This window comes from Rattus rattus, chromosome 15 (genome assembly GCF_011064425.1).
Source record: "Rattus rattus isolate New Zealand chromosome 15, Rrattus_CSIRO_v1, whole genome shotgun sequence".
NCBI lineage: Eukaryota > Metazoa > Chordata > Mammalia > Rodentia > Muridae > Rattus > Rattus rattus.
This window is the reverse complement of record NC_046168.1, coordinates 74,448,433-74,520,371: the sequence shown is the minus strand read 5'-3', so window position 1 is coordinate 74,520,371 and position 71,939 is coordinate 74,448,433. Positions and strand designations below refer to the sequence as shown.

General features: G+C 45.4%; 1 protein-coding gene, 1 non-coding gene and 1 pseudogene across 2 annotated transcripts; 2 read left to right on the top strand and 1 right to left on the bottom strand.

The window, feature by feature from the left end:
• The first annotated feature begins 1,879 nt into the window (after positions 1-1,879).
• Positions 1,880-3,855, top strand: LOC116884415 (annotated as a pseudogene).
• Positions 3,856-19,271: 15,416 nt separating this feature from the next.
• Positions 19,272-19,413, bottom strand: LOC116885037. The gene has a single exon (XR_004385924.1). It is a non-coding gene; the product is annotated as a small nucleolar RNA SNORA48 (small nucleolar RNA).
• Positions 19,414-23,017: 3,604 nt separating this feature from the next.
• Positions 23,018-51,511, top strand: Prrc1 (proline rich coiled-coil 1). The gene is made up of 9 exons (XM_032885710.1): positions 23,018-23,170; positions 28,830-28,946; positions 29,502-29,891; positions 31,299-31,459; positions 34,218-34,320; positions 36,595-36,758; positions 43,653-43,756; positions 45,915-46,017; positions 50,251-51,511. Exons 2-9 carry the CDS (start codon positions 28,850-28,852, stop codon positions 50,458-50,460), a joined length of 1,332 nt encoding a protein of 443 aa, XP_032741601.1. The 5' UTR covers positions 23,018-23,170; positions 28,830-28,849; the 3' UTR covers positions 50,461-51,511.
• The last annotated feature ends 20,428 nt before the right edge of the window (positions 51,512-71,939 follow it).

The following is a 71,939-nucleotide window of genomic DNA, read 5'->3' as shown; positions in this document are numbered from 1 at the left end:
TTTCTTCCTTTTTTGTTTTCATTTCATTACTGTTCTTTTCTCAAGGGCTCACAAAAACAGTTGAGGAACTCCAAGCCTCTTGCCTAGTAGGGGGAGGCCTGAGTCAAAGAGAAAAGAAAATTAGTAACTAAGTTTCTTTCCCCCTGCTATCAGCAGGAGTTAAATTGCCAGAAGCCAGAGGCTTTTGGCCACAGCATAGCAAATAGTTAAAGAGTTAAACCACCAGAAACCAGCAACTTCTGGCCCCAGAACAGTAAGAGAGAGTTACCAGGCCAGAGCTTATCTGCCTTTGGTCTTGTTCAAACTGCATCCTGTCTTGGTACCTGAATGCCAGAGCTGGCCCCTGGCACTTTCCAATTGGATCTGAACCACTCTGACAGAATTCATTCCTGAAACAATTATTAAAAACATAACATATGGCTAGGTAGGTCATAGACTCCAGGGGAGAACGCACTACTTTCCTTTGCTACATATATAGTACTGAACTGACTCCCAATCACTTATATCCATAGATTAGTGCACTCATTAGAGAAGCTTATTTTTTTCAGTAGATGGTATCTGTTTTAACACATAAACACAAAACTGGTCAAGATATAGAGAATAAGAGACCATAGACTGCTCAGCCCTAAATGGGACAACAATATCCAGCCCTCCTCCAAAGGTTCATGGATCGTCCCAAATGAGGAGGAGAAAGATCACGAAAGCCAGAGGTGGTGGAAGACAAAACAAGGCAGTTACACATATGACCTCACAGTGATTATTACCTACAGGGAACCCACATAAAATCAAACCAAAGTTCTCAGTGTGGAGTGGGGAGGTGGTCATGAAGTCCCACCCTCAGCTGAGGAGCTACTGGAAGCCGATGGCTGCTGGGAAAGGAAGGGAAAGATTTCTTTAATGAGGCTTCTCCTGAGAGGTCATTCATGTTCTGTCCTTGTACATACTGTCAGCCTGAGCAGACTCAGTTGTTGTTGGTGGTGGGGTACATGAAGTTGAAAGAGAGTAGCAATCAGAAGGATAGAAGAGGAACTAGAGTGGAAGAAATGGGGGCTGGACTAAATCAAAACACATTGTAAGTCTGTACAAAGGTCTCAAACAGTAATGTGCTCATGTAGAAACTGAATCAAGATACTCACTGAGAAAGGACACGGTCACTACAAAGCTCTGAGGAAGATGTTCAATGACAGCAACATTTTTTCTACAGCTGTGATACACCTATTCTGCTGCCCATAATCATGAAATCATTCTGATATAAGAATTTACATTATAAGTGTGTATATATGCATGAATCCTGATTTTAGAGTGATACGTTTGTGTGTGTGTGTGTGTGTGTGTGTGTGTATGTGTGTGTGTACACACGTCTGATTTGTTTGTTTGCTTGTTTATTTGAGATAGGTCCTTGCATGGAAACCTTGGCTGACCTCTAACTTGCATTGATCTCTTTTCTCTGTCTCTTTAGTACTTCACCATCATCACACAATGAAAGGTTGGCACCACATGGGAAGAATAGGACCTTATTTAAAATGATGGCCTGCAAGTTTGGGGGTAATAAGGAAGGGGCTGGAACTAGCAGATTTGATGGCTCAGTGGTTAAACCACTGTTCCTTCCTGAGGTCCTTTCAAATCCAAACATGGTGGCTCAGAGATCAGCCATCTGTAATGGGATCTGATGCCCTCTTCTGGTGTGTCTGAAGGCAGCTGAGGCTCTAATGTGCAAGATGGTTCCATCATCAATAAAATAAAATCTTAAAAATAAATTTATAAAAATAAGAATTTTGACAAGGCCATCATTGGAACTTAGATGGTGAGTTCTCTGATGGATATGGGCAACATAAGTTAAAAACTTGGGAAGTTCACCATTGTATTTGCCAATGAGAATATGTGTGATGTACAGGAAGTCAGACTAGCAACATCAGCATCAATTTGGAAGAAGTTGATCCCAACCTTCAAGGATGAGTTTGGGGATTTCAAGACTTCAGTGGAACAAATCACTGTAGAGGTAGTGGAAATAGTAAGCAAACCTACTGAAGCTTGGGAGATGAGAGGAAATCTGTGAGCATTCATCATTGTGGGTGAGCACAAGACTTTACACCTCTTGTAGCTCTAGGAGGAACTGCTGGGGGATGCACACAGACCCCTGGGATTCATCTTATACAATGAAAGGTTGACACCACATGGGAAGTATATGGGACAAGTATGCCACAAGGGAGAACATACTTAACAGACAGATGATGGCCTGCAGTTTGCTGGGTACTCTGAGGAACGACTGCCATGATGGAAGAGATTGTGTTGTTGTTTTGAAAAGAACTAGCAGATTTGATGATTCAGAAGCTACCGTAGAGCAGAGCTGGTGGAAGAAATACCACATACTTCACTGTTCTAACTGCAGCAACAAGCACTCACATATATGAGCCTATGATGAATTTAATCACCAATAGTTCCAATGACTTCAGGAGAACTGGTCATCAATACTATACACTTTTCCCAAATATGTACTATCCATTGGGGTTAGAACTTTCTTAGAGATCAGAATAATTGGATGAGGAAAACAAGGCAGCTTTGCTGGCAGTGTTAGAGCAGGGGCTGATAGTGATTTGATGTGGGGATCAAAGTGTGCCCTGTCCTCACTGAGCTGTCCTCTTAGATAGTAGTGATAGAAGATGGAAGCTGAGGCTCTAATGTGCAAGGTGGCTCCCACAATTGGGACGGGGATGGCAGTGTCTTATCCTTCCCTTTAAATGAAATGGATATTGACATAGAGCTCGAACAGGACTCTGAGGAGAGACTCCTCCCAGACAGAACAGGAGAAGCATCTGGAGTCCCCATATGGGGCTCTCCCAATATCATCATGGCCACTTGAAAGGAACTTGAAAAGATGACAGAGAAGCTAGAATCCCACATGGATGAACCAGACATTAAAGAACAAGTGGGAGGTCCTGTGGACTGAACTGCAGGCTTCCAGCCTGGATGCTCATAAAGAGGTTGGTAATGTAAAACAATGTAGTGAGGTGCCAGAAGAGCTGGGTATAAATGAGCTACCAGACTGTAATGAGAGAACCTGACCTAAGGTTAAACTCGAGTTAACTAAGACGTCTGTGTCCAGCACCAGTTTCCAGGTTATTCCCCAAGGAATCTACACCCCCAGGTTACAAACCTGCATATGACACTTCACTTCCTAACAACCACCAAGAGGAAAGCAGAAGTTAAGTTTATGGTCTGGCTCCTAGCCAATTATGTTAAAGGCCATAATGGCCCCTCAATCAGATGTCTTGCCTCTATAAATGCTTGCCTAAAACTAGGCTCAGGGCTCCACCTTCCCATCCTGCTGTGCCAAGGCTGGCAGGGGGCATCTGAATTGGCTCCTTGGTGGTCTTTGGAGGTTCATGAATGCTTCCTGGCACAACAGTAGCAAACCACAAAGAACAAATTTTAACATATCAAGATGACGCCATGCCTTTGGTCAGTGCTGCTGCGGAGAATACAGATGCCACTCTCCACTATGACCATGAGGGTGTGGATGTGAGCATTAATATTGGTTGCAACCCAGTGAAGAGAGGAGATCTAATGTATAAGATGTCCTACCACAAGCTTTACTAGATCAGTACTCATGGATGACCAGTCTCCTTCGAGCACAGTTAATGCTAAGATTGCTAAGCACCAGGCATACAGTCTACCAGGTGGGCCTCTGACACTCAGCAGGAAGAACTGGCACCATCTAAGAGAGATTCACAAGTCTCTGGCATCAGATGTGCTGTGGCGAGCGCCAAGAACTTTAGCATTCTCCACAAGCCCCCAGATGTTCTTCAAGACCAGTTGACAGCTGCAGATCTGATTCTAGATTTTAATGGATTTTAAAAGACCTCAGTTGAGTCTTTTAAAAGGATAGGTATTCTTAAACCTGATTTTAAATCATTCTTAAAGCATGGTTTGTCTGAATGCAGGTTGGAAATGAAGGTGTAGACTGACTGTTTTGAGTTGTGGCGGAGAAATTTAAAACTGCAATGGAAGCCGAGTATAATGGTACACATTTGAAAGGAGGATCATGAGTTCAAGACCAGTCAAAGCTAGGTTAAGTGACCTAAATAGAATGGGGAAGTACTCAACTAGTAAAGTGAGCCCTACATAACACAAAGATAAAAGGAAAAGATTCTGGCTGCTTTTAAACCACCACCAAAAATTAAAAAACAAAACAAAACATTTTGAGTAGAGCTAAAACCTCCCTTGATTGGAACATAATACGATGTCAACCTGACGTATGAAAGCATTGAACAGTACCCTAAATAACACATGCAGTATTATGTGTGCCTGTGTTTGTTAGAACCCTTACTTCCTAAGTTGTTACCCAGAGTTCTGTTCGCTGAATGACAGTTTGGGTGCTGACCTGACAAAGCAGCAGCCCTTGCTCTTTCCACTCAAACTGTCACTGATGATGATGCTTCCTGCTTGAGTTGCTGCGCACCTGACACCGTGTTTGCTTACTTTGCTAACAACAGGTTTCAAGTGTTAAAAGCGCTACTCAGGAAAACATGCGACAGAAGCTACTAGAGAAAGAATACTTAGCCTCCGTTAACTGTTATCAGGAGGTCCTCACACAGATCACTATGGCACTCCAGACAGACTGAGATGGTGATGTCAAGTACTTTGCAAGCAACCGCCCTTAAAACCTCTGAAGAGGCAATGAGTGCTACTTCCTCAACCTATTAGAAAGCATGAACCACCGTGCCCTTCCTGCTTCTGCAAGAGTTGCATTTGTTGCCCCTGAACCTGCGTGGAACAGATGTGGGAGGGCCTTCCTCCTGTTAATAAAGACAGACAGAGACAGAGACAGACAGAAAGAGAAACAGAGAGACCCAGAGACAGAGAGAGAGACACACAGGGAGAATCCAATAACCACTAATATCTTGGTGTGAGAGAAAGTAATTTTCAGAGGATTATTGTATCCAAAGCCTTAACTCTTCCTGACTGAATGAAGCCTGACCTGGAATTTTCCATTTGGAAAGGGTGAGGTTCACTGAGACCTGCTTTGCTTTCTCCTGGTTTTATTCAATGACTGATAAATGTCCTTCTTATGGACAGAAGACTTACGTGCTGGCTGGGAAAGACCTTCTTATTAGCTTAAGCATTTGTTCCAGGTGCACGATCTGTTCGGTGACATTGCTACCCACTCCAGCCCTAATGATCAATAGTTCTTGGTGTATATGGCAAAAGAGAGTTTTAAAGTTTTTCTCCTAAGGGCTTGATGTTAACACTAAAATAGACTCTGATTTTGACTCCTACCATAGCATGTGACTACATACTTTATACAATATTTGCAGAATCTCTCTCTCTAATTTTTTCATGCTGGTTATGACCTGAAGGAAATTTCTTATCATGAATAGTGCATTCATGATATTTCAACAAAACAGCTAGATGGTCATGGTCACCTCTGAGGTGCAACTTGTTCTTCTGTGCGGCACAGGCTCCGGTCTTAACAGTCACAGTACCAGTGTCTGAGGATAGCATTGAATCGCTCCATCTCAAAATAAATGTTTCAGAGAATGAGGGACTGTTTCTCACTGATGAACAAAGGAAGCAGTTACTTGAAATGTGCTCTTAGCGGAGATGCCATGAACACTGTTCAAATCATGACAGAGGAATTAGACAGTTGCATAAGGCTATCTAAGAAGAGTGGCCCCAGTTCTGATCGATGTTCTACTGTGGGTCATTAAGTGGCATGAAGTTATAGAGACATCTATTGTGAGAGGGAGAATCAACTGATGAAGCAAACTTCATTGCATTTGCACACTGTTTTAGACATAATTCTGTTGCATGCTGTGTACATAACTTTTGTATGTGATCGGAAACCAAGAAACTCATGGCGCTTGCTCTCTTGTGGCATTTAATTTATTGTAACATTCTGCCCATGCACCTTCAATATTCTTCAGGTACACCTGCAGCGAAATGAAGAAATATACAGCATGCTAATATAAATCATATCTGGGGTAATTATATTAATGCCATACAAAGAAGAAATCAGACATTAAAAAGTGGGATATTGGGGCTGGAGAGATGGCTCAGCGGTTAAGAGCACTGACTGCTCTTCCTGAGGTCCTGAGTTCAATTCCCAGCAACCACATGGTGGCTCACAACCATCTGTAATGGGATCTGATGCCCTCTTCTGGTGTGTCTGAAGAGAGCGACAGTGTACTCATATAAATAAAAATAAATAAATCTGAAAAATAAATAAGTTGGTGCATGCCTAAAACATTCACCTAAAGAAAAAGTGGGATATTACAAAGTAATAAAGGCTGGATTCTGTATCCAGGATGGCCCCGCAGTCCCTGACATGTATGAGCGAACAACACAACATCAAAGCACATGAGCCCAAATCGAATAGCTCTCCAGGCAGAAATGAATGGACCTATCATGCTAATTAGAGGCTTCAGTGTTCCTCTCTCAGTAGTTGGCAGATCCAGAAAAGAGGAAATCGTTAACGACGCATCTGAACTGAAGAGGCAGCACCAGTCAACTGAATCTAACTGACATTTACAGAAGGTTTCAATGGCAGCAGAGTATGGATTCTTCTCAAGCTTGCACAGAACGGTTGCCAAAATAAAGCACATAATGGACCATACAAAGCACCTTACAGACTTTCAGAAAAGGACATCGTAAACCGCAAGCTCTCGGGGCTAGGAGACAGCTCCGCAGTTAACAGCATTGTGGCTCTGGCAGAGGGCGTGTGTTTGATTCCTGACACTCAGGGTGGCTCACAAGTGCTTGTATGTCCAGGTCCGGAAAGTCAGACACTGTCCTCGTCCTCTGTGTGCACCTCCACACACATAGCACAGACCCGCTCTCTCATACAAAGACACTAAATAAATATAAAAACACTTTAAAGGAATTCTCTTATGCCACAATGGAATTAAGCTAGACACCAAGAGCAGAAAGATATATATTAGATAGAAATTATAACAAAATGTAAGTTATTGGGATATAAAACTTGTCAAAACATGTGGGCAACGACGGAGGCTTTGCTTTAGGAGGAACTTAGAGCTTTGCCCATGTATATCAGAGGAAAGATCCAAAAATCAATAACCTAAGCTTCTATTTTAAGAAGACAGAAAAGGAATATCAGATTCACTTAAAAGTGGGAAGATAATACTAAAAGCCAGAAATCAATACAATTTAAAATCTCAATAAAGAAAAATCTATAAATTCAAGCTTCTGGCCTTTGAAAATATCAATAAAGTGATAAATATCTGGTGAAGAACAGAAGATACCAGTTGGCAATACCACAAACGAGAGAGAGACCATCACTACTTATTTCGTGGATGCTAACAGGAGGCTAAAGGGAAGCTAGGAGCAGCTTTGCGCCCTCAAGTCTCATACCTTAGGTGATAAAGGACAATACACTGAAAGATACAGAGCCTGCTAGAGCTAGAGAGGTCACCCTTCAGCCCAGCACAAACCCCTACGTATTCTTTAAACCCTTATTGACAGTCTCCACTCCTGCTGTGCATCTCCTGCTGTTGGCATCCTGGCCGGTTAGGATTTAGATTGTTGTGTGTGTCCCGTTTCCCAGTCAAGACTCCAAGGAGTTCTCTCTGTCCTCTTCAGCCACATCTCATGCACTTGTACCCGTGCCCTTTCTACGGCTTCTCTTCTTACTCTCACCCTAAACCCTCTTCTTTTTGCTTCTTCCACATTAATTTTCCTTAGCTACAACAATTTCTAGAATCTGTGGATCCTAATAATATCTCACCCCCAAGCTTCCTGCTACTTTATCATTTATATTTTGTTTCCTTTTCAGATTCGATCTAATATGTCTTACCTCAGCCATCTTACCTCTCTCTCTCTCTCTCTCTCTCTCTCTCTCTCTCTCTCTTTCTCTCTCTCTCTGTCTCTCTCTCTGTCTCTCTCTCTGTCTCTCTCTCTCTCTTGGTCTCACTATGTAGCTCTGACTTGTCTGAGGCCCAGGGAGATCTGCCTGTCAGTTGTAACATTAAAGATGTCTGAAACCATGCCACCCACACCCCTAATAGTGTGTCTGTTAGGCTCAAAATATCATTGCAGATAGCAAAGAAACTTAGGGGAAATAATCCTGGCTATTGTGGAATCCCGACATTAAGTAGGGAGGCAAAGAAACTGTAGTCTATTGCAACACACACACACAATTCACACGCTACCCAAGTGTAGTTAGAAATTCTTGACAGAACCAATGTGTTTGCTAGACAGAAACAATACAAAGGCTTTAAAAGGGGGAAATGGGGAAGCCAGGATTTAAAGGAGAGAAGGCCCTTATATACACAAAGTTGTGAGGAACAGAAAATGTTGAAAGCAAATAAAGGGCAATATTGGGCTTTAGGTAAGGGGATGGCTAAAATTACATGGTTCCTACTCTTCCTGGCTGGAATGATGTAATGCTGATTCTGGCATTGTTTCTCATGTGTGCTATTGGATAGCAGGAATAAAATGAGTCCGATTTGCCCTTGTTAAAGATACCTCTCATGTTAGCCATAGGAACAGGTACTTCTCAAATAAGAACTGAAAATAAAATAGCATCTTTTGTAAGAGAACATAGCAGTCAGAAAGAAGAAGAGATTTGGCACATCGTATGCATACAAGGTAAGAAAGGATCTTGCAGGGAAGTAATCCTGCATGAGTAAACATGGCCAGAGTGCAAAACTAAGCTGCCCCTCTCCTGAATGAGCCCATGTCGACAACATGGCAGTTGGATCTTTGTAGCTAGTAAGGAAAGAGGCTGCACGTTGTTCAGAATGAGAACACAGACTGGCTTCCACAGAGATACTAAGGGTTAAAGCAGCAGACTTCAAAGCATTGAGGGAGAAAAAGAGGGCTTGTAGCTGTGTAAGAGATAAATAAATTTAACAAACAAGAAGCAGAACAAGGCTCTGGGCCAGTGACAGCAGTCTGCCCCAACCCTTGAGGGACAAATCCAAAGCGCTATCTTTCTTGCTGGTATTCTTGCTTTCAGTACCTTGTTTCCAGTGCAGAGAAAGTTATAAGGAAGGATGGATTCTAGCAAAATGCTGTCACCTAGGAGACCACCTCAGACCACCCCAAAGACAAGCAGTTACATAGGAGGTACCCAAAAGACTTGCAGCTATGTATATCACAGTCTCTGTGGTTGCATTAACTGTCTGTTATGGCGACCCTTGTAGCTGTCACTGGTAATGTGAATGTGAGATCAGAGTTTAGTATAATTAACAGCACTTGGGGCACCTTCAAGGTTACGAGTTGCAATGTCAGCTAGTAACTAGCAACTAGCAAACAGTCAAGTCCGAAGCTGTCGCGCCCAACCTCGACCAGCAAGGAAGACACCACCATCGAAGATCTTCTTCAAGCAGTTTATTCAGGAACCTTTTTTTCTGCATGCAAACAGCAATCTCTCTTTTCTTCCCTTTTTTTCCTCCAGCCCCCGAGCACACTCCCTTATATCCTCCCTCAACTCTGCCTCCTCAGTCCAGACTGCGTAGTCTCAGTTCATAGGTCCACATCACATGGCCTGATCTTGCGTCATGGTGCGCCTGCGCAGCTCTCACAATGGACGTGGCTAGTTTCAGGTGTGTGAGGAAGTCAGGTGCTAGTCATGAGACTTAGCTGCAGTCCCGGGCACCATCTTGGGACTGCCGCCACACCCACTCCCCACATCCTTTGTGACTATATAGCTCAGAATGGCTCCCTACATGAAGCTGGAATCAGAGCTGCATGGATGGGTTTCAACTCCCCTTCACAAGCTGGCCATCTCATGGATAGTGTGTAATCACCCCCGAACCCCATCCCCGTTGGGGTTTTATTTACTCTCAAGTGTTCACATCATTAATCTTCTTTGGTATGATACTGCAGTGGTTTAAATAAAAATGGCCCCGATAGAACCATAGGGAGTGGACTATTAGATGTGGCCTTGTTGAAGTAGGTATGTTTTTGTTTGAGGAAGTGTGTCACTGGGAGGTGAACTTTAAGGTCTTAAAAACTCAAGGGAGGCCCAGTGGCTCAGTCTTCTTTCCTCTTGCCTCTGGATCCAGATGGAGAACTCTTGGCTCCTTCTCTAGCACCACGTCTTGTCTGCATGCCACCATGCTTCCTGCCATGATGATGGACTAAACCTCTGAATTGTAAGCCAGTCCCAGTGAAAGTTTTTTATAAGAGTTTGGTGTGGTCATGGTGTCTCTTCATAACAATAAAACCCTTACTACGACAGATACAAAAAACTAAGAGCCACTGTCCTAGCTGATGTCTGTGAGGTTGTAAGCATCTTAGTTTCTTGGGTCATGCACATTGCTCTGTAAAGCCCTGAACAATTAGTATAGCGATAAACCAAAGCTAAAGGATTTGAAGTTTACTCCCTTATTAGGGGGTCGAAAAAGCAAGGTTTATCTGATTAACCTGGTGGTAGTGCGTAGAATTCCACGTCTGTGTTATTATTTCAGTCTTGTACCTTAAACTAGTACCAGAACAGTGGTAGAGCCATGGTGCAAGAGGCAAGAGAAAGGTCCAGCATGCTTGGAGTTTTGAATAGAGCTGGTGGAGAAGGAATAGCTCTCAGGATATATTCCTCACTGCTGAATGATACTATTGATGAAATAGAAAAGGCAGATTCTGAAAACAGCTTTCATTAACAAAGTGATGAATTTATCTTCTGATTATTTGTATTTGGGAAGATCCTGAGTCAAGAAGACAGGTAGAGAAGTTGTAACAGCTGGTTCTCCATCCTGTAAGTAGGTGGTGTGTGTGTGTGTTGGGACTGACAATCTTTAAAAGCAACGTACCAATGGACCTGGAGATGGGTCATCTGGTAAGGTGCTGGTCTTGCAAGCATGAAGCATTGGAATTCACATAAAAGGCCAGGTGTGTGGTCCGGGTAGATGACTCAGTGGATAAAGGATCTATTGTCCAAGCATTCGGACACACACCACCACAAAAATGAGGGTGGAGAGAGAACACCACCTGTGGTAATGTGCACTTGTCGACACTGAGAAAACAAATCTTGGGGGACTTGCCGGCCAGACAGCCTAGCCTAATAGCCTGTTTGTTGAGTTTCAGGCCAGTGAGAAAAACTGTCTCAGAAGGGGGGTGGGCAGATCCTGGGGAACAACATTTGATATCTCCTCTGGTTCTACAAACTCTACACACAAACCAAGAGTCTGGACCTGTTTGACTAGCACTGTGGGGGTTGGGGGTGGGGGCAGTGTGGAGAAAGAGGACAGTAGTGAGGACAGTGGTGGGTGGGTGATACCCTGTGATTCCTGCAAGCCCAGAGGCTCCTGGTTTTTTGGATATAAACTGGTTCCTACTCTTCTCTGCTGGAACGATGTAATGCTGATTCTGGCATTGTTTCTCATGTGTGCTATTGGATAGCAGGAATAAAATGAGTCAGATTTGCCCTTGTTAAAGATACCTCTTGTGTTAGCCATAAGGAATAGGTACTTCTCAAATAAGAACTGAAAATAAAATAACATGTTTTGTAAGAGAACACAGCGGTCAGAAAGAAGAAGAGATTGGCACACAGTATGCATTCAAGATAAGAAAGGATCTTGTAGGGAAGTAATCCTGCATGAGTAAACATGGTCAGAGTGCAAAACTAAGCTGCCCCTCTCCTGACTGCCAACTGCAATTACTCTTCTTGAGAGCTGTATTCAAAGGGGTGAGGGTGTTTTATATACTACAGCTTCTTGGGGTGCACTGTGTAAAGGTCGTCTTTGTATTATCCAATTGTTAATTCTGTACTGGTAGAGACCTGAGTGCTAGCTGGGACTTTGCTCATCACCTGCCTCAGTATTTTGTAAACATTCCTTTTTTTAGTCGCTGACTGGTTTAATGAAGAACTAGCCAGGAAAGGGAAGGTGGGACTTCCAGGCTGAGAGAGGCTTTCAGTGAGAAGCAGCAGAGGTGGGAGATTCCTCAGCCAGAGTGGAGAAGGTCAGACTTAGGTGGGGGGAGGGGGAAGGGGGAGGGCGAAGGGGGAGAGGAGAGGGGAGGAGGAAGGGGGTAATTGGCCATGTGACAAGATGTGAACTAGAATACTCAGGTTAATCAAGTTAGATGAGCTAGCTGGGAGGTAGCCTAAGCTATAATAAAATTAATAAGTCTCTGGGTCATTATTTATCTTCTGGCAGGTTCCAGAAAGACCTGCAATGATAGCTATGTCACACAGTGTGTGTTCCCTCACTCTCGTGTGCACATTTGTGATAGCACCAACAGGTTCACACTCTGAGCCGACATCTTTCTTACTGTGCATCCCCTTCTTCAGGAAAGAAAGTAGGACTGAGCATTCTGCAATCTCTTATTCTCTGTACCTTTACCCATTGTGGGTCTTTGTGTTAATAATCATCATCAGCAAATAAAAACTTCTCTACTAAGGGCTGAAAGATTCCTTAATCTATGGGTATGCATCATTAGGAATTTAGTTTAATGCAATGCCCACCTATCAGAATAATAGTAGTAATAGATTCTCTCCTACCAGAATAATCATAGGAAGTTCTCTCCTGAAGTCTGTGATGTGTCTAGCCATGGAATTTTGGTTTGGTGATGGTGCGGGGTATGGATTTCCCCTTGGAGAGTAGACTTTACTCCCATCAGAAAGTGGTTGGTTGTTTCTATGACATCCATGCCTCTATTGAACTAACAGATGTGTCTTTCCTGGTTAGTTATTATGATAGCTTGCAGGTTTCACAGCTGGATATGACTTGGGATTAATTTTCTCCTCTGGTAGGTGGCATGGCACCTTCCAGCGCTATGAAATCTAGCCAAAAGGGATGCGGCATCTCAAATCACAGCTAGTAGAGTGTTCAGTGTACATAAATCTTCTCTTATGAAGGCTCAGGGGTCATTGTGGAAGAGGGGTCACAAAGCGTGAAAGAGGCAGATCCAGCTGATAATTACAACGAAACCATGTCTTTGGCACACAGCAGGGTAGCTGTGACACCATGCACTCAACCTGTGTGAGCCTTAGCCAGACCAAGTCCTAGTATGGATAGGACGGCTGGGCACAGGGTTCCACCCAGCTGAGGAGCTACTGGCAACTGGAGAAGAAGGCTCAGCCTTCTCTAAGAGTGTAGCCCTTGAGAAGTTGACCAGTAGAGAGCGGTACATCCAAGAACATCTGGGCAGCACAAATTGGCCTTGGTGGGCATAAAAAAATAAAACAGAAAAAGTTGAGTAAGAAGGGAGAGGAGAGATGATCTGGGGAGACTTGGAGAGGGGGGTCAAGATGATCACAATGCACTGTATGACATTTTCAAAGAAGTAATCAAAGTTTTAGAAAAGCGACCAGAAAGAGGAGGGAAAGGGAAAGGGATTATTTTGTGCTATTGCTGGTCTTGCCTTCTGGCATAGAGCTTCTCTCAATAAACATTGATTGTGTGAAAATTCTGAAATATTTCCAGGAACTGTGACATCTAAAACTTAACCCATACCCAAGACGCACGTCTATGATGGCGAATTATGTGAGAAATCTTAACTTTCAACGCTGATTGCATTTCTGTGGCCAGTTCTATGAGAATTTTATGTATGTGAAGGAAACGAAGAACTGAGCTGTGTCTGAAATCATGTCTCTGATCAGACTGAATCACAATGGTGAGCCATTGGAAAGAGAGAGAAGAGTACCCCTTCCCAGCAGGGACTGCAGGACTCCCTGCAGTTTCCTAATCCCCAAGGTGCTCAGACTCACTCCTTTAACCAAGACTGTCTGAGCATGCTCAGTATCGGGGGCTAACCTTGGGAATACGACGGGAGAACAAACAGGCACAAAAGTTCATGAAGCTTGTTTTCATAATGTGAATGATAGACAGTAAACCACAAGTTAGGTTGTCATATCAGGAGCACATAAGTGTTCACAGAAAGTCACTCTGGGCCAGAGGGAAACAGCGTTCAGGAGACGGGGCACAGGGCCTTACTAAATTTAGAATTTTTACTTGAGTGTGTGCTGAACAGTTTTCAATAGCACTGAATGTAGTGGGAGTCTAAATGCAGCTCCTAAATGAATAGGGGATACAAGCATGTACACCCAACGATAAGACAACGTGAAAAGGTGGTATGGTGGAAGAGCACTTTGAGTTGGTCCTTGAAAACTGAGTCTCCTGCGAGCAGAAGGCAGACTGGGAAATGCACATTTTGGGTGAAAGAATTCTGAGTAGGCCAGACACATAGTAGGTCAGGTTCATGCAGTACAGGTCCTTGGGGCTGGTGCCTGAGATAAGGAATGTAGAATAGGCTATAGCACTAAAGAAGAATCTAGAAAGCAAAGTGAGACTGGGAGTTTAATTTTTTTTCATGTAGAAAAACAAAAGCCCATTAGGGTTTGGATCCAAAGTGTCTTCCTAGAGCCATGTTCTAAAAGTTTGGTTAACAGGCTGTGGTGCTATTGGGAGGTGGGACAATTGTCAGAGAGGAAGGCTTGTTGGAGGAAGCACGACAAGGCAGGGTGCCTTTGAATGGGATATCAGAGCCTTACCACCCCCTCCCTCTGCTTCTTGGCTGTCTTGAGTTGAGAATCTTTGTTCTGCCCTCTGTTCCCTGCCATTTTGCCTCAGAGCAGGCTCAGGAGCAATGGAGCCCCTGGATCATGAACTGCGATGTTTGAAATCAGGGCCCAAATACATCTTCCCCCTCTAAGTTGGTTTTCTTGGTTATTTTCTGGTAGCCAGAGCTAAAGCAGGATTGCGGAATTCTTATAAGTATGTATTCTGTAAAGATAAGTCTTTAAAGGCAGCATGGAGCTATGATGATGATGACTGTGTGTGTGTGTGTGTGTGTGTGTGTGTGTGTGTGTGTGTGTGTGTGAAACAGATGTTGACACTTTCACAGCATAGCTCGCCTGCACAGAACACACAGCTTAACAACTTTGTAGATAATACAATTTACTGGTAAGGCTGGGACTCAGTCTGTAAAATGCTTGCCTTGCAATCACAAAGACCTAGTTTGAGCTCCAAACCTCATGTTAAAAAAACTGTCTGGTGTGGCAGTGAACAACACTCGCAATCCTAGTGCTGGGAAGGAGGCTTGGGTGGATCCCTGACTGAAGCTTGCTGGCCAGCCAGCCTAGCTCACTGGTGAATTCCAATATATTGAGAGAGTATATATCAAGGGAACGCCCAGGGAATACCATCCAACACTGTCCCCTGACCTCTATATACACATGCATACATGTACATATAACACATATACAAGAGCACCCACACAGGGATGGACACACACACACACACACACACACACACACACACACACACACACACACACACACTCACTCACACCATTTACTGTCAAATTAAAATGTTTTTGATACTAAAAGGTAGTTACTCTTAACACCAGCTCTGAAGAGTTTAGACAGAGGTAGTCACCCCATACCTAAATTTTTAAGTTGAAAATGAATAAACATACAAAAAAGTTAATTTAAAAATGACATCTGTGGGAGCTGGATCGATGGTTCAGTGGTGAAGAGCATTTGTTGCTCTTGCAAAGGACCTAGGTTGCTCTCCTAGAACCCACATAAGGCAGCTCGCAAATGCCTGTAACTCCAGTTCTAGGGACTCTGACATCCTCTTCTGGGAGCACGAGGCACCCACAGGACGCACAAACCCACATGCAGGAAACATACCTATAAACGTAAAATTATAAATTATTCACCCAAAATCCATATTCAGAAGGCAAGTGGGCCGGAAGTCAAAGCCCCAAAGGCAAGTAGGGTAAGACATTTAACTTCGTGACCTGGATTGAAATCCCAGCACTGACACCTCATTAGTCACAGCTAATCTCTGACATGCCACCGAGACATCATGTCCACACTCCTCTGAATTTTAGACTGCTCAACTATCCACCTAGAAATCAAACTAGAGATGTAATTTGATTTTTAAGGCCTTTTCCCCTTTATGTATATGCATGTGTGCCTGAGTATGTGCACCACATAATTTCCAGGGCCAGATTTACTCTTTCTGCCAAAACAAGTCACATATTGTATGCATGTGGTTGTGTGTGTGCACCTCTACACGTTGGCCACACCGTTACAGAGCTACAGAATCTGCTGAAGTGGCATGGGTGGCTGTGTTTCTCTGGAGCTCTACCCTCAGTAGAGCCATCATTTGCAACCAGGATCAACAGTACTTTCCCACCTGGCTGTGCTGCACATGCTCAGTCAGAATCATCTCCCATCCACCAGTGACTGCCTTTTGAATAGCCATAGGACTATTAAAGACACTAAGAGCAGTCCTATGAACATTTAACTCTAATTGGGCCAGATTAGAGATTCCAGTGTGGGTATGGGTTTGTTTGTCTATAGAAGTGGAAATTTCTGGTTTCTTTAGAAACTCAGTTCCATCACACGATGTTTGTCTGGAAGTTGTCTTATGAGAGAATGTTTTGCTGAAGTAGACATTGAGAAGGCACTCAATGGTATTTTGCTGGAGTGGATGCTTGAGAGGGTGCATGGGGTTTGGAAAGAGTATGAATGAAATCCCATAAACGTTGAGAGGTCGCTTGCATGCCATGCTTCGCTGGTCTTCTCTGGTCTTCGCTGGTCTTTGCTGGTCTCGCTTCTTTCACTGATCTTCACTTCATAAAGAGAAATGTGCTGATAATTTTCTCGTGGTACTCCAGCTGATTTCTGATGCTGCCATTGACTTGTGCTGATTCAGGAAGACTTGCCATTTCTGCTGGATCCCGAGCTGCTGCTACTGATTTGTGTTTGGTGTTTGCTATCAGACTGGACTGCTGGTGTCCTGACAATGAAGGGGGGATCACCCCAAAGAACAACCCCCTTTTCCTATAAACCTTCTTCTTCCACTACAGAAGTTCAGTGGGCTAGAAGGGAAGTCGAAGTCTAGAAATCTAAATAAAGTAGGTTTAGAAAAAAATCTAAGCCTATAGTCTGTTTACCAGAGAGAGAGAGAGAGAGAGAGAGAGAGAGAGAGAGAGAGAGAGAGAGAGAGAGACAGACAGACAGAGAGAGAAAAGAAAAAGAAAAAAAGAAAAAGAAATTCTACTATGGAACTATGGTGCTTTTTTTCATAAAAAGCCCAATGGTTTTTAGAGATTTCCAAGGAGAAACTGGAGAAGTTATTGTTAACTTAAAAAAAGAAACAACTTTAAGGAGTTTTCCTAGTTTGTGTCTGCCATGATCAAACACTGACCAAAAGCAACTTGCGGAGGAAAGAGTTAATCTCTGCTTCTAAGCAATTGCTCATTCTGTTTTTTTTTTTTTTTTTTTTTTTTAAAAACAAACTTTATTGATTCTTCTGTTAGTTTCACATCAGGCACCTCAGTCTCACTCATCTCTCCATCCTCTGTCCCCTCATATCCACCCTTCACTCTTGTAATCTCCCCAATAAAACCATACAAATCATCATCATCATCAACAACAACAACAGAACAAAGCATAGAAAACGTCTCACCGTGGAAGCTGTAGTAGGTCACAGTGTATCCCACAGTCTATCTATCCCTGCCCACATATCTTCACTTGCAAATGTTCATTGCAATGAGTCATTGGTCCAGTCTGAGATCTCTGGCTTCTGTGATGCCATCAACATTGGATCCTCATCTGGACTCCTCCAGGTTATCCTGCTGTTGTCCTGTGTGGTGGAGACCCTGCAGCTTTGGATCATCAGGATTGGCCTTTCTTTCACAGGTCCCAACTGTTCTAAGATGATAGACTTTGGTGTGGAATGCCCTGGACGTGGGCCTCAGTTAAGGTAGCTGACGTGGTCAGTGCTCTGGCTCTCCCTCATCAGCACCCCAGGGTGAGATCTCCAGCACTGCTCTGGTTAGACCACCCAGTGCATCCATCAGCAGTGGGCAGAATCAGCTTCTGTTTGAATGCCCTTGGGGCTGGCTCACCTGCTCCTAGACTGCTAAACCCAGCCCGACTGTGCTGCCCAGTCAAAGCACAGGCTCCGCTCTCCCAGATGCTGCAGCCTGTGAGGGGCTGGGCCAGCTCTCCTGGGGCTGGCTCACTCATTCCTTCAACATCAGGGCCAGTTCCACTGCATTGTCCAAGTGAGGTATAGGGCCCTCTTTCCCTAGGGCTATAACTAGTGAGGGGGCAGAGTTAGCCCCCCTGCTCTGATGCCCTTGGGGCCAGCTCTCCCAATACTAGTGGCAGGGTCTGGGGGAAAGGGTGTCACCCCCACACTCTTGCCACTTCATGGCAGACAAGTGGTGGCAGGGTTGGGGGCAGCTCTCCTGTGCTTGCTCTTGGGGCTGGAGCCCTCACCTTCACCCCTCCACTAGAGTCAGCTCTCCAATGCTGTCCAGGCAAGGGGCAGGGCCCGCTCTCCCAAGTGCTGCTGCTGAGGGACAGGGAGAGCTCACCTGCTCTCATGACCTCAGGGCCAGCTCTCCTGATTGCCATAGATTGTGAGGGCTGAGTGGGAGAAGTATCATCCCTACACCCAAGTTACCTCATTGCAGATGAGTGGCAGGACTAGCTCTCCCACCGTCACACCCTTGGGTCAGCTCTGCTGTGCTCTCCAGGTGAGATACAGGGCCTACTCCCCCAGTGCTGTAGGGGCAGGGCTAGCTCTCCAGGATTCACAATCCTGTGGTGGCAAGAAAGGTTGGAGACATCCCCCTGTGTCTGCGCCACCTCCAGGGCAGATGACTGGTGGGATTAGCTCTCCCACACTCATGCCCCTGGGCAGGCTTCCCCAGGGTCAGCTCCACTGTGGTGCCTGGATGAGGTACAGGGCCTGTTCTTCTAAGTGCTACTAGCGGTGAAAGATGGGGCTAGCTCTCGAGCACACTGAATTCAGTGAAAAGCATGACCAGCTATGTACAGCCCCCGGACATTCATGTGGTCCCCAGTGGCTGCCCTACCTGGGACATCTCCATGTTCTCTAGTCACAATTTGAGCCATGGACATCAACATTGTTCTTTCCACTGGTTGCATAGCCATGGGCTCAGATATGGCCCTCAGTGGCAGCTCAGTCTGGGTCCTCAACATGGCCCCAGGTGGTGGGGCTGGCCGCTCACAACAGGCTGCTTCCCTCTACCCTCAAGTCTCCAGCTCCCTCTCTCTTCATAACGCTCACGCTGCTCCACTTCTCTTTCTCTCCCATTTGACCACCTCGTACGTGAACATTGTGTGGATACAGCTGCACTGGCCACACCGCTGGGCGGGTGATATTCTCCATTGTGTAGGCAGCGAGGTGTCTATGGCCCACCTGTGCCGTGCACGGCGGGTCAGGTCTGTAGGTGACATGACAGTCTGCAGGTCTCTGTCTTCCTCCTTCTGAGCTGCACTGCCTGGATTTGACTTGACTTGATTTGATTTGATTTGATTTTTATGAGTCCTAGGCATAAAACAGCTTTGGTCCCCAAGCCAGGCATCAAGCTAGGATAAACAAGAGCTACTGTCTGCTCTGCCCCTGACTGATAGAAGAACGGCGCCACTAACGAGGTGTCTCTGCCCACTGCTGAGGGGTGTGTGGGAGGGGTTTGCCCGTGGGACAGTGGACCTTGCTGCCAGACAGATGAACTGGTGAGGTGGTAGAACCCTGGATTCTTACTTGAGAGTGGCAGGAGTTCACTAGCTCCCGACCCGATTCCTGTCCTGGAGCACAGGACCACGACACCCCACTGAGAGAACCATGACAACTGTCACATAGACAATGACAACTGGTGGCATAGAGCCTGGAGCTCTGCATGCTAATGAGGTATCTAGATAGGCCCCAAGGGTTTAGCCAATAAGTTTCTCTTCCCAGGCATTCCTTCCTGCAAAAGGTATTTAATCTCTGATTCACCCTGAGTAAGTCATATACATTCTTTTCCTCCATGAATAAATAGTTTGGACTAGCAAGGACTGTCTCTCTTATCAAGGACCACCATTGGTGGAGGTCTTCACCATACAGAACCACACCTAAGTTTCCCACAGAAGGCCTCTGCATTCCTGGCACTCACTCTGAGCTGAGTCCCCCTCTCCCTGCCTTGGGCTCATCTCAGGCTCTTGGGCCCCCACTACCACTCTGTTCTCAACTCTTTCTGGCTCCCAGCAGCATCTGGGTACCCAGGAGTTTGAGAACCACAGCCTTCATCCCAGCCCACGCTGTTTCAACACGGGCTAGGATCCTATCCTAGACTGCGTTCTGTCTCCCCTGAGCGCTGTGGAGGCATCTTACGAGCCTGGCACCCCAATAGGCAGAAAGGAACAGAGCCCAGAGCCTCTGCATTTTGCCTCTCTGAGGGGTGTTCTGACACCAAAAGTGATGAGGTGGAAACATTGAACCACATTGCTTTTTAAGAACTCAAGGCTGGAAACTGGAGGTAGGAACTACGGCAGAGACTGAGGAATCCTGCTTATAGGCGTACTCAGTTTGATCTCTTATACAACCCACAGTGGGCTAGGCCACCCTACACCAATCACTGACCAAGAAAATGATCCACAGACATGCCCACAGGGCAGTTTGATGGAGGTCACTCTTAACTGAGGTTCCCTCGTCCCAGTGACCCTAGGTTGTGTGAAGTTGACAAGAACTAACCGCCACAGTGGTGTCTTGTTTTTTCCTTAAGTTGTAATTGTCTGCTGATCCCCCTCATTGTCTGCCCATTTAAGAACACATTTTATTTTCTTTACCATCCTAAAAGTAAACCCGTAGTTGGGGTAGCATCCACGAAGTCTGGGTTTCAATTCCAGCTCTCCGTGCAATCCTGAAAGGCTTGAGATTTCTGTGTTTATAACTTTAGAATAACGATGCTGGCCACACACACTCATCAGGGAGTTCAGGTGAAAAGGATACCTTTTATCATGATTTGAATGTCAAATGTCCCTCATAGGCTTCTCTGTGTGAACACATATTTGTAGTTGGGGAAGACCTTGAGGTGGCACCTAGCCCGAGGAAGTGGGTCACTGTGGAGGGCCTTCAGGTTCCTTAGTATGGCCCTAATTCCTATTTTGTCTTCCTGATTGGGGCATAGTGTGACTTGCGGAAGCAGTCTCTTGCCATATGCCTTGCCTGAAAAGATAGTCTGAATCCTTAATCTTAAAACACAACGCACCCTTTCTTTCTTTCTCCCTTACATTGATTCTTGTCAGGGATGTATGGCCATAGCAACCAAAAAGTAATGATTATATTATATTAGAAATGTCACTCAAGATTGAAAGCTTCAAAATCTATCTTACAATCCTATGTTTTTCATTCATTTCTGCCTCTTTGTCTATATAGTCAGTCGAATAGTGACCCTCCCTCCCTCGTATGTCTATCTGTGACCTTATTTGTAAGGAAGTTCTCTGTAAGATTCCCAGGTGTCTTTAGACTTAGGCTGGATCCTCAACGCAATGACAAATATATTTACAGACAAAGAAGGAGATTTGAGCCTACAGAGCCACGGGAAGAAAAGTGGCCACATAAACCCAGGGACAGTGACTGGGGTTAAGTTGGTACAAGCTCAGAAACACCGCCGCTAGCAGAGAGACTGGAAGGGACATAAGGGATTCTCCCCTAAGTCATAGAGAGTGGCCCTGCTGACATATTGGTCTCGGGGCACTGGCTTCTGTATAAAATCTGTTGGGTTTAACCACTGCCACTTGTTAGGACAGACTCAGGAAATGAACAGGTTCCAAACCTAAGCCATCAGGAAATTAGAGCAGCTTGATTTTCAAGACACATCTAGCCTACACACCACCCTCACAGTCTAAGCCACCACTGTCCCTCTACTGGCTATCTTGCCATCTCTGTGTACTACAGGCACATGGTGATCAGCGTGTGATGTAAAACTGAAATAAAAGCTTGTCATCTCTGCCCATCCCAATCCACTGGCTTCCCATTTCATACAGAACTGAACCCATAGGCTTCGCCATGGCCTGCAGGCCGGGTTTGACTTGGGTCAGGTCCTCTCTGTCCTTACTCTTACCAGCCTCTGACTTCCTCCTTGACAAAGCACACACCTTCCCCCAGCTCTCTTTGTGCTCTTCCTTCTGTCTAGATATCCACAGCCTACTTGGGGATAAGTTTCTGTTGGAATCTCATGTCTGACACGAAGCCTTGCATTTTTTTACCCCACCCCCTAAGTGTGAAATTATGGTGCATGTTACATCACTCTGTGCTGTCCTGCTAATTTTCCAGCTCATGGGCTTTTTGTTATTCGAAGGAAAGCCGCACATTAAGAACGACCTCGTCCGTCTTGTTCGCTGCTCGGCGCACTGCAGGCATTAATTAATATTTGCTAAACGAATGAAGAAATCAACATACCTTATAGCTACTAAGGGTGCGAGCTAAGGGGACGAGGACGGTATCTACTTTCAGCACCATCCCAAACAACACCCAAGAGCCACCCGGAAGGCCACCCACACACATTCTGAGTGGATAAGGTAACAGAGGCAACCCACTGTAGCTACAGAGCCCGATTTACAGCCACGGAACTGCTAAATAGTATTAGTTTTCAGGAAAGCATTGCAGCCTCTAAACCTGCCAAGATCAAGAGACGCATCAACGTCAAATCTGTGAATAAATCCCCGTAGGAGAAGTTCCAGCTACAACAAAAGCTGCCGCCACCTTCCGTGTATTGAACAGTAGGCGGCTGAAAAGGCTTTCCGTCCATCTTATTTTATTTGACTCTGTTAACCGGAGTTGGACATTATAGTTCCCGTTTTAGACATGGAAATATGGAGAGTAGTTGGGTTATACAAGGGAATGCTGCAGAACAAGGGGTCTTTAGATCCGAATTAAGATTTCTGATTGTAAATTTTTTATCGCTTCATTCATTGGTTTCTTTAACCTACGTGGTTGGATTATTGGACAATAATTGTTCCAGGTGCCTGTATGATAAGAAGTTAGTCCCGGACTTTCGCTTTTTTTTTTTTTTTTTATTTATAAAACAATGTGCATTACCAGTATTTAAGAGGAAAACCCGCAAGTAACTCGCTGCCCTTCTCCTGCCCAGTACGCGGAAAGCTTTGATCACTGTCCCGCTGGGAGGGGGGTGGGGACAGAACGACGTGGGCGGCGGTGCACCCGGGCCAGTTCTGGGTGGGTGTGGGGCGGCCCGGTGGAGGCCGGCCGAGGGGCGTGTCGGGGCGTGTCGGCGACGTGGCAGCGGGGCGGCGCGGAGGCCATCTTGGCGCGGGACACACGCTCCTCTGGTCTTCCTCGTCCACCTTAAGCCGGATCCCCTCGCGGGACCCCCGACCAGGGCCCCGACCCCGATTTGCGTGTGCAGCTTCCGCGCAGGCGCTGACTTGGAGCAGGTGAGCGCGGGCCTGGGCGGTGACCCGCGCGGCGGCCAGGGGACGCGGACGAGCCCCAGGTGGGCGGGCCGGCCGGCGGCGGGGTGCGGGGGCTCCGGGCAGCGGAGACACTCGTCCGGACAGCGGGGTCCCTCCTAGCATCGCTCGGACCCCGATCCCCGCTCTCCCGGCCGCACCCTCCCGCGCGTGCACGAGTGGCCAGGCTCGCGGACCTTCGCCCGGCCCTGCCCGGCCTGCAGACGTGGCACAGACTGCCCAGGCCGCCGGCCCGGGTGGGACGCAGCGGCTTCTCCCGGGATTCCCGGGAGTGTCCAGCGCCGCCCCGCAGGCGGCCTTTAACCCGACCCATTTCGGCAAGAAATTTAGGACGGCTTATTTCCTAAATGGCAGGATGACTTGTCCAAGAGTGTTTGTCAGGACTCTGATCTGAGAGGCAGCTTTGACTTGTCTGTGAACCTGGCACTTTTTGGCACTTTGGTGCTGTCTGAACACTGTTTGAATCACTGAGTGTTTAGGGAAGTTTATTTTGGGCTCCGCACCGAAAATAAGACTGTTGACCTCCGTCCCGAGTCTGCCCAGGGGTCGGGGCAGTCTTAGGACATCAGTGATATCAATAGGAATAGCTTCTGATGCTGTCTTTACCAGAAGTCCATTATTCCTACTTATCTTTTAAGTAGCCACCTATCTTTTAAAAATAGACTAAAGTAGGCGCACGCAGATTCGGAGAGCAGTTTGATCAGACCGTGAGGTCTAATCTACGCTATTTCCATCTCTTTTCCCTTTAGTAATGTTGATGCACTCGGACTACTTTTTGTAGTAGCTCTGTCAACTGTTGCACCAGTGTTCTTATCCTAATAGGTTTCTCTCTCTTTTTCTGAGAAGGTATGTTTATGTCTGCGAAGTTTATCTCTGTACTGTGTTTAAGCCATCGCTCAAACAGTAAACAGTCATGCTTTTCAGGTGTGCTCTTTTGCTCTTGCTGAGAGGTTGGGGTTTAAGTAGGACCTAGCCTTTGGCAAGGATTAGATAGCTTCTATGGAAGGGCAGAAACGGGAGTAACTGATAAGAGATGAAGGAAAGAGATAACCTTGGTAGAAAATGATGCAGTCTGTGGAAGGAACTTTCTCTTTCAGGTTATCTGTCTTTGTCCAGGTACGGAATAGACAGATGTAGCCTCTTTGAATGTCTTGTGTTTCTCCTCTTCACAGCCAGGCTGTGGTGGGGTACAGACTGGACTCCTTTGCTACTCCTCAGTCTCCCCTCTTTGGAAACAGTTCTGAGCTTGTCTGTACTTTAGCAAACCCATGGAAACTTTCACCGTGTCCCTTCTGGCTGCTCTTCAGTATTTAGTACCTTGAAAGGTTGGCTTCTGAGAGCCACAGTCCCCTCGTTTCTCCCTGCCTTTCTGTTGGTTGTATTTCTGTGGGTTAGTCGGCGCCATGCCTGGAAGAAGGTTTGGTGGTGAGCAGTAGTCCCTTTATTTTGGTGCGCCCTTCTTGGAAGACATATCACAGAACATGCTATCAGAAGCCGTTGGTATAACCATAACACTTGTGATTTGTGAACTCCAGACTCAGTTGCTGTCCCCACTTAAGTGTTTTGGGAACTTGACCTTGCTGAGTGAGAGGTGAAACACGTTCTGATCCTCTAAAAGACACCATCACCCTCCTTGTCCTCTTACACTGTTCTCTGTCTTATCTGTTGCGATCATCATCTGTCAGACTAACCGTGTGATGCTGCCTCCTTCCCTCCTGGCCTTTATGGGCACTCACTGAGTCTTACCTCTAAATGTCTCTCAAGTCTGTCTCCTTTTTCTCATCTCTGTCATCACTACCCTAATTTAGGCCACAGAGTCTCAGTCCGGCACTACGGATGCATGGGATCATAGGATGCTTGTGGGTTGTGGGGTGTGCATTATAGGAATTTGAGCTGCTACCTAATCCGTACCAGCAGTACCCTGGTGACAACCAGAAGTCGTCATGGAAACCCTGGGGGATACGGGGTTATGGTTATTTCTAGAATAGGCTATCGGCAGATCCTGCTTTGTGTCTTCTGTATTCCCAAGTGGTGTCTCTGCCCAGTAGTTCAGTGCACACTTCAGCCAGAGGAATTCTTTCTCATCCACCCCCGATCATCACGGTGCTAGGTAAAAGTTTTACCACTGAGTCGCAGTGTCAGCCCAAAGGAATCTTCAGAACCCAGATAGGAATTGTCAGTAACTGGGGTCAACCCATGTCCTCAGGTCGTGGACTGACGGACACATCTGTGGGTAGAAATGTTGTTCATCAAGACTATAAATGCACCAACTCGGATGAATCTCAGAGGCAGATGGCGGTGTGTGTGTGTGTGTGTGGTGGCGGGGGGAAGCCAAATATTAAGGGATTACCTGGAATTTACTTTTGTATATCTTTATGAAACGAGAGAAAGGAGAGAACGAGTGCTTTGTTGTCAGTGTTTGTGTTTGGAGGGAGGATGTGACAGGAGTGCAGTGAGGGGGTCTGGAGCGATGGCGTTCCAGCTCGGGTGGTGACTGGGCGCCTGTGTATACGGTTCAGCTTCACAGAGCGGCACTCACCTCTTACACACAAATTAGTCAACGGCGAAGTCCAAGTAAGGTCTATGGAGTCATTCGTTAGTGGTGCTGTACCATCGTCCGTTTTCTGCGTTTGGAATTTGTCTAGTGACTGTGACTGAGATCAGTTTGCACAGAGCTCTCTATTGTTTTCTTCTTAGGGATTTAAAATATCAGAAGAGTTAGAATAAAAAGGCGGGTCTTCCTCTACTCGGTGCCTTTCTCGCTTAAAATGTCCTGCCTGTTACCTCAGTCAGGAAGGCTGAGCATCTGGGCCCCTGACTGCCCCTCCGTCTTGTCCCACCACGTACGTGGGTTTTCTTGATTGTGTTCTCTCCCTTTGTTTATACCTGCGGAGCGATCACTTTTTTTTTTAATGGAAGGTTTCCCTTTCCCTCTTTAAGTTCTTACTTATGAACTTAAGTTCCTTGGCTTATGGAAGTTTGCTTTATCTTTCAGAGCTTATCTGTGAGTTGAAGACCTTCCCCAGACCTTGCAGTCACAATCCCTTTTCTGTTCATCATGCTGTCCTTAGCCACAGCATACAGAATCCATCCAGCCTTCGAAACATGTATTGCTGTTACTGTTGACTCGTCCCAGCATCCTTGGACATTGGTACTGTGATTTGGTTGTGTCCTATACAAGTCTCTAAATCGACTGGGTTTGCTTGGCACTGAATTTCCAGAGGCCCATTACAGCGCTTGGCAAACAGTTCATCTTTGCTGAACATTTGTAAACCGAGCGAAAACATCAAGGGCCGATTTGGAACTGGTTTTCTTCTGTCTCCGTCTCTTTTCCTCTTGCTGAGTAAAATACTCCAACAAAAGCCACTTAAGTGAGCGAAGGGCTTATCTGCTTCTTAGTTCAAGGGTACAGCCCACTGAGATGGAGACGCAGGCAGGAGCTTGACAGTCACACGGCCTCCAGAATCAAGGGTAATGTGTGCCCGCTGCTTGTTAGCCGTGGTCACGCTGGTTTGAAAGGTTTCCCTGTTTTGGTTATGTGATGGCCGTTTCCCCAAACTACAGTAACCAGCGTTCCAGTCTTGTTTTCCTGGAACCTGCCCACTCACTTCAGACTCTTGGCGGTGGCTGGTCCTAGAGATACTCATGAGCATCCTTTAGTCCAGTCTCCCATTTATCCTTCTTCCGCTGTCCTTGGCAATGGGTACTTGGGACCCCCACTTGCTCCTCTGTAACTATCGCTAGTCTAAGTGGACAGTGAGCTGTCTGTTTCCCAATCTAGAGACCTCCCATGCACTGACTTCCTCAGATTAAGTCTGTTCTGGTCTAGAAGTTGCTCCTCCCGGCCCCCTTGCAATTCCAACAGGGACTGGTCCATTGTGACTTTTCATCAGCCAGTGATGGTCTTGACCTTGGGCATGCTGTTTTAGATTTTACCTTTTGGACACTTCTCCTTTCTGACCCTCAGCCAGGGTGGACCCCTCACCAACTCCAGCTCAGTATGGAGCTTTCAGTCAGATCATACTGTTGTTCTACCTACAGAGGATGAGAAGACATGCCCCAGTCCTTCTGGGGCTTAGGACTCCTCAAGGAAAAGGGTGCTCCTCCTTTTGAAAGTCTGCTTTCTGTTTGGGAAGATCTCTTGTTTCATCTCTGCTGACTATGGGCCAGCACTTTTCTAAACTACACAGAGCAGTGGTTCTCAGCCTGTGGGTCGTGGGAATTGACGTAGAGGGATTGAACGACAGGGGTCACTTAAGACAATCAGAAGTATTAGATATTTACATTAAGATTCATGACAGTAGGGGTTGGGGATTTAGCTCAGTGGTAGAGGGCTTGCCTAGCGAGCGCAAGGCCCTGGGTTCGGTCCCCAGCTCCGAAAAAAAGAAAAAAGAAAAAAAAAAAGATTCATGACAGTAGCAAAATTATATTCATGAAGTAGCATCGAAATAATTTTATGGTTGGGACTTACCACACGCCACTGTATTAAAGGGTCAAAGCATTAGGAAGGCTAAGAACTACTGGTTTAGAGGTGCCCTGTTTCCTTAAAAAAAAGTATCTGCCCTTGGGTTAGAAAGATGGCTTAGTGGTTAAGAGTACTGACTACTTTTCTGTAGGATCTGAGTTCAAATCCCAGCACCCACATGTTAGCTAACAACAGGCGGTAGCTCCAGTTTCAGGGGATCTGACACCTTCTGGCCCCTGTGGGTACAGTAGGTACCCACACGATACACAGACAGGCACGTGGGCAAAACACTCATAAACGTAAAATTATCTGCCCTGGGAGTGAAAGCTTCTATAAAGCCCAAATGTCATTTACTGCAACCCAGCCTAGCTGCACTGCCCTTTGACAATGGTTGCTCCTGGAAAGAGGACAACATGTTTGACCGCTGTCTTCAGAAAGACTTAGCTCAATGGAACATGGTTCAAGGTTTCCTACATTCCAGCCGTTATCTTCCTGGCCTCTGCCCCGCTCCCTGCTTATCCCACTCGGCCTCCGGGGTTCTCCTGGGCGTAGGTCGCCAAATGGAAGGTGAGTAAGAAGAGACAGACCAGGGAATAAGAGATTTATAGTGTAGACCCGTCCTTATCCAAGAGGGAAACCTGCAGAGGGGTCGCGGCAAGAGTCAGAGACCACCATGAGTTTACTCACTGAGGTAGTTAGAAGTCGGGAGGCAGGGAGCTGAGAAGCTGCTGTGTGGAGGAAAATGAGCACTGAGAGGAAGAATGTCCCGTGCTCAATAAACATCTTCCCTGGGGCCCCAGGCCAGAAGAGTCAACAGTCCACAGAAGGACAGGCTTTTTAGCTTCTAGAAACCAGGTGACTCCAGTTGCTGGAATGGTTACCAGTGGACCTGAATGAAGTTTACAAAGCCGCATGGCCCTAGTGCTGCTGAACTTCCATTTTCCATGTTTACAGTCCAGGAACCCAGTCAGGGAATAGAGCTGGCTGCGGTGGGTGGGTCTTGCCATTAGTAAACACAGTCAGGATATTGCCCACAATTCCCCAGGGGCTCATCGTCCCAAGTGAGTCTAGAGTCTGTCAAGTTGACAGAAGTTATCACTCTCATATACTTGAGGTGCTGTCCCGTGTAAAGCCTATTACCTTCTTCTGTCTTTGCAGTGCACCGTACTTGAGGGAAAATGATGGAAGAAAGCGGAATCGAGACGACTCCCCCTGGGACCCCTCCCCCGCATTCTGCAGGCTTGGCCGCCGTGCCCTCCACCGAGGCTCACTTAGGTTTGTGTTGTGCCGAACATCTGGGCTGGAGGGTTAGAGACACCGGCTCTGAATCAGTTAGAAGAATTCGTGTGTTAGTGCTTCTCTGTCTTGTCAGGGTGGGAAGACACTGTCCTTTTACAGTTAAGCAATAACAAAGAAATACTCTTGCTTGTCGTAAGGAAGGAAGCGTAATGGTTTGCAGCAAGCCTCTTGGTAGCCAGCCTTCAAAGCACGCGTTGTCTTTGATGTTCTTTGACTTGTGACGAGTCATCTTTTTAAGGTTTTAGTGCTGAAGTTTCTATGTTCATATCAGGGATGGAAAAATGACCTTCTTTTCTCAAGAAACAAACACGTTGAAAGGAAGGTTTACTCTCAGGCAGTGTTGTGCTGTTTCCCCAGTGGAATTACAGGGCGCTGTACTCAGATACAGTTGTCAGGCTTTGGAAATTACACTTAAAATTAGTTATTAAGATTTGGCTTTCTGTATTAGGAATTTCCCAAGCAGTGAGTGTTTGAAAATGAAGTAGAAAGCATTTCTGACTTTGTGTGTGTATCCTCTCCGCTCTCTTCTAGCTGTAACCAGTTCCTTCTCCTCTCCTAGCACGTCTGGGATGGAGACTGTGCCGCCACACTCGTATTCCACACCTCAGCCCTCCCTGCCCCCTGTGCAGCCATCAGCGCCACCTCCTTTTGTGCCGTTGTCTCCAGCTCCTTCCACTGCCCTGAGTGGCACTTCTGTGCCACCCTCCGTGTCTCCATCGCCTGCCACTGCCTTCAGCGGCCCTCCACTGTCCCACTTCCCACCTGCGACCTCCGCCTCGGGGGCTCTTCTGTCTGCACCGCCTTCAGGGCCTCCGATATCCGGATTTTCAGTCGGTACAACATATGACATCACCAGGGGACATGCCGGGAGAGCTCCCCAGACACCTTTGATGCCATCATTTTCTGCACCTCCAGTTACAGGTGAGCTTCGCTTGCTGGTCTGCAGGACTCGGCTGTGTTTACTGTGTCATTACTGTGCGCTGTGTTCTAGGTTGTGTGGCCCTGCGATTGTATAGTGGACCGTGGGGTACCTTGGTTTATGTGTAGACTTGGGCATCTGCTGCTCATGGGGTAAATTTCTCTACATTAATGATTACTCTCACTCTTTGACTCCTGTTTTCCCACTCAACGCCTTCTTCTGCTTAAACTATTAACAGTAAAACCGATGGAGCTTACTGTGCTGTTTTTGTGTGCTATAAAAATTGATGTACGATTGATATGTGAGGTATGAGAAAGAATTGCCAAATTCCATGCTAACATTTATTGCTAACTGATTAGCTGCAGGTTGCACCCAAGACTATACTGTAGTTCACTTTTTTGTTTGTTTTTTTAAATCAGAACCAGCTTTCCTAGGGAGTAGATTTTATCTAGCCAGTACCCTGGCTAGTGGATGACACTAGCCTACTTCTTGTTTTAGGCCAACTGCATCCCTTTCTGTCCCCCATCCCCCTGTTTTTTAGTGTGGTTGTTAAAAATAAATGATTAAAACCTAATTTTTGTCATCTTCTGTTGTTTATCATTTTAGGGTAGAGGAGTAATTTAGCTTTGATTATTTAGTATCCAATTTGGCTTATCTGCCTTTACAGATAAAATGTAATCTGGAGCATAAGAATTATGTGGTTATCTCTGTGTGTGTGTGTGTGTGTGTGTGTGTGTGTGTGTGTGTGTGTGTGTGTGTGTGTGTGTGTGCGTGCGCCTGAGTATATGTATGACCACCTTATGCATACAGATACCTTCGGAGGCCAGAAAAGCTGTTGGATCTTCTGCAGTTGGAGTTACAGATGGTTGTGAAGCCACCTAGTGTGGGTGCAGGAGCAGCCAGTGCTATTAGCTGAGAACCCTCTCTCTCTAGCCCCAACGGGTATTTTCTTTCGGGAGTGTATGGATTATATATACACAGTATACATACATACATACATATATACATCCATACATACATATGTAGTGATTATTATTATTTTTTAAGAGGGACTTGAGTGCTCAATTCAATTCTTTGTTTGGATTAAGGAGAGTAGAAATACACCAGTCATCTAAATGTTGAATAGGACACACACACACACACACACACACACACACACCCTATGTGTGTGTTTATGTGTGCTTATATTTGTTGTTTTTTAGGACGCTCTGTAAACCTATGTAAAAGGGGAAACACCTTTTAAGGGGTTTTTTACATTTATTTTTATAAAGCTTTCAGTTAATAACCTCCTTTTAGGTGCTTACGTGATTCTATTATTGAATTCGGTTTGAGATTCTCGCATGCTGCATCTTTTTATAGGAAAACATTTGTGGAATAAATTACACAACTAAATTTTTGCCATTGACTAGGTATTTTGCCAGCCCCCATTACTCAGCAAGCCAGTATGACATCGCTGGCACAGGGACCTGGAACCACATCAGCCATTACTTTCCCAGAGGAGCAAGAAGATCCTAGAATTAACAGAGGCCAGGATGACGCACCTGCTGGAGGGATCTGGGGTTTTATTAAGGTAAGGGTGCTTGCTTTTCAAGCTGCCGTGCTAACGGTAGAGCTGACGTGTTCATGAGAGAGACTTCAGAGAACACAGAATCAAGCAAGGGGAAGAAGCCCTTTATGGCCGGATTCTGTAGTTCCTCTTGTCGTTTGTCTGTGTTTGTCCATTTGTCTCTGTGTGTCTGTTTGTCTGTGCATGTCTGTACACATGTACTTATTCTCTTACTAAGACTCCAGTTGGATTAGGGACATGGTCATTGTTTTCCTTGTCTTAATGAAGTTCTTCTTTGAATTAATGAAGACTAGAAGACTTTATTAATGTCTTCCAAGCTGTAAAATTGTCTGACTGACTGACCGACTGACTGACTGACCGACTGACTGACTGACTGACCGACTGACTTTGTTTCTTGAGCGTTCAGAGTTTGCTTATGTTTGAGTGGAGTGCGTTCGTGCAGGTGTATGCGTGTGCATGTGAATGTGGAGGCCAACTGAAGGGTCTTCCTCTGTTCCTCACATTATTTTTGGTTCAGGGTCTGTCGTTCAATTTGGAATTTGTCAGTCAGCGAGGCTGGCTTGCCAGTGAGCTGCAAGGTGCCCTCATGTGTATCCCACTCAGGTGCCAGGGCTTGAGACCTGTGCTGCAGTGCTCTGCCTTTTATCTGGGTGCTGCTGATCTGAGCCCAGGTCCTCGTGCTTCAGTGAGGTTTACCATTGAATCAGCTCCCCAGCGCTAACTGTCGTTCGTTAGAAGATAGTTTCTTCATAACTATTTTTGTAGCTATTGCATTTATCATGTTTTATTTTACAAATCTGTTATCAGTATCATCTGGTTATAAGTTTTAAAATCACTTTAATGAGAAAAATGTGTAAACATTCCGTATTTTTTATTGTTTTTGGTGGTATTGAGGATTGGACCCAGAGCCTTAGATACACTGATAAACACTTCATTTCTCAGCCTGAGCCCCGGGTCTCTACTTTGATTTTGATGGAGTGTCATCCAGTTGCCTAGGTCAGTCTGGCATTCACTCAGTATCCCAGGCTGGCCCGAGGCTTACAGTCCTCCTCCTGCTGCCAGGCTTGTGGCAGGGATCGCAGGCCTGCCTCATCAGCCTGGTTAACACGATGTCTCCAGTGGACTCTGTAATGATCCCTTAGGATTTTAATCCTGAGACGTAAACTGATGAGCACTCTCGTGCGTACGCCTGGACCGGCATCACTGGCATCACGAGTTCCTGATGAACGTCCAGCGTGTGTCCCCGAACTTCCGTTGCTTCCCAGTGGCCACACTACCCTGTGGGGTTCTGCATTCTCCACATCCTAGTGTAGCAAAGGATGTTAGTGTGAAGTACAGTGTTTATTCTCCTGATTTAATAGACAGAAACATTTGAAACTTTGTGTGTGTGTGTGTGAGAGAGAGAGAGAGAGACAGAGACAGAGAGACTGAGACTGAGAGACAGAGACAGAGACACACAGAGAGACACAGAGAGACACAGAGAGAGACACAGAGAGAGAGAGACACAGAGAGACACAGAGAGAGACAGAGAACACACATACATACATGTATTGCACATGTGTGGAGGCCTAGGGTTGACACAGAGTATCTTCTGTGTGTTCTCCACCCAGTACTGAGGTCAGGTTTGCTGCACCCGAGCTTTGGTTGGGACCAGTCTGGCTGGTCAGCTTGCCCTGCCTCTCCCTCCTGGGCCTTGGGATTGCATGTGGCCACCACACCCACTCAGTTTTTATGTGGGTTCTGGGGATCCCAGCTCTGGTCCTCATATGTGTGATGCAAGGACTTTAGCTGACAAGCCAGCCCCTAACCTTGAAGCCATATTTTAATTTTTGTTTCTTAGCTATTAAATTTGGTCCCTCCCTGAAATTTTGTTTTATGTGGTCTGTGTTTGTCTTTCCTCAGTTTAAAGTTGGGAGGAAAGATTTGCTTTTCTGGGTTTGCTAAGAGCTCTGACTGAAGCAATACTCTGATAGACACAGTATAACTTTTTCCATTTGAATCTACATTTTGATTTTATTATACTTTTTCAACACACAAGTTCTTAAATGTTCAGAAGCCATTTCTGTGAATCTCTTTCAGTTCTACATGCTGAAAGACGACATTTTCATTCCATCTATTGCCGCAACAAAACACTATGACCAAAAGTCAATTTGGGGGGGGGGGATGTTATTTGGCTTATACTTCCAGATCACAGTCCATTAGTGGAGGAAGTCGAGACAGGAACTCAAGCACAGCTGGAACCTGGAGCAGGAGCTGATGCAGAGGAGTGCTGCTTACTGCCCTGCTCATCTTGTCTTGCTCAGGACCAGCAGCCCTGGGATTGCGCCACCCACTATGGGCTGGGCCCTCCTCCACTAACTGGGAAAATGCCTCACAGCTGGGTCTCATGGAGGCGTCTCCTCAGTTGCGGCTCCTTCCTCTCGGATGACTCCAGCTTGTCTTAAGTTGACACAAAACCTGAGGGAGAATGGTTCCTTTTTAGCTGTGGCCACTGGAAGTTTCCTGTGCTCGGGCGGATGTCCACATCTGCGCTCACATGAGCAGTAGTAGCCACGCTTAGTTGGTCATTAAAGAAAAGACACGAAGTTGAGCACGTGTTGGGACATGGTGAAAATTGGGGAGCAAAATCGGGGTAGTGTGCTCATACTTCATTGTTTGCCTGTCTGAAATTCTCAAAATAAAGTTTTAAAAAGTTCTTCACGCTTACGAAAGTCAAGATGGTCCTTGCTTGAAGTGAATGTTTGCATCTTGCTTCGCGCAGGGCGTGGCTGGGAATCCTATGGTGAAATCTGTCCTGGATAAGACCAAGCATTCTGTAGAAAGCATGATCACGACGCTGGATCCCGGCATGGCTCCGTATATCAGTATGTACATGCGTGAGATGGGTGTCGGCCACTGTTTCTGTGGTGTTTGTCAGTGTCACACACTAAGTGTGCTTTCAGTTCCTGACCCCTGGTCGTAATAGAACCTCTTCCTGTGCGCTTAATACAAATCTGTCTTCTGTCCTCGTTTGGGGTGTAACTAATTTATCTTTTTCTTAGTTACCATTATGTAAGTTTTAAAGCTCCACAGAGGAACAGCAATGTGGATGATGGGTTTTGATAGTAATTTTTTAGTAGGTTATATGGATTTTTCCTTCTTCAGTTAGTTTTAAAGTGATACTTTGTTTACATTGCTTTTGGCATTTTTTTCTAGTTACCTATTTTAATAACATGATTATTCTCAATCTGGAATAAGTTTTTTAGGCAAACCTACTCTAGCAGTTAATAAGCCTGGATTATGAAGTTTGCTGGGAACATGTTTTAGCTGCTTCTGAGCCCTCAGGAAACCCTCAGAGCTGACCCAGTCATACTGTACTGCTCTTATGTTTATGTATATTCCCAGTATATGAGGAAGAATGGGTCAGCTGTAGAACCTATAGTTAATAAACCTATAGTTAATGAACCGGAGAAGCTCCTTGCAAGCTGGAGCTGAGCGTAGCTACGTGAGCAGAAGGTTTTAGTGGCAGTGGAAAGAGCTTGTCTCGACTGTTGGTCGTTTCCTGTCTGTCCTGGTCAGGCCTACAGAGATTACGTATGTTTTCCAAGTGCTTGCTCTGCTAGACACTGATGCTCACAAGAGTGCTGGGACATACGTGTTTTCATTCAGCTTGGGGTAAGGAACCTGGGTTTAAAGAGGTACAAGTTATTATATTAGGGTTGGAGCTCAGTTGAATTTACATACACATGCATCATTCATCTATATCTGTATGTATCTTTGCTTCCTGTGTAGTGGGAATTGAACCAGGGATAATCAGGGAGCCATGTATGGTTACATGCGCCTGTAATCCTAGCGCTTGCGAAGTGGGAGATGACAGGCTCGCCTCGGGCACATAGTTCATGGTCTCCAAAGTCAACAAAATACAAACATAAAATCCCAAACAGTGTTCTGTGTTGGTAACTATCCAAAGGATTCATAATTTGACTTTACCACCTTTATTAATTTTCCCATTCATATATATATATACCAATGTAGCTGAAGATACTTACTAAATTACATTTTTCTTTTTTGTGTACATATTTTAAATAAAGGAATTGGCATTTTTGGAGCTCTTGCTGTTCTATTGGGTCTATTACATCAGAACTCCTGTTCTTAGAGCAAGCCCGCTGAGAAAGCAGGTCTTTTTCTACTAAGAAACCAGCCCCGTGTCTTCCACAAGGTAGTGAAGCTGGTAAATGAGGAAGTGTAGCCCGTGGCCTTCGAGTCCCTCCCACTGGTACCCACCACTGTGGGACTACAGAAGGCGGTGCGACAGACAGAGATAGTGTGTTCTGGAGCTTTCCTAGAGAACTGAAGAACTGTGCTCTCCAGCGAGTACCACAGGTCACTCAGCCTGTAGGAGGTGGTGCCCGCCTCAGCTTGCGAGTGAGACTTCAGGTAACTCCCATCCTTAAACGCAAGGGAAGTTGGCAGTTTGGTTCTAAGCACAGGTGGAGTAGGATACCTTGAGTCAGAGGGTGGCAGACATGTGGCTGTACCAGATGGTGTGACAGAGGAGGACTTGTGTCCAGTGCTCCTGGGCTTGAGTCCTGACAGTGGTACTCTGCAGGCGTATTCTGGTGGCTAAAGCTCCATCTCCTGTCTCATGCACGAGGTTTGTAACAATGACGTGTGAGCCTATGATGTGCTTCTTAGGTAGGGAGGGTTTTACTGCTGTGAACGGACACCATGACCACGGCAACTCTTACAAAGGAAAGCATTTAATTGGGGCTGGCTGACAGTTGTGGAGGTTCAGTCATGGTCACCATGCTGGGAGCATGGCGGTGTGCAGACACCCCTGGTGCTGGAGCGGCACAGAGCTCTACATCTTGGTCGCAGGCAGCAGAAAGAGACTGTGTCACACTGGGCCTAGCTTGAGCTTAGGAGACCTCAAAGTCTGCCCCCATCGTGACCTGCTTCCACAGGGCTACGCCCACTCCAACAAGGCCACGCCCACTCCAACAAGGGCCACACCTCTTAATAATGCCACTCCCTGTGAGCCAAGCATTCAGTCGCATGAGTCCGTGGGGGTCATTCCTATTCAAACCACCACAGTGTGGCAGTAATTACTAGAAAGTCACTGCTTAGATTTGGAATTGAAGTTTCTTTTGTTTTTGTAGAATCTGGAGGCGAACTGGATATTGTTGTGACCTCAAATAAAGAAGTGAAAGTGGCTGCTGTCCGAGATGCCTTCCAGGAGGTCTTCGGCCTAGCTGTGGTTGTTGGGGAGGCTGGGCAGTCCAACATCGCCCCACAGCCCGTAGGGTATGCAGCTGGACTAAAGGTGAGGAACGAAAGCTATTCCAGAGTAACGGTCCTGTGTCTGTGTGCAGGTACAGCATACTTAATGCTGAGTAGCAGCTTTGTCATGGGTTAGACAACACTGTACTGTGATGGAGATGTAAAGGAATCTTCATTGAATGGTTGCTGGAGGAGGAAAGCAGTGTCTCACACTGGTGAACACTCATCAGGAAAGCAGTCACATAAGAAACAAGAAGAAGAAAAGATACTCTTGGGTATCTTCATGCCCGGTACACACACACACACACACACACACACACACACACACACACACACCCATGACTGCACTCACATAGTTTACAAGGACACAATCGTGCAAGAACAAGTGGAGTCGTTGGCACCCAAACATTTTCCGATTGTAAAGCAAGCAAAGGGAAATCCCAGCAAATTCTTGGACCTCCCTGCCCCTGTATCTTTCTAGCATGCTTGCTTCCTTTTGCAGCAAAACTTCTACAAGAATTCTGAACATTTTTCTCTGACTCTGGTTTCCCAGCTGCCTCGCCACAAGACTGCACTTCCAGCCCCTAAGCTGGAGATTTCATTAGGTTGCCAGCAGGTGGCCATCCTCTCTGTTGTCTAGATGGCTTCCCGTAGCCAGGCTGGCCTCAGAGTCACTGTGGAGCCAGCACTGGCCTTGAACTCCTGGCCCCATTCTGCCTCTGGAGTCCTGCGTTATAAGTGTGCCAGGCTGTGCCTGGCTTTCACTTCTGTCTTTTCATCTCCCGTGTGGCTTCTTGGGTGCACATCTAGATTTCTTTGGAGTTAATTGATTGCTTTCTGCTTTTTGCTTCCTGTGCCTACCCCTCCTTTTCTTCCCACCCTCCTCTTGGTCTCTGTCTCCAGGCTTGCCCTTCCTGGTCTCATGCCATGCCTGGCCGTAGCCAGCATCTTGTGCTGACACTTGCAGCTTTATAGTGTCACTGAGACTCTTATGATTTCTTCGTTTACATGAAAGTTGTTTTTTGACAATGTCACTTGAGTATCCCAAACTCAATCTGTCCAGAATGGAACTTTCTCTTTTTCTTATACTTCCTCCCTACTCTTCATCTCCGTCAATGGCAGCCCCGTCCTTCTGTTTCTCAGAGGAGAAAACCTGGCACTGCCTGGAGAGTCTCCTCCTGCTTGTTTCTGTTCTATCATTCGGTCCTGTTTGCAAGGCAGACTTAAGTTTGCTGTGGCTTTTTTTTTTTTTTTTTTTTTTTTTTTTTTTTTTGTGTGTGGTTGTGCCACATATTCTCAGGGAATATGGTATTCTTGTTACTAAGGGGATAAAGGATTAGATTTCGGTAGGCTGCTGATCACAATGCTTTTTGCTAGCCTGTCAACATAGAAGGTTTTTGTTGTTTGTTTTAATTGTCTGATTCTGTTTAGATACAGCTCTATTTGAACAAACAAATATTTCTCTCTCTCTCTCTCTCTCTCACACACACACACACACACACACACACACACACACACTCTTATAATAAAGGCTAAGCCAGCATTCCTGTAACTCCTGATTGGATGCAGTTTATTTAGCACATACACGTCTTTCTTCTAAAGGACTCCATAGCCCTCCTGTGCTCGAGCATCAGACAGCTCGTATTGTTTGGGACCGTTTGGAATGCTGGCATATTTAACAACACAGGAATGTGCAAGGGGGCACCGAGTACAGCAGCACCTACTTGTTTACAGCAGGCGAGCTTACACAAGAAGATAGGGGTACTTGTGTGGCTTGACTAGAGATGTTCAGGACAGACAACGTAAATGTTTTTGTAGTTTTGTGTACATCTGATGCCAAGATTACCAGTATTAATAAATAGTCAAATTTGCCAGTACAGGTTCTAGAATTATTAAGGATCAACTGTATTTATATCTTAAAACTTTGTGTAAAGGAGCACGTAGCAGTTTAATTCTACTGTGGCCTCATGAGTCAGGCACACAGATCCTTTCCTTATATTCATTTAGAATTTATTAGAATGAGGGGAATTGGAGGAAAGTCTGCTGCATTGATTATAATTAGTAATTAAATACAGTCTCACATTGACGCTAGATCACTTTAATTCTAATAGATTCTTTTACACAAATTTCAGACGTTTTTCAATTATAGTTAGAATTTATTTAAATAGGTGAGTGGCTCTCATTCACTCTGTCTCTCCATTCTCTGGATTTGGGGTTGTCAGACAATAGATATCTATATCTAAATGCGATGTGTTATTTATAATGCAAACCGTATTACATTTTTTTAATTCACAGTGGTCTGTGCTTCCACAGAGCATTGTGCCAAATCACATTTCCACATACGTGTCTGCTCGTACTTTGTGAGTGTCCTTTGCTGTTGATGCAGGTGTACGTTTATAAAAAGCCTTTATCCCATATGGTAAAGCTAAGTCCTCTCTTCAGGTAACCCATCTAACCTAGAAATGCAGCATGGGAACCTGGAGAAAGTAGCTATGTAGCCATCATAATTATAAACCTTCAGATAAACCATGAGTATTGTATGGACGAGTTCCATTTGAAACGTGGGGACAAATCCCTTGCCGGGACTGAGTCTCTGCCTGTCAAGATTTCAGAATTGCTTTCGCAGAAGAGGATTTGTAGATTTGGGCCAGAAGACATCAGAACTTTTAAAGTAGAGATGGTGAGTGTATTTGGCATTAGAGACTCCAGGAAGGTCTCTGATACAAATGGATTTGGTGCTGGCGTCACTTTGTGACAGAGCAGCAAGTGACTTTATGAATTCCCTCACAGTGGTCGGCTGTCCCTAGGAGGTCAGGGCTTTCCTGTGGATGCTGACAGGAGGTGTTCAGGAAGACAGCAGTCCTCAGGTGTGAGTCCCTCTCCAGAAACCTGAGAAAGGGGCCACTGCGTGACATTGAGAGGGTGATATTAGTTAGGAAGTGAAGTGGGAACTTGTGGAATCCCGCTGCCTGCCCACGTGGAGTCTGCTTTTGACCATGGCGTCTGAGTAAAGGTCTGAGTATTTCATAAGGTCAGGCGCCATTGCACAGTGATGGTTGCAGTAGGTAGGCATCGTATGGGAAAGGCCAACGTGGATTTTTCCCTAAGGAAAAACCTTGACAAATATTATTGCTAAGATATTCTTCCTAAGGCAAACCTTGACAGATAGATTGGTAGTTTATCCTGTGATTTCACTGCATTTGGCCCAATTTATTTTGGCTGTTTTTTTTTTTGTTTTGTTTTGTTTGTTTTTGTTTTTAGAAATTTACTTTTTACAACTTTTAATATAAGTTCAAAATGGAAATACTTAACAAATATGTGATCCCCCACCCCCCGCCCCCCAATGTCTGGAGAAAGTAGAGGGAGCTGTGTGAAATGAAAACATGTTAACTTTTAAATGGAAATGTTCCTCATAAAAGTTTTAACTCCTTTACCAATTTTGTTTTCAATGTTTTTAAACTGAAGTCCACTTGTTTTGTTTAAGATGGTTTTTGTTTTACAAAGCCTCTCGCCTAGTCATTATTTTTATTTTTTTGAGTGAGCAAATCTTTTAATATAGTTCAAAAGTGAGCATTGTGACCCTGTGCACACCAAGCATATGTGCACACCAGTGAGCATTGTGACCCTGTGTACCCAGTGAGCAATGTCATTGGACACCAGTGAGCATTGTGACCATGTGAACACCAGGGGCATTGTGACCATGTGCAAAGTGGGCAAAACCATGTGCACCCAGTGGGCATTAACCATGTGTACACACCAGTGGGCATTGTGACCATGTGCACACCAGTGGGCATTGTGAATGTGCACACACCAGTGGGGCATTGACCATGTGCAAAGCATTTTGCAACTGAGCATTTGTGCACCAGTGAGCATTTTGTCTGAACATATCACACCAGTGGGCATTTCCATAAACTAAATCCAGCATTTTTGAGCATTAACCCTGTGCACACCAGTGAGCATTGTGACCCTGTGCACACCAGTGAGCATTGTGACCCTATGCACACCAGTGAGCATTGTGACACTGTGTACACCAGTGTGCATTGTGACCATGTGCACACCAGTGGGCATTATTGTGACCATGTGCACACACGTGGGCATAGTGACCATGTGTACACACCAGTGGGCATTGTGACCATGTGGACACCAGTAATTGGACATCAGTGGGCATTATGACCATGTGCACACACCAGTGGCCCATGTGCACCCAGTGGGCATTGTGACCATGTGCACACCAGTGTGCATTGTGACCATGTGCACACCAGTGGGAATTGTGACCATGTGCACACCAGTGGGCATTGTGACCATGTGCACACCAGTGGGCATTGTGACCATGTGCACACACCAGTGGGCATTGTGACCATGTGCACACCAGTGGGCATTGTGACCATGTGCACACCAGTGGGCATTGTGACCATGTGCACACCAGTGGGCATTGTGACCATGTGTACACCAGTGTTGTGACCATGTGCACACCAGGGAGCATTGTGACCCTGTGCATTGTGACCCTGTGCACACCAGTGAGCATTGTGACCCTGTGCACACCAGTGAGCATTGTGACCCTGTGCACACCAGTGAGCATTGTGACCCTGTGCACACCAGTGAGCATTGTGACCCTGTGCACACCAGTGAGCATTGTGACCATGTGTATACCAGTGAGCATTGTGACCATTTGCACACCAGTGAGCATTGTGCTGAAGTATGCAATCAAATTGTCTGTTTGAACCAGGTTGCTTCAGATACAGCGTAAGTTCTGAGCTCTTCTGCCTCAGCTCAGTTCAGATTATTTGTGGGCCTCAAAACTATCTCAGTTGTGGATTCCGTATCTGATAACGTTGGTAGGGAATGATACTCAAGTGTCTTAAACTCTACCTTTAATTAACCTGCTAGTCAATGGAAGAGAGGTTGGGGATGGCTCCCTTTCGCTTCCTTCTATGAAATCCATAAACAAATAGAACTTGTCCACCTGGAGGATTATCCTTCCCCTTGTGGGTACCAGTTATCTGTATCACCAGCTAAATCCCACCAAGCATGACGTCTTGTGTTGTAGGACGACAAAGTTAAACAGGCACATCTGTGTTCCCTAGAAGCACGACATGGGGAGTGCTTTGTAAGGCATAGCTCAGAGGCACCTCCAAAGGGTCAGAGAGGTGGCCCCAAGCCGCCCACTAATAGGCTGTTTTTACTGAAATAAATATTTTCACTGAAATAAAATGTGAGCTCCTTTTTAATCCAGGTGAGGAGGGCTGAATTAGGTATATTTGCAGTGTCCATTGCAAAGCATTAAAGCATCTGTATTCTTTTGGAATCCGCAGGCAACTCCTGTATCACGGTTACAAGATTTGTGAGGCCATACTTACACTGTGTATACAGTTGCTTTTCCCGTTGTTTGGTTTGTCGTGTGGCAAGGTCTTACTGAACACTTGTTTGCTCACGGCTAATGCTGGTGTAGGAGATATAATTGGTCAGAAATGGACAGACGGTATTCACTGTGCTGTAGAAGTCTGTTAGCCACCTTCTTCTTCCCATGCTAGAGTCTTTAGTTACTTAGTCCATTCTCATGTGCTTGACACTTTCATTGTCTCTTACCCATTGTGTGATAGAAATTAAGCACTTGACCCTTCCCTACCCGTGCCCCCCCCTCCTATGTCCTTAAAAATAGGCTTATTCTTGGCTTTTCCTCATTAAATTGTGTGTGCGTGTGTGTGAGTAGGTTTCTGTGTGTCTGTGTGTGTAAATGTGTGTGTGAATGTGTGTGTGCGTTGTGTGTGTGTGTGTGTGTGTGTGTGTGTGTGTGTGTGTGTGTGTGTGTGTGTGTGTGTGGGTATGTGTGTATGTGGAGTGTGTATGTGTGGGTTTGTGAGTGTAGTGTGTGTGTGTGTGTGTGTGTGTGTGTGGGATATGATGTGTGTGAGTGGGGTGGTGGGGTGTGTATGTGTGTGTGGTGTGGTGGGTGTGTGTGTGTGGTGTGAGTGTGTATGTGTCTGTGTGTGTGTGTGTGTGTGGTTGTGTGTGGGGTGTGTGTGTGAGTGTGGTTTGTGAGTGTGTGTGTGAGTGTGTGTGTGTGTGGTTTGTGAGTGTATGTGTGTGTGTTAGTGTGTGTGTGTGTACACATGCCCTCATAATCTGGCTTTAGCTTCTCTGCTCTCCAATATCTACTCTTAGCTTTGAGTTATTTGCTCATTTTTCTCAGAACCAGTCTGGATGCATTAATAACAATGATTTTGCTGAATCAGCGTCAGGATGCCACATACACATGTAAATTTTTATTTTTTATTAGTCTTTATGTCTCTGCATGTATATTTAAAAGGGAATTAGGAAGACTGGGGAAGCACATGTTGAGTGTGAGTGTGACCACAAACCCAAATCAAGAGCAAATGACCAAGCAGATGCCAGGGCTGAGAAGACTTTACTTTGGAAGATGCCCTTTTGCTAAATGAACATTTAAAAATGAGACTTTCTTATATGAATACCCAATTAGAAATTATAATTTTAAAATAGTCCATTAAATTATTGCAAACAATACAATAATGCATGAGGGAATAATTTGGAAAATGTTCCATAAATTTACTATCAAGGGAATTCCATTGGATATTTTTACTCAACCTTCCCAATGCTGTGACCCTTTAATACTGTTCCTCATATTGTGGTAACTCACAGGCATAGATTATTTTCTTTGTTCCTTCATAACTGTAAGTTTGATGCTGTTATGAACCGTAATGTAAATATCTGTTTTCAGTGGTCTTGGGTGACCTCTGTGAAAGAATTGTTAGGCCCTGAAGGGGTCTCTACTCTCTTGGGAGCTGCTACTCTGTATCTTTATATAGTTTGAGCATTACACTGTGTATGTTAAATATGTGTGCGTCGTGTAGCTATTAGTATGTTTCATGTTAGTGTTGTTTGTTAAAACCGGTTTTCAACCTGTGCCGTTGTTGCTCAGGGGGCCCAGGAACGCATCGACAGCCTGCGGAGGTCTGGAACGATCCACGAAAAGCAGACCGCGGTGTCGGTGGAAAACTTCATTGCTGAGCTGCTGCCTGACAAGTAAGCGGCGCGGGGCTCCCTGGGAGTCCACACAGCGGTGGTGCATGGAGTTCGCTCTGAGCCGCTCGCTGTTTCAGAGACAGAGTAGGAAGTCTGCTCTGATGGTGGATACTGAGCTTAGCTGACACCTGTGTCCTCAGTTCTCGTCTGTAACTGGGCAGTGCAGAGCCATCCGCTTTCTAAGACATCCAACCACTTGACACCATAGGGCCTAGTGCAAGAAATGCATGAATGCTGGCTTGGGTGTAATTGCACACTGCAGGTAAGCAGGCCACTTCCTGTGGTGACTCCTAGTGGCAGACACGGGACAGAAGACTGGATAGTAGCTAACAGGTTGGAGTTACATAGTATCATGGGGTTAAGCTTTAAAAAGACCTCTAGATATCGTGTTAGCTTTGCTTTTGAGGATTTTAGGTCTTTATGCTTTTAATAGATTTTTTAAAAATGCAAGACCTTTTTGGATGTGCTCTTATTTTATAATAAACAACCATACTTTGTTGAATTCTACTGACATTGATGATTTCATGGTGGTAGAAGTGCCTATTTAGTGCTTTTCAAGTGTCGTCATTTGTCCACGCTAAGTTGGAGAAGTGAGTCTGATTTCCACATCCAGGAAAAGGCCAGTGTAAGTACTCTGAGAGGAACAGATTTTAGTATTAGTCTTGATTGGTGCTGAGTGTACAAGAATGTTCTCATAATGTGCTAATCGCGCTCCTTCCTTGGGAATTGATTGATGATGCCAGGCAGTCGCTCTGTGCCTTCCGAGTGTAGTGTGAACTTTTCTCTGCTGTGTGAAATGTAACTACATCGTGTTCCTCAAATCTTGCCTTATACACGGAAAGGGAAGATGGAGATTCCTAATGATCAAAAGTGGTCAGCTTAGATTCTTCCCTCCCCATCCACAGTTGTGATCCTGGTGAAGGACTTTATGAAGGAGAGGGAAACCTGTAAGTCCTCATAGCAAGCAGATCCGGGACTGAAACGGAAGGGCGTTGGGCACGTGGCAGTGAGTGCAGTTTACAGAGGAGGGACTGGGAAAGCAGGTTCCAGGTTGCAGCGTCTGCTGGAGGTGGTGCTGTCTAGAGCAGAGGTTGTTGACTGTGGAGTTCTGATGAGTGTTTGCCAGTGCCTGGGTGACAGCCCCTCAGAATGCAAAGGGCACACCTCTGACTGAGTCAGCACATACCCTGTTGGACTCTGAGCCCAGAACATACAGAATGAGGCAAAACAAGGTTTAGCTGAGCGTGACTGAGAAACATTGTCAAAATAAAATATGAAAATTTGATTAGTAGTCAAGTAGACTAAATACAGTGTTCATGAGTTGAAAAATTTTTTTAAGATGTGAATGCTGAGATGTTACACACCGTTTTAATATTCTCAGTTGGTTATTATGAGGCCTTCTGTCTTACTGTTTGTTAAGTATTGTTTATCTCCTTAGTCATTCTGTGGTTCTTTGTGCTTATTAAAGGTGCTTATTCTTTAAAAGATAGCGACATTGACCGTAGCCTTGTTTGTGTTCCCTTACTGTTACATTTGTTTCAGAATTGCTTAATGGTTCTGATAGCTAGAATTCCGGTGTTACTCCAGTTGTCCTAAGTGCATTTATAATGCCTCGTTTTTTTATAATCTGCAGGTAAGTATCTTTCAGTGGGAACAGTACCTTGATTTCATGAGTATATTTTTAAAGGCCAGCTCCTGGTTTAACATGGGATTAGAAGGGATTGTGTTCATTAGGACCGAACACATGATTATTTCCTCTGAGCGAGCTTACTTTTGAGTTAGTAGCAGCACTGTAAGATGCTGCTTGCCGGTGAGAATTGGCAACACAAAGTTCCTCATATTTTAGTGAGTATCACTTAAAAATATCCACAAGCGGCTCTCTACCCTCTCCCCATCTTAGCAAGAAGAAAATTTCCCATGGTCAGTAATTTCAGCTTTTCCTTTTTGCTACTCTTTCCCTTTTTCTTTTTGGAATTAAGACAATAGAGTGATGTTATCTTTGTGTTTACCGATTAACCATTTACAAACTAATTAGAAAACTGATTTCCCCCCTCTGAGAACTGAGACCCTTTGATGTGACGGTAGGTAGGACGTTTCGTCTCTTAACTCTGGTTTTGCGTAGCACGTCCACAGTGTGCTGCCCGAATTTCTGTTGCAGGTGGTTTGACATCGGCTGCTTGGTGGTTGAAGACCCCGTGCATGGCATCCACCTGGAAGCCTTTACCCAAGCCACACCGGTGCCTCTGGAGTTTGTGCAGCAGGTGGGTTCTCTGCCTTTTCCTGAGCTCCGTGTCATTGTGCGGATTGTGTCCTGGACCCTGCCATCCTCTTTTGCTTGTTGGTATCCTGACTGCCATTTCTTAAGTTCCCCCTTTCATGAGTATACTCATGGTCTTGAAATCAGAAGGAAATCAGCCTTTTAATCTGTGATAAGCTCCTATCTCTTTATTCATCTGCAATGTGCCTGTGTGTGAGTGCAGGTACAGATGTCTGTGTGTATGGAAACCAGAGGATAGCCCCTTCAGAGGATAGCCCCTTCAGAGGATAGCCCCTTCAGAGGATAACCCCTTCAGAGGATAGCCCCTTCAGAGGATAGGATAGCCCCTTCAGAGGGTAGCCCCTTCAGAGGACAGCCCCTTCAGAGGATAGCCCCTTCAGAGGATAGCCCCTTCAGAGGATAGCCCCTTCAGAGGATAGCCCCTGGTGCCCCTTCCCAGGGGCTGTCGACACTGCTTTTTTTTTTTTTTTTTGAGACAAGTTTGTCATAGACCTGGAACTTGTTCACCAGTTAGGTGAGGCTGGCTGGCTACAGAGCCCAGCCTGCTCCTGTCTGCACTTGCCCTGCACTGGGATATCAGGCAAGTGCTGCTCTGTTGGCTTCTCTTCTGTGGACGCTGGGTCCTTGTCTTACAGGACAGTTATTTTACCAACTTAGCTTCCTCCCCAGCCCTGTTTTTCTCAGCTTTATCCCCACTCTGTTGTTCTCTTTGGTCTAATACTCTCTCTTAGTTGTTCATTTTACTAACATGTAAAGTTAAACGAAAGCCAGGTGTGGTGGTGCACACCTTTTGATCCCAGCGCTTGGGAGGGCAATGCAGGTTGGTTTCTGTGAGCCCAAAGCCAGCCTGGTCTAAAGAGCTAGTTCCAGGCCAGTCAGAGTTAAACAGTGACTCCTTGTCTCAAAAAATCAAAATAACAAACAAAATTTAGATGAGGGTGGAAAGTGGGCTCAGCAGTTAATAACACTGACTGCTCCCACATGGCAGAAACTCCAGCTCCAGGGGATTCAATGCCCTCTGCAAGCACCAGGCGTGCATGTGGTGCCCCGATATATGGGCAGATAAAATAACCATGCACATAAAATAAAAATGAAGGAAAAAATGGAGTTGGTAGGAATTTGTCTTTAGAGTTGCTGACTGAAAGATGGACCTAATTATGTAGCCAGTTTCTGAATGGATCTATACCTTCTGTAGATGTCCCCGTGTTCACTGATGAACAAACGGAGTGTCTGTCACTGAGATCTCTGTACTGTGAACCGATACTTGTCGCCTTGTTTCCCTTTTTACGATATTTGAGTGAATAGGCATTGGAGACTGGGAGGACCATTAGGTTCTCCGAGGAAATGCGTGGCTGCAGCCGCATTCTAGTTTGATTATGGCCGCAGAGTGCTAAAGCAGCTAGTGGTGTCCAGATGTTCTGCAGCGCAGCAGGGAAGATGCTTGTCGTTTTGGAAAGCCTCCTATGAGGCTGACCTGAGGGCAGGGGTAGAGGCTTGGAAGCCTTGCTGTGTACATTGTTTAGAATGGACATGGAGTGATGTGGGTTTTCTAGGGAGAAGTATACCACTGTTGCTCCAGCAGTACTAGATGGAGCCATGTAAAATGCTGTCTTTAACAGTCCAGGAGTCCCTGCCCTGTTTCCTGTGACTTAGCCTAATCCCTTCCGTGAGGCACCGCAGGGAAAGCTGCTCCCCAGTAAAACACTGACTGATACTGTGAGGGAGATTCACAAACACTGAAGAGCAAACGGTTCTTAGGATGCTCAGAGGTCAGTGACAGAGGCAGACGGATGTCCAGGCCTTTTGTAAGACCTTACCCCCACTGCTCACAGCGGGTGTGGGCATCTCGGGTGAGTAACCCCGCTCGCTCAGCCCAGAACACCTCAGAGCACTGTGTCCTGACCCAAGAGCTGTGCAGTTAGTGACATGAACAGACTAAAGAAGCAAGGGCTTCAGCAGAGCTAAGGCCTTTGCTAGAAGTGACAAGCTTGCAGTCCTTGCTAGTCAGGATGAGGAGGATAAGCGTGTGCTGGAAAGTCAGAGCCCATCTGCAGGCCATTGCTGAAGCATTCAGAGGACTGCTAGAGTTGTAACGGCTCCCATCACTGCATTGTAGACAACGGAGAGGTAGGTTGGGTCAGCCCACAGTGACTCCATGGCAGCTTTGGCCCACAGCCTGTTCTTATGTATTTCTTGCACAAACTTTCTATATATAGTTTTTGTACCGAAAGGACAAAATGCAGTAGTAGTAGAAGTGACTACTGCCCTCAAAACCTAAAATCTAGGCTATTCTGCTTCTTTCAAAAAGGTTTTCTTGGCCCCTGTGCTGGATATCTGAACATTTTTAATTCTTTATTTTTAGGCCTAGTTGGACATGCTGCTCAAACAGTGAAGTAGGCTCATGTGTATGCTCGCGTCCAAAGCACTGACTCGCTGCCAAGTGTCAGAGAGCACAGTGGTTGGTGCAGCCCCTTACGGGACGAGGATTCGTGCGCTTTAGAGCAGACGGAGGAGGAGCTGGGGAGAGGCACAGCAAGCCCTGGTACAGTTAACTGAAAAGGGCTTGTGTGTTTTCAAAATTGCCAGGATTAATAGTTATGCACATTGAAATATCTTTGTTCCTAGCTGTTTACCTTTCTTTGCTTTTTTTTCTAACATAACATTTTATTGATTTATTTGGTAATTTCACACACTGTACTCTGACCACACTGGCTTCCTATTCTTCCAAGGTTCATTCTCTCCTCCTTATAGCCTCCCCTACAAAAGAGAATGAAAAGAAAGGAAAAATACAGTCCAGTTTGTGTTGTCTGTATACTCACTGCAGCATGGTCCAACTCCATGACCTAACCACACAGATACACACACACACACACACCCCAAGCCATCAGCTGTAAAGAGCTGCACGTCAGCGTCCTTATCACACTTGTAAAGGACTCGTCAGTGGCTTCCTGATCTGTCCTGAAATGTCCTGTGTCTGTGCCCGGTCACAGTTTTCATAGTTTAAGGACTTAGAAATCATTTCTTCAACAGACTGTAGTTGTCAGTTTGTGTCGTCTCCTATAACTTATACTTCCTTCTCTAACCCAAGGAGAAGTATCATTGACCCCCATATCACAAGTGTCACCTACAAATTTGACTAAAAAATAAGTAAATCAAAGCTTCCAAGCTCCCATGCTGAGCTCCTGAGTCAGGACTGCACTTCAGCAAGGCCCCCAGGAGCCTCCTGTGGTGTGCGAGAGGCAGGCCCAGGGTCTTTGAAGCCCTGATGTCTCTCTTTGAAGCCCACTTGTAGCACAGAGAGCTGCACTGTTTCTGTCAGGGTTGCTGGGAAGCTGTGTGATGTAACTCTTGACTATTTGGTCTTGGAATAGGCTGTAGTGGTTCCAATTTAGTTGTTTTAAAATAACTAAATTGAGCCTAAAATTTTTTTTTTGAGGGGAAAAGGAAGTGCTCCCCATCCTGGGATTGTGAAGCAGCTAGTTGGGGATCTGTGCAAGTGCAGATCTATTCTGAAGATGGATGTCCTCTGCCTGTGTGTAGCACTGTAAACCAAACCCTGGCTACTGAACACTTGTATCCATTTGCCTACACTCGTATGAGCAAGTGACTTTCATGGAAGGAGGTACAGGCTGGGACAACAGTGCTGAGTGTCAGCGCTGGGGGGTGCTGGCCCAGCCTGGGTGCTCTTTGGGACCAGCTACTGACTTACTGGCACGTTGGCCGGCTCGTGCAGACACGGTCCACACACTAAATAAAGTCTTTCTTAAATGGGCTGGAAACATAATATGCAGTCTCTCTCTGCTTGAAATTTTATGACTATAAGAATATCATTTTAGACAAACCTATTATTAACATGCAGTGACCCTGGATGTCGAACTGCAGTTTAAGCTCTCAGTGTGTGTTGTGGGCAGAGGGAGTTCTTTCAAGCCTGACGTGCGCTCAGCCCTGTCCTTCATCCTCAGCACCACTAAAAGTGTGAATTACGTGAGGGGACTGGTTATATTTGCACAGTGAGAGCGATGGCTATTATTAACACAGTAGGTGTGCACAGTGCCGCTTGGTTCCTCTGACCCATGTCACTTTATGCTGCTGGTGGCAGCAGAGCTGAGTCTTAGAGGGCTGGCCATACTCTTATCTTAGACATAAGCCATCATTTCGAACAGTGAGTACGATGCGGTGTCAGTGTGACAAGTAACGCAGATTCCTTTTTCCACAGGCACAAAGCCTGACTCCCCAGGACTACAACCTGAGGTGGTCAGGCCTTCTGGTAACTGTGGGTGAAGTCCTGGAAAAGAGCTTGCTAAACGTCAGCCGGACTGATTGGCACCTGGCTTTCACTGGCATGTCTCGCCGCCAGATGATCTACAGTGCAGCCAAGGCTGTGGCGGGCATGTATAAGCAGCGCCTGCCACCCAGGCCCCTGTGAGACCAGCTGCTGGGACACGGAGACCTGCCATTGTCACCCTGGGCTCCGTGTCAGAGGAAACTGAATAGCTTCCGTGAATCCAACAGTTTTTACATTTGTCCTGTAGGCTGCAGTCCTTAAAAAAAAATTTTTTTTTAAATAAAGGTACAATGTCATTCCAGTAAAACAAAAGAAATAGATCCTCTTTTTACTGTCATAATTTTATATATCCTGGTTCTCAAAAAACATACACAATTATATTTACAGCACAATTCAGTATACCAAATTTGTAAAGTGGAGATGTAAGTTCACGTATTTGATGATTTGTTCTTGACTCTTCTGGTTTCTTAATATGTGATGGGGTCTGTGTGTGTTCAGTGTCCCGTGAAGGCTGTCTCCTGTCACCTGTGTCTGCACACACCTCAGCCATGCTCAGCAGCGGACTTCACATGCTTCCTGAGGTGGGGGTGCGGCTTGACGTGTTTTACAGAATTTGGGCCAAATTAACAGAATGGGTATTTTTTTGTCATCATATACCTGTATAGTTTGGAAGTTATACTTGTTTCTCTTTTGTTTTAAAGTTTGCTATTTTACAGATTTATATTATGAGCATCAGAAAATAATGTTTTATTTTTTCATTACTATCTAAAAACTAAAGGGCAGATCAAGTATACCTTAGCAATGTATTCGTGTTTTAAATTTTTTATTTTGTTTATTTTGTATGTTGGTATTTGCTTGCCTGTGCGGCTGTGTACCACGTGTGTGCAGTGCCCAAGGAGGCCAGGAGCTCTTGCCCAAGGAGAGCTCTGCACTGGGGTCACAGAGGGCTGTGAGCTGCCCTGCGGGTGCTGGGAGGAGCTTGACTGCTCTAGAGCTGTCCGCGTTCTCACCCACTGACCGTCTCTCCAGCACTCTCTCCCCCATGTTACTTACATATAATGGCCTTAGCACTTCCACAGGTCAGCCCTCACAACAGCTGTTCTGCATCCATTCGCCCTCCAAACTGGAAGAGGGACCCCCTCTTTGGGGATGGTATGCATTTTCTTCAATTAAAGTTACTTCTTTTTGATTATTTGAGAATCTCATCAATGTTTTCTGATAAGTTTGCCTCCCACCCTCCCTTAACTCTTTCTTTCCCACCGTGTGCTCCCGTTCCTGTCTTACTTTATTTTCCCCACCCCACCAAGTCCGATTTGTATTGTCCAGATAAGTGTGAGGCTGCACCCACTTGACCAGCAGTAGACGCCACCCTCAGAGAACCTTGACTGTCCCTTCCTCAGAAGCCACAAACTGCCAGTAACTCCCCAACTGTGTGCTTTGGGGGCTCAGAGGATGTGTGCCCATCCGTGCTGGGATGTTGTCTGGCTGGGATGTGTAGATTCAAGGTTATTTCTTAGTCTGCCTTATGCAGTCTGACGTTCCTAACTGTGCCCCTCTGCCTTTATTTCTTAGAGATGTTTTCAATGGGAAGATTTTATATTCAATGTTGTTTATTTAATCCATTGCAGTTGGTGAATGCCTTTTCCTCCCAGACACCCTGTATTATACCATTTGGGGATTAAGTCAAAGTTAAGTACATTTTTTTCTTACTTGAGCTCTATATATGCAATTCAGATATCTTCCTGATGACAGTTTTATATGTAAATGTAATTTAACTTCCTTTCCGTGTTGACGAAGTTCTGTAGGTGTTAGGGTTAGAAGTCTCAGCACTCACTTCTCTCACTGGACGTGCAGTGTGCCTGCCATGGCGCACGGCTTCTCAGTAATGATGCCATCTCTGCTACTTTTACAGAAGGAGAAGTTTACTTTTGAGGTGGGTATGTGTTGATATCTAAACACTGCGTGTGTTGCTTGTGTAGATAGGCAGGACACTCTGCTGTGCGTGGCTCCTGTGGTGCCCCTAGCCCAGGGAAACGTAGCCTCAGTACTTCCGCTGGCTTCTTCATGCCTAAGAAGCAGGGGCCTTCCTTGTTTGCTGGGCTCTGGCTTTAAAAGTTGTCCTTTGGGTCTGGAGATGTAGCTCTGTGACAGAACACCAGCTAATGTCAGGTCCTGCGGTCAGTCTCTGATACACACAAGTGCACACTCACATGATGGGGGGATGAAAGGCTGTCCTTGTGTAACAGTATTCGATGGGGCGTTGCCTGGATGACGATGTGTATGTACTCTGAAGGCAGATCCCGAAGGCACCCTGTTCTCCCTTCCTTGTGTAACTGAGTCTGCACTAGCTTAGCCACTGTTTTAGAGGCCATCCTAGTGGGCGAACAGGAGGCATCGCACTGGGTGCCTCCAGTCCTCAAGTAACAGCGGCCGACTTATGCGATGGCTTGTTTGAAGTCAAATATTACCAGTCGCCGAGTCTGCCTTCTGTGAGAAGGGGAGAAGGAAGAGTGAAGTGTGGATGGAAGAGAACTATTTGGGAACTAGTCTGCTCTCTCGTGGTCTCTCTGAGACAGGTTCCTCTAGCCTAGGGTTGGCAGTTGTCAGGGCAGGGCTGACTGCACAGGTTTTTCTTCTGTCATCCTCGGGTTCTGCTAAATCAGAAGAGCAAGTGCTGATTGTCTCTCCTGTAGCTCACCCAGGAGTCGGTGGTGGCGCCCAGGCCTGGCCAGCCAGCCCAACAGCCTCGTTCCCTCCCCAGCCCTTCTGTCCTGTGTACTTTTCTCTTTCTACGTGTCTTTGTGTAGCGTCCACACTGACGGTTTTAGACTTTGTGGGTGGCTGTTGCCTTTTTCAAGCCTTTCAGGAAAAATCATGTGACCGTTTGTCACCATTGCCATGGTTGGTTGTAGTGTTTTTTGTGACATTTTTGTTTCTCGTTTTGAACTCCAGATTACTGGGTTTTTGTTTTAATTTATTTTTGTCAGAGGAAAAATAATTTAACATCCATCTCACAGGCTTGCTCGACTGTTCAGTTCCAAGGTCCTGCTTTCTTGCCTCTGCTCTGTCTGGCTTTCTTCATGATAGTGCTGGACGTGGAGCTGAGAGTCTCGTTTACTCTGGGCAAGCCCTCTACCTGAAGCCAGAGCCCAGCACTCCGTACCACCTCAGACTTCTGAAGCTGGCAAAGTTTTAGAAGCTGGGAGTTTTCCGATTCTCTCCTTATTAAGTTTCTCCTCAGTCTTTAGATAGAGGTAAGTGTGGGCTAGTAAGAAAAGAAACGAAAACACGTAATGTACACCTATTCTGAATTATGCAAATTAGCTCTTACTCAGGGTCAACTAAATTACTTCAACTCGCCCTTTAGTTTACTCTTAATTTGCAAAAAGAGAAAAAAGAAGGAAAACTAAATAGGACTGTGATTTGGGGAGCCAAATTGATAATCTGATGTAAAAGTTGCTGTGTTAAACATAAATTATTAAGTGTAGACTTTTTTCCTAGGATATTGTATTCATTTTGTGATATCGCCTAGAATGATGTATTAGATAAAAATCAATTTTGTAAGTATGTAAATATGTCATAAATAAATACTTTGACTTATTTCTCAGAGGTGTGCAGTGATTTAAATGCTAATTTGCATATCAGAAAACCACATACTCTTTTTGGAGTCTAAATTGGTTACCAAGTGCCTCAAAGTATCAGACTTCAAGCACCTTTTTTTTTCCTGGAGAATTGTAACATCTGGATGCACCAGGTTCCAACATGGTGGGTACAGAGCAAAGAGGACCCATGAGATACAGGTAATGGGGGAAGTCAGGGGCTCCTGAGGGAAACTCTGATACCTGGCGTGGCTTCTGCTTTCCCTTCAGATCTGCCCCTCTCTTCTCCTATTTTAGGGTTGTGTTAGGGTCAGCAATATGAATTGGGGGGAAAAGTACAAAGGTTTTGAATTTCACCTGGCACTACAAGTATTTATCCTTAACCAAAGCCAGCATCCATTACCAGGATTCACACCATTCATGAAGGTCATTGCCAGCATCCATTACCAGGATTCACACCATTCATGAAGGTCACTGCCAGCATCCATTACTGGGGTGGTTCACACCATTCATGAAGGTCACTGTCAGCATCCATTACTGAGGTGGTTCACACCATTCATGAAGGTCACTGCCAGCATCCATTACTGGGGTGGTTCACACCATTCATGAAGGTCACTGCCAGCATCCATTACTGGGGTGGTTCACACCATTCATGAAGGTCACTGCCAGCATCCATTACTGGGGTGGTTCACACCATTCATGAAGGTCACTGCCAGCATCCATTACTGGGGTGGTTCACACCATTCATGAAGGTCACTGCCAGCATCCATTACTGGGGTGGTTCACACCATTTATGAAGGTCACTACCAGCATCCATTACTGGGGTGGTTCACACCATTCATGAAGGTCACTGCCAGCATCCATTACTGGGGTGGTTCACACCATTTATGAAGGTCACTGCCAGCATCCATTACTGGGGTGGTTCACACCATTCATGAAGGTCACTGACAGAGTATCAGCTCTGAAAATCTAATGCTTTGCCTGTCTAGCCCAGGCCTCTTACAGATGGGCAAGCATGAATCTCAGGAGTGTTTTTTTTTTCTTTTCTCTTTTGTGCTGGGATGTCGTAGTTGAGATCTGTGACACTGTTTAAATTGGCTCTAAGTGACACTTAAGGTTGCCTGGTGCATTTTCATGGTTTGGTTTTCTTATTTAACTGTGAAAAGTAATCATCTTTGGATGTGCCAAAGATTTATTTTCCATTTACCGACCCAAGAACATCTCAGGCATCTGAGCTGTGGTGGCTGTGAGTGGCTGTGAATATCCTCAGGTGATGTGTGGACGGTTTTTAAGTCTTGTTATGGTAACAGAGTTTTATAAAACCTTTTCAACATCCTACTGTTAAAGTGTTCTCTGGACTGTACTTGCAGAAGCAAATTTATGTTTTGAGTTGACCGGGTGGGGATAGGAAAGCTGGGTCAGAGGCTAGCAAGGAATCTTGCCAGAAGACGAGAGACATATGATTCCCTTTTTTTTTTTTTTTTGTCATTTTCATTTGTTTTTTTTTTGCCAAGAGTTAAACTTGCTAATAGGCAATAACACCAGCTTAGGGTCCAAGAAAAGTAATATTAAATTCATTTCACCTTCATCTCAGAGGTGAGTAGTGGGGAAAATGTGACAACAGAAATGAAAGTGGCAGACAAACATCAGGGAAGTCAACGCTGTAGATGCAGGGAATGGTGAGTGAGGTTTCTAGTGAGCTCGTTTTAGGAATTCAGTGTTCCTGTGAAATCGGAAACATTAAAACTGCTAGAAGGAAACATAGTAGTACCCTGCAGGGTTCAGCTCTAGGGCTTTCTGATTAGGACTCATTTGCCTGGGAATGAGGCTGACAGTTGACAATGGGACCTCATAAAAGTAGAAAGCAGCACAGTTAAAGAACCAATCAGGGAACGAGGAGGAAGTTACAGAGGGGAGGGTCTTAGCTGTCTGTTCTCCTTCCAGGTAAGGGGACAGACCTCTGCAGCAAGCAGCATTCCGGGTAAGCATCAGAAGGGAACTTGAACACCATCATGCTACTGTGACCTCTGATTTGCCTACCCCATTTTCACTTAAAGTGACTGAAATGGACATTAGCCTTTTTCTCACAATATGACTTGCCAAGTAAACTCATTTTCCACAATATCCTGGATATTTCCTTAAGAGTTGTGGACACCTAATAACTTATAAACACATGCGGGATGGAACAATTCAAACAACAGCAGGGCTTTGCTTCACTGTGTTTCTAATTTTATACTTATGTTTAGGGCAACCTAAATAAGATCACCCCAGAGATCTCACTTTTGTTTGAAAGGCTGTTGGAAGATTCACTGCTTGTGGGAAACTGCGCACAACATTTGGATAACTTGTTCTGCAGTCTGAGAAACCATAAAATAGGCTTATATTGAGGCATCACATTTGAGTTTAAAACTGGATGTTCTCCAGTGACATCAAGAAGTAAACTTTTTATATAACTTTAATTTTTAGTGATGATGAGTTTTTTCATACAGTATATTCTGATCACAGTTTCCCTTCTCCTAACTCCTCCTAGATCTTCCCCACCTTCCCACTCACCCAGATCCATCTCTCTCTCTCTTCCCCACCCCAAAAAAACTAAAACAACAACAACAACAAAAAAAAAACCCATAGGGCAAAACAAACAAAAATAGAGCCAAAGCAAAAGCACAAGAAACACACACACACACACACACACACACACAGACACATAGATACACACAGACACACATACACACATATACACACACACACACACATATACATACACACAGACGCACACAGACACACCTACACACACACACAGACACATATACACACACACAGACACACATATACACACACACATAGACACACAGACACAAACACACACACATACACACACACAGACACACACATATACATACACACACATATACACACACATACACACACATATACATATACACACACATAACACACACTTACATACACATACACACACAGACACACACATATACACAAACACACAGACACACATATACACAAACACACAGACACACACATATACACAAACACACATATACACACATATACACACACATACACATATACACACATACACATATACACACATATACATATACACACATAATACACATACATACATACTACACACAGACACACACACACAGACACACAGACACAGACACACACACACACACAGACACACACACACACACACACACACACACACACATGCAAAGACCTGTAAGTTAAAAAATACACCCAGATAAAAACCTTCCAAGAATACCATTGAGTTTGTTTTGTGTTGGCCATCTTCTGCTGGTTAGGGCCTACCCTTGTGTATGGCTTGTATCACCAGTGAAATCATATCGGAGAAAACTAATTTTTCCATTGTGAATAATTATCAGTTGGAGATAGCTTCTGGGTCAGTAGAACTTCTTGAAATATGTACATCTATGAAAGAAATCTAAATGGAATCACCAAATAACAGGAGAGAGCAAGCCCCAACTAGACATCTCTCAGCACCAAAAGTAACATCCACTGTCAGGAAACTGAGTTGTTGGCAAAAGAGGTCCCATGAAAACCATGCAACACAGGCTCTTGGCAAAGATACTGGTTTCTCTTTACAAACTGACGGTAAGCCTCTATTCCCGAAGACAACACCTACGGAACTCATTGAATACAGAGACGTCGATCTGGTGCCTACTTGGAGCCTCCACTCCTACTGAGTAGTATTCAAGGTACTGGAAGGTACTCTGCAGGCTACCAAAGGAAGGGCAAGTACCAACCCAGCTGTGACCCCTTCAGTCTACGATGGGGACCTGCCTTTGTGATGTGCTGGCACAACATTGGCACAAATGTATGAGTAACCAACCAATATCTGAATGCATTTAAGGCCCACTCCATGAGATGGAACTACGCCAGACACTGCTCAGGTTGTAAAAAACCCAATACTAGACAGGCCACGGGCATGGAGAAACCCAACTACCACTGTTCTGCTAGTGGGATGTGGTAGGAAATGACTCCCGAGGACATTCTACCACACTCACAGACCAGTGTCTCGCTCAGCCACCATCAGAGAAGCTTCATGCATCCGATGGGAACAATTACAGAGACCCCCAGCTGGACACTTTGCAGAAAGTGGGAGATCTTGGACAGCTCAGTCATAAAGAGGGGGTCTCTGTCAAACCCCTCTCCTAAGAGTTCAAGACCTGTGCACAAGGAGGCAAAAAGATTGTGAGAGCCAGTGGAGGTGGCGATAGAATTGTCAAGGAAACAGGCCTGACCAGACACATCAGGGATGGTGTGCGAGCACGCATAAGCGTGCACGCATAGAGACTGGCAGCACAGGGTTGGGGATTTAGATCAGTGGTAGAGCGCTTGCCTAGCAACCGCAAGGCCCTGGGTTGGTCCCCAGCTCCAAAAAAAAAAAAAAAAAAAAAAAAAAAAAAAAAAAGAGAGAGAGACTGGCAGCACGCACACGAGCTGCACTGGTCCAGGCCAGATGGGGTCCCAGGGCTGAGAGGGGAAGTGACCCAAGGCCCCATCCCTGTTCATGAAGGGAATTTCCACTTTTGTTTATGAACTACCGACTCTGTACCTTTTAAAACATCCTTTTCTTATCCTCCCTCCTTCATACATTAAATCTCAACCACAGTTTCCTCTCCCGCCAGACCCTTCCTCCACCTTCCCTCTTCCCCAGGTCCACTTCTCCATTTCCCTTCAGAAAAGAGCAGACCTCCGGGAGATATCAACCGAGCATACCATAACAAGTTACAATAAGATTAAGCACAAACCCTCATATCAAGGCTGGGTCAGGCAAACCATTAGGAGGAAAAGGGTCCTAAAACCATGCAGAAGAGTCAGAGACAAGCCCACTCCCACTGTTAGGAGTCCCACAAGAGCCCCAAACTATGTAATCAAAATATATGCAGCGCCGTACAGGCTCTGTGTTACTCCAGTCTCCATGAGTCCCTATGAGCCCTACTAGGCTGATTCTGTGGGATGTCTTTCCCCAGTGCCCTTGATTCCTCTGGCTCCTACAATTCTTCCCCCACTTCCCAGGGATTCCCCCAAGCCCTGCCTAATGTTTGGCTGAAGATCTCTGCATCTGCTCCCAACACTTGCTAGTTGAAGTCTCTCTGATGATGATTGGGCTAGGCACTCATCTGTGAGTGTGGCAAAATATCATTAGGAATCATTTCATTGACTTTTCTTTTTGATTTTAAACCAGTGTTAAGTTCTATCTCGGTCTCTGGGCTATCCATTCTCTGGTTCCTGGCCATCCAGGTAGTGTCAGGCATGGGCTCTATATCATGTCATGGGCCTCAAGTTGGACGAGTCATTGGTGGGCCACACCCACACGTTCTGAGCCACCATTGCCCCAGCACATCTTGCAGGCAGGACAAGTTGTAGGTTGAAGATTTGGGGGCTACGTTGGTGCTCCAGTCCCACCACTGCCTGGTTACAGAAGAAGGCTGGTTCAGGCTCTGTGTACCCCATTACTAAGAATCTTCACTAGGGTCACCCTTTTAGACTCCCAGTGTTTCCACTGTACTAGATTTCTACATCACTCAGAAATGTTCCCCCAGTTCCAGTCCTCATTCCCAGTGCTCCACTCCCGTCCCTCCTGCCCATCCCCACTGGCCCCTACTATCTGCCCTTCCCAGGGAGATCCTTGTACCCCCTGGCTTGAGCACCCCTTATTATTTAAGCTCTTGGGCCTGTGGACTGTAGCATGATTATCCTTTACTTAACAGCTAATATCCATGTAAAAGTAAGTGTGTATTATGCCTCTCTTTCTGGGTCTGGGTTTTAAATATTGTTATATACATTTAGGAAAGAGAAGGTTGTTCATTCATGCTTTCCCCCAGAGCAAAACCTCTAAGTTTATTTTCCCTTTGTATAACCAGCCTCCTTGAGCTGCATCCCAACACCCGAAGCCAAACACAGAAGCCGGAAATTCTTCTAAGCTTTCCCTCTTCCATGGTTTCTTTAATACAAAGAACAATGGCACAGAAAATGTTGAAGCATTTTCCCTAATAAGCACAGCTAATTGGATTTTTAATTCTTAAGTATTTTGTGTAGCATAAAACCTGAAATAGCTTTACAGTCGGAGCACTAATTAGAAAGCTTATCACTGAAAGAACAGAGCGGGGTTAGATTTCGTACCACCTTCTTATATCTTTGTAATAGTTTATTAGCAGGCCAGGTCACTTCCCCTGTTCCTTTGCTTATATTGAATGCTTTAAAGGGTAGAAGCAAGTATTCTCATCAGCTGGGACTTGGCAATAGGCTGTACCTTTTTGGATCCTCTGTGCCTTGTGGCATCCTTAAGACAGTGAATTACCCTCCAGGCACTGCTCTACGATGTTATGGAAAAGAGGACAGTGTGTGTGTGTGTGTGTGTGTGTGTGTGTGTGTGTGTCTGCCTGTCTCTCTGTCTCTGTGTGTATCTGTCTGCCTCCCTGTGTGTGTGTGCGTGTGTGTGTGTCTGCCTGTCTGTCTGTCTCTGTGTGTGTCTGTCTGCCTCCCTGTGTGTGTGTGTGTGCGTGTGTGTGTGTCTGCCTGTCTGTCTGTCTCTGCGTGTGTCTGTCTGCCTCCCTGTGTGTGTGTCTGTGTGTGTGTATGTGTGTGTGTTATTGTTGTTGTTGTTGAAGCCTTTCTTTCTCACAACATCCCGCTTTTGGTAGGCAAGATGTGTGTTGCCAGCAGGAGTTTTGGAAACAGGATGAGCAAGTGGCAGTTTGTTTATTTTGCTTACAAACTCTTGTTTTTTTTCCCAGCTGACTTGGCTCTGGTGCATATAGGAGTCAAGAGGGGAAACAATGAAATGGCTTATTTAGCAAAGCTTCTCAGTAGAAACTGAGGCACGGTAGACACGTTTTTGTGAAGTAACTTGAAGCCATGGAATAAGGATCCCATAGTTTAAATTGTTTGAGTTTATGTCAAACACAAATGAAAATGTACAAATGCACAAGTGTACGAGGACAATGAAGCAGAGTAGATCTGTTTACTGTGAGCTTGGCGCTGGGCTTCCTCACCCTCAGTTTTACACACCGTGAATCTCCTTTGAGTGTAGGTATGCATGTGCAGTATCAGATGCATGGACAGCTAGGTAGATACAGGTATACAGTGCTTAGCTAGAACTGCATTTGGTGGTATGATACACTGTTGAGGCCTGCTGTTCCATTGCACTTTGCAGATATGCAAATTTTACATACAGTGTCTAATTTGGTTTCACCTTATATGAGTGCTAAGTATTACCTCATTTTGTAAGCCCACACCCAAGGCCGAGTTTCTGTGCGGCCTAATGTCACACAGCTAGGAAGAGGTGGAAGGAAGATTCAAACCGTGTCCTGTTAGACACTGAATCGCATGCGCTTTCCATGTGCCTTGAACATGCGCTTTGACTGATAAATGCAAATAAAATAAATGTTCAAGGTTAGACACATATATCCCAACTGACATACATATGCATCTCGATACAGGACTGTGTGCACGTACAAGGGCTGCATGCCAGGAACTCCGGGATGTATGCAAAAATAAGGCAGGTATTTGTACTGGAGCGGACTGAGTGGAGACAAAGCTGTTGATGGGGCTCCTGTCAGTGGTGCTGTTATGGTGCTCTGGAGGATCATGGGATACCCACGAGGCTGGGATGCTTCTTGGAGATGACATTGTATGTGATACAGGAGCGCCAGCGATCTCCATATAGAGACTGAACTATATGTTAGTGTGGGATAGCATGGGTGGAGTGCTGAGGAAGGGGAGGGGAAACTGAAGGAAACCCGCTGCATCTTGTCTCTCATAAGGGCCAGGAAAGAGAACAGCTTGTTTTATGCTGTGAACACTTGCTAGGAGCCGTGTAACAGGAATGTCAGGCAAGAGAGGATCTGGTTTGTGAGAGGAAAAGCGAATCTTCTCTGTGGGAAATGACTAAGATACATTGGAGCAATGGTGTCTAGACAGACACATGGAAGACAGCTTGGTGGTAATGCCACAGGGGGAGAAGGAACAGGGAGGACAGCATGACCTCTGCCCGAGGAGGGTGGCGATGGTCATCAACCCATGTGCAGCCCCAGGCTGAGGAAGGAATGCTGAGGTGCTTCCGCGGTGTTCCCTGTGGAGAATACTTCTGTGCTGATACTCTTTGTTCTTGTCTGACCTGAAAAGACCTGGGCTTACGAAGGGTACATATTTTGTTCTGGCTGCCATTGTGGGATGTTGGAGAACTCTGGTATTCAAGAGCTGAGATTGGGGGTGATTGGGGGAGCATATTTGAGTTGCCTCAGGCAGCCTGGAAACTCTCAGCTCTACCACAGGGGGTTCAGAGACACCATCAAGACACCACCTTTTAAAGAAAAGTGAAACTTCAAAAACATAGGGACCCCTAACCTGTAAACTCCAGGATGCAAGGTGACATCCAGGACATCCAGCCATTTGAATTAGAAAGGGGTTCCAATACCTGACTCCCTGCCCTGCCTACCACTTGGAATCTCTCCTCAGGCTGGTAGAGATTCAAGTTTAATGAAGATTGCCACTGAAGAACCTGCATGCTGTCACTAGAGGGCGCCAGATGCACATGAAATATCTAGGCATCCTCGCCTGCACCGTCTTCAAATTTCAAATGGAGATAACTATTTAAAGAAGGCGACTCTCCCACTTCTGTCTCTATTCACTTCACTTCTGCTACTGAGGGGAAAGAGCACTCCAGCTGTCTTCAGAATCTAGTAATATGGAGACTTGAAGGTCCTGTGATTTTCATCAGATCGCAAGAATATATATTAATTAGCTGCCGTTTCCCTCTTAACCATGTACCCAAGTATCAACAGACCCAAGAAAGCCTGAGTTAGCGATTCAAGAGCACCGTTCTCATGTTCATCAATACTCAGGTCCTAGTTTAATCCGTAAAATAAGTAAATGAATGAAAACAACTAGAATCCCTTTTCGTAGCTAGTAGAGTCTACATAGACAGACACTCAGGGTTACCATTGTCATCTCCAGAACATTATGGGTTGGAATGTGACGTCGTAGGCCTCACATTATGCAGACTTTCAATACCATACCCTGATGGGCACATGGGAATTGTAGTCAAGCCATTGGGTTCAGGGAGAGATAGGGGCTCTCCGTTACTCAGTTGTCCATTTCCTGGCCCCATGGCTTACTACTAGTGTGACCTGGAGATTTTCCAAAAACTCTCTGTGCCCCAGCTACCTCATCATAAGTACAGGATGCAGCGGCCAAGAGCTCCAGGGCCAGGAGTTGTGCTTCTCATCAGCCAGCAGATGAGGGCTGGTAGACCTGAGAGACAGGGACAATAGGCTGAGGTCTGATTTGGGACCACTCAGCAGAAACTCCTCTCTCTCTGCAGGCACCATTAGGTGCCCTCAGTAGGAAACCATAGGTTATACCTGTATAATGGACAACTGAGGTCTGGGAAATGGGTCCAACAAGAGATGTCTCCCATGGCTCAAAACCTTATGTCACAGTTTTGTTTTCTACCACTATGACAAACACCGTGACCGAAACCAACTTGGGAGGAAGGGATTTGTTTTATTTATAGGTTACTCTCTGTCATTGAGGAAAGCCAAGGCAGAAACTTGAAGCAAAAGTTCACAGAGGAACATTGCTTACTGGCTGTCTCTCAGGCTCATGTTCCTATACAGTCCAAGCCTGGCCATGAGGGGAGAGTGCCACTCACAGTGGGCTGGTCCCTCTTACATCAGTTAGCAATCAAGAACATGTCCCACAGACATGTCCACAGGCCAGTCTGATGGAGGCAATTCTTCAGTCGAGGTTCCTCCTTCCCAGGTGCCAAATTGTCAACAAGATGATCATTATGTCCTCTAAATAAATCTGACCTGTTTGCATCGGAGTAGCAGTCTCACTCTACAGATGTTTAAATGGAAGGAACTATGCCATCTGAGCCATGAGAGGGCACATCCTTACCTAGTTCCTCGGCTATAGTTGCCAGGGAACTATCCAGAAGGGAGAGGCTTGGGGTGCCCTCTTTCACAATCAGCATATTGCAAACCCAGGATCTGAAGCTTCAGGAGTCTTGACTTCTGGTCAAAAGAACAGTGTCTGAGCCATGTCTTTGGCCTAGGGTAGACAGGACATATTAAACTGCACCCACAAAGAGCATAGGATTACGATTCAGCAGGAAATTTCTGGCTGATAAAGCCTTTTATGCCCCTCACATAAGAGTTCATTCAAACGAGCCTGTCTACTACCTAGACAGGAAAACACTCCTCAGGAAAGCTGTCTGTTCCTGGACTTTAAGAGACAGTAAGAAACCTACCAAGGCGTGTGAGTTGGCACAATGGTCCCTTTGGCCATTGTCCATTCTTACCTCTTGAGACAGTGCCCTGCACAATGCTTCCTCTAGCCATCGCATCTAGTCTTGTCAAGAGTAGTTTCCTTTGCCATTGCCACAATTACCTCTCCACAGTGCCCTTTACTCTGTGATATACCCTGTCTATCTTGTATATTATTCTGCTTGGAATCTGTTTGAATTCTCTCTATGAAGTTTAAAAGGACCAGGGGTCTGAGGGGATCAGAGGCGATCTAGGTAATAGCACTCTAGTGCAAGTCTAGAGCCAAGAAGATCTGAGCTGCCCAGAGGGAGGGTGGTAAGGAAGTGACCGAGGAAGCCTTAGTTAGGGAAGGCTGGCATTCAGAATGTCCTTTGGAAGGAGGCTGGACATCTTTCCTCCCACTATAGTTATGCCTACAGATGCGCCTGGCACTTAGGCAGTGAAAGCCTTGGAGATGGGAAAGGCCCGCCTACAAAACCCAGCATCCACATCACAGGATGGAAAGAAAGGCTATATCTCTAAGAATTATTTGTGTGGATTAAAGTCAGAAAACTGTATGTCCTCTGGATCACACAGGGAGGTCAGATTTTAATATATTGGACATATTGAGGACTTTGATGTCCTAAAATAGTGTACTTAATAAATTGCTTTTGCTACTTATAAAATATTATTAAAAATACTTCCATTGGGAGCATGCCAAGATTCTTTTTCAGATTAAGTCAATGGAAGGAATGAGTAAATACTTGGAAAACCCTTGTCTCAGAAGTGGGCGCTTAATAAATGTTACTTTCCCCTTTTTTCCCCTTTGATTCAAGAACAAGAGATGAAATAAAACGAAGGCAGGCAAAAAGCAACACAGAATGCGGGAAGTGAGGAAAAAATAGAAAATAATGAAGTAAAAGAAGAAAACTCCCCAAGAGAAGTTGTGCCAGTGGAGGGGGAGTGGCTTCTGGATATTTACATAGTAGCCACTTCAAAGGACTTCAGTTTCCATAGTATCTTTTACAGGGAATGAGGTCCAGCACTGTGGGAGGGACCTGAGTACACTTTTTAGCCAATTCTCTAGATAAAACAATGACCTATCTTAAAGAAATAGAAGCTCTGATGAATTTGACATTTCCTCCTGTGCTGGTTTCCTGCCTCCCGGTGTTTGTTTAATAGGATGAAAACGTATCTTTAGCAGCAGTTGTGAGATGTTCTTTTAAAGCAAGGCTGTCAACAGACAGTTGGACCATGGGCTTCTCTGAAACCCTGAAGGAATGAATAGGACTCTTTATAGGCTCAGTCCTAATCCTCAGTTAGCCTAGGCTGATTTGCTGTCTTTCGGAAGCCAGAGACAAGTAGGTTTTGATTACACACACACATATAAGCAGATATGATTTCCTTTTCAGGACAAAGGGCACCAGGGGATAATGAACTTCACTTTTCACATACTAGGCTCCTAGAGGCTTGGGACTTTACTGGCTACCTGGAAGCATGGGCCCCAATGCCTGCTGTGCGGATAGAGGGTCTGGTAAAGAAAGCCTCATGGCTGGTAGGTGGCAGGGACCCTTGGACAGAAGGATTTCTGGAACAAGACTATACCACTGAAAAGATTTGATAAATCTCATCAATGTATCTGCATTTTATTTTTCTGAGTCTTGTGTTAGTTTTTTCTTGTTTTAGTCACTTCCATTTTGGGGGCATGAGTGGTTTTGTTTTTTTTTTTTTCTGGCCTGGAAATACCAACAGCTGGGTTATCAGATACATGGCATTATTATTATTATTATTATTATTATTATTATTATTACTACTACTACTATTATTATTATTAATCACCATTGATAAGATTGTATTATAAATGAGATCAATTGGGTCCATTCCAGTTGGAGATACATTTTCTTTTTATCTCATAAACAAAACCTGTACTTAACTGTCTCACAGACTCAGTACTTAGAAAGCTGACTTGGCAAAGGTTAGCAAGCTGGCAGAGCTAATGAGAAGTCACTGAACTCTATGCCCCTACCCCACCCACACACACTCCAGGCAGCCTCTGGGCTGTCTTAATGATGGTGATGAGGAGGTCAAGGCTACAGCATCCCTCCAAACAGCTCAGGAAAACTATCGCTTAGCCATGGGTACCAACTCTAGGACCAGGGAATTAACTGTCTACTGCTCAGAGTGGCTCCTAGGAGAGCCCTGCACATTTGTCCTTTGTTCCCTCCCAGCTCCAAGACACAAAGGGAGCTCTGTTCTTTGTTAGTCGGCCCCTATGGAGATTTCTCTCCCTTCCCTTCCTAAGACCATTCCTGTGACCGGAAGGTGCTGAAAGAAACACATTTCAAGTAGTAAAAACAAGTGTCCAGGAAGGAGCTTTCAACAGCTTATAACAAACGAGGGACTCATGTTTCTCCACCTGGATCTGGAATGGACTGGAGAGAAACAGCAGAGAGCTGCGAGCAGCTGTCAGCAGGAGTCCTGGTCTCAGCCACCCTGCTCTTAGCAGCACCAGTTGGCTGCTGAGTGACCACTATTTGCCTTTTTTTTTTTTTTTGTCCCTATATGTCCCTTCCTCCCCCTCCCCCATTTCCTTCCCTTCATTCCTTTTCAGTTTTTGCTTTTCACATGGGATCTCACGTAGCCCCCGGCTGGCCTTCAATGTACCACATAGGTGAGGATGCCCTTGAGCTTCTGATCCTTCTGCCTGTACCCCCTTGGATGTTGAGGTTACAGCTGTGTGCCACCAAGCCCAGTTTATTCAGTGCTGGGGACCAGACCCAGAACTTTGTTAGTGCTAGGGAAGTGCTCTCCCAACAGAGCTATATCCCCAGTCTCCAGTCTTCTCTTGAAACGATTTTAGATAGGGTCTTGCTATGGAGACCGTGTTGGCTTTCAAGTCATGATTCCTCCTCTCCACAGTCAGCCTCCCTAGTGCTGTGATCCCCACAACACCTGGCTAGCTTTCTTTTCTTGCCTTTCTTCCCCCTGCTCTGCTCAGAATTCCTACTCCTGCTATTGTGACCCCAGGTTCCATCTCTCTGCTCAGCAAATCCCCTTTAATTCTACCTGAATGTGTGTTCGCTTCTTTGTATCATGGCTATGGGTGCAACAATAGCTATAGGGTTCTTGAGAGGGTTCTGCGATCTCTTTACCTCAGTGTGTCTCCCGTCAGCCTCTGAGGTTACAGTGTATTCATCAGGATAGGCTGATGTTTGCACCGGAGCAATTTCAGAGTTGCTGTGAGACTTGTCGTTTTGCTTTCTCATTCAGGAATGCTCCCTTGGGAAACTTACAGATGCAGGTATCCAAGAACCTTTCACAACATGGTTGAAACGTCTCAGTTGTGGTGGCTTCAACGAGAATGGTTCCCATAGGCTCATATATTTGAATGCTTGGTCTGTAGTTAGTGGAACTCTTTGGGAAGGGTTAGGAGGCATGACCTTTTTGGAAGAGATGTGTCATTGAGGGTCAGCTTTGAGGTTTCAAAAGTCCACCACAGGTCCTCTCATGTCTCTCCCTCTCTCCCTCCCTTCCTCTCCCTCTCTCCCTCCCCACTCCACAACCCCCTTCTCTTTCTACCTGCTGCCTTTGGATCAGGATGTGGCTCTCAGCTACTTCTCTAATACCATGTGTGCTGCCTGCCTAACTGCCTACCTCACTACCACTATTCTTCCTACTATGATGGCAATCAGCTAACTCTCTGAAGCTGTAGGAAAGCCCTCAGATAAATACAATTATTTTGTAAGAGTTACCTTGGTCATGTGTCTCTTCATAGCAATAGAACAATGAGTAAGACATCAACTTTTGGTAGAGAGGACCAAGCACGTAGATGACTACTTGATGTTCTAAGGTGGAGCCTACGACTGGTATCACAACACTTTGTGATACAGGGTCCCTTCTAGTTGCAAGGGAACCAGGAAATGTGTTCAAGATAGAAACAAAATTGTGCGGTGTAGTATTGTCTGTACTATATGTTGGCCTTATCATCACTGCAAACATTCTGTCATTGGCTAGCCAACAAATACAACTCTAGAACTACACTTTCAACTTTGGACTCTACCTTGTCTGTCTACTAATGAGGATAGCAATCCCTTCTGCTACCTTTTATAGACTTTGCTGTAGTGGTAAACAATAAAAACAAAATGCACCAACCTATGCTATTTCTGGCACCGTAGGGCCTCGTGGCATCTGTGGGGTATTTTAATCTTGATCTGCAAAATGTCTCCAACCAATCTTGCTGCCATGGTTAGCCCCAGAAGCGACCGCCCTTCTAGTTCCCACAGCATGGGTTGCCGCCACATCAGTCCCACACAGAAACCACCTATCTCTTGGCTCTCTGGTGTTCACATTCCCTGTATCCACCCCCCTGTGGTTATAGTTACAACTCCAGTATCCCGTTAGAATCAAAACTTAATAAGCTTGTAATTTATTGCTTTTATTATTCACTTTGCTCCCATGATCACTACATTCATACCTTGCACCTGTTCGAATTGTTACACCTGCATGCCCAAGGGAAAGAGAAAATTCTTTTTCCTATCTGCATCATCAGCAAATAGCCTAGTGCCCAGAACACAGTGAGACTTGATATACACTTTACCAATGAAGATTATTTCTGCTGGTTTTACTAAGGGTACTCTGAGGTGTTTCATAATGGTTATTTCATTAATCCGGTTTCCCAGAATAAAGAAAAGGAGTCTGGCTCACTTCAGCAATCATCCCCATGTAGCCTTTTAGCCCAGCCAAAAAGTCTGGTCCTTTGTGTTTATAAGTGACAGCAGGATGGTGAACGAGAAACTTCCTATGATCATCCTCTGCAGAAAGGCTGAGTATTGAACAGCTACTCACAACACTGCCTACTCCAGAGACAATGGGGCTGAAGAATGCCTTGCAGAAGAAAAGAACCCTCAGCCCTGCAACCAGGAACACTAAAGAGGGCCAAAGCACAATTAAAACATCCCTAGCCAGTGTCGCCACCCATGGAGAAAGGAGAGAATACACTGAGCGAGCCTTAAGTCCATTGTTCCTCATCCCACCCAAGCTTTGTGGGTAATGCCTGCAATGGATGACGGCTGCGATCGCCTGGAGCGAGAAGAGAGGCACAGTCTCTACTCAGTGACCATAAGCGCCACAGGAAGGCCCTGTGTGCTACCAACCGGCCTGCGGGTGTGATCCGTGACCTTCGTGCCTCAGCCCCACCCACAGGCTGTTTCCCTGAGCACACACCTGCAGACATCAATATCAGTGTAAACACGTAGTGTGCGCAGCTGGCTTTACTTGAGCCTTTCAGGGCACCTGCCTTGGGAAAACAAACAGGAGGCTCCCAGCACCCAGCTAGGCTTTGTAAAATCAAGAGAGTACATCAGGTTTTAGAACTAGCCCCGAGGGAGACAGGAGGCGTGGAGCAGGCGTACCCAGAAGAAAGCAGGAGAAAAAGATCCAGAATCTCCCACTGGGTTGTTTAGTGAACACTGTCTTTTCTGAAGACAGTAAAAGCTGGACAAGGTGACCTCTTCTTCAGTCACAAATGCAGCAAGAAAAGACTTTCGAAGAAGAGAAGCAAGAATAAAACGTTATTACTAAAGAACCAAAATAATATTCCAGAAACCAGTCAATCATAAAGAATTGTGTATCTGTGGCTTGCCGAACAAAGAATTCGAAAATGATGATTTTTAAGAATGTCCAATACTACAAGAGAATATAGAGAAGTCAAGGCCATCACGAAATGAATTAACAAAAAAAGAAGTACAATGAAAAGTTAGAAAATTTCAAATATAAGCAACATTTCTGAACCTGAGATGAAAGTATAGAATAGGGCTGGAGGGATGGCTCAGTGGTTAAGAGTACTGACTGTTCTTCCAGGGTCCTGAGTTCAAATCCTAGCAACCACATGGTGGCTCACAACCATCTGTAATGGGATCTGATGCACTCTGGTGGGTCTGAGGACAACTACAGTGTACTTATATATAATAAACAAATCATAAAAAAATAAATAAAAAAGAAAGTATAGAATAAGAGCCACCAGACTTGATCAAACAGAGGAAAAAATGACTTATCAATTCTGAGAGGTAATTTGAAAATATCTCATCAGAGAAGAGAAAAGAATAAAAAGTAATAGTCAATGTTAACATTGTAGAGATTTATGGAGAGACGATATAGGAAGAGGGAAGATGGCTTCTTTGAAGAAATAAGGTCCTAACATTCCATCCAGGGAAAGGTATGGATATTGAGATACATGAAGTTCAAAGTACAATAAAGAATTTCAACCTAAAAGCTCACCAACACGCAGTGGTTCTCAAAGGCCAAGGGACCAGGAAGACTGGTTATGACTTATAATGATTATCAGGCCCATTATGAGTTCAAGGCCAGCCTAGACTACATAGCTAGACTCTGATGGACAGAATGATCACTCTTCCCTAGAAAGCAGAGACATGGAGCACTGCTGACTAGTCACACAGTCTACCCCTGCAATTTTACAAGAATTTCACTTACTACATTGTGCCCATCTATAATAATGCCCCTTAAATATTCTTTTCATATAACCCCCATCCCAGCATCCTTGAGCCTCTTCTTGTCCCCCATCAAACTTTTACATCATCTCCATCCTCTCTTGTCTAAACCTCCTGCATCAGGCTCCCTGCCTCCCTTCTGCTTGACACTTCATCATGGTTGTTGAACTTTTGATTTACTTGATGCCTTTAGTCCTAGTCTAATAGGTCTTCCTTTGGAGTAGATCTCCCTACCTTTGTAGCTCTTGAAAGCAACTGCTGATCAGTCTTCTGACGTCCTAAAATCAAGTCAGAACTCTTGGTTTTTCTAGGTGTAGAACTTTTACACATGATCCAGGTTATCTATTAAATTGCTATCTATTTAAAACTGATTGTTACAGGGTTTGGGAAGCTACATCTGTCCGTAAAATGCTTGCCTTGAAAGCAGTAGGATGTAAGTTTGAACCCCAGAACTTACATAAAAACATTGGGGTGCTGGGATGCACTTGTAATGCCAGCCCTGGGGAAGGCAGAGGTAGATGGCTTCCTGGGGTTGTAGACACCCAGTCTACCCTACCTGGTAAGCTCCAGGCTAGTGAGTAATCCTGGAGCTTGAAACAAAGAAAAAGGTAGAGAACACTTGTTTCAGTTAGCATCAACTGCCAGTTTGACACAGCCTTGACTGAGTTGAGCGGAAAGCCCAGACTGAAGAATTGTCTAGAACAGATTTGTCTGTGAGGGATTGTCTTAGGGTTTTACCACTGTGAACAGACACCATGACTGAGGCAACTCTTATAAGGACATTTAATTGGGCCTGTCTTACAGGTTCAGAGATTCAGTTCAGTATCTTTATCTGTGTTGACTGCAGCAAACTTCTTTCTCCTAGGCTGGTAACCACTCACTGTTAGCAGCTGTCCTCAGCAGATAGCCCATGGCCCTGGCATCTCAAACATCTTGGGCTCCATCTTGGGTGTCGCTTCTCCAACTTTGCCCTCTGTAGCACTCTAAGCTCAGGTTGACCCACTCCACTGCTGCTACTGTTCTTGGTGATTGTCCTATGGTACTGGCATCTCCAACTTGCTGGGGGTTTCTGCTGTAACTTGGCTTCACCGATAGCTTCTCAAAGGCTCTTTTCACGGTACCAAGCCTCAAATCCTTTGCACGACCCCTTCAGTCCTGGGCTGCCAACTACAGCTGAGGTTGCACCTTCACCAATGGCCTTCCCTAGCCTCTCACAG

What these genes read in the sequence shown, in the direction of transcription:
- Prrc1 (XM_032885710.1), top strand. Translation starts at nt 28,850, where the DNA reads ATGATGGAAGAAAGCGGAATCGAGACGACTCCCCCTGGGACCCCTCCC. An exon ending in TTCTGCACCTCCAGTTACAG is followed by an intron (nt 29,892 to 31,298) that starts GTGAGCTTCGCT and finishes GCCATTGACTAG; the next exon opens with GTATTTTGCCAGCCCCCATT. An exon ending in GGATCTGGGGTTTTATTAAG is followed by an intron (nt 31,460 to 34,217) that starts GTAAGGGTGCTT and finishes TGCTTCGCGCAG; the next exon opens with GGCGTGGCTGGGAATCCTAT.